This window comes from Gossypium hirsutum, chromosome A12, assembly GCF_007990345.1.
Source record: "Gossypium hirsutum isolate 1008001.06 chromosome A12, Gossypium_hirsutum_v2.1, whole genome shotgun sequence".
NCBI classification, from domain to species: Eukaryota; Viridiplantae; Streptophyta; class Magnoliopsida; order Malvales; family Malvaceae; genus Gossypium; species Gossypium hirsutum.
The window spans coordinates 101,182,182-101,253,639 of NC_053435.1; the positions used below are offsets into that span (position 1 = coordinate 101,182,182).

General features: G+C 33.0%; 6 protein-coding genes, 1 long non-coding RNA gene and 2 pseudogenes across 9 annotated transcripts; 5 read left to right on the top strand and 4 right to left on the bottom strand.

Moving 5' to 3' along the window:
• The first annotated feature begins 7,547 nt into the window (after positions 1-7,547).
• LOC107933491 (pectinesterase 2-like) lies at positions 7,548-9,561 on the top strand (annotated as a pseudogene).
• A 392-nt stretch (positions 9,562-9,953) lies between these two features.
• On the top strand, positions 9,954-12,589 carry LOC107933492 (polyadenylate-binding protein 1). Of its 2 annotated transcripts, XM_041083310.1 has the most exons (7): positions 9,954-10,034; positions 10,129-10,282; positions 10,381-10,483; positions 10,754-10,824; positions 11,305-11,496; positions 11,574-11,692; positions 12,050-12,589. In XM_041083310.1, the coding sequence occupies exons 2-7, from the start codon at positions 10,130-10,132 to the stop codon at positions 12,093-12,095; spliced, it is 684 nt and encodes a 227-aa protein (XP_040939244.1). In that variant the 5' UTR covers positions 9,954-10,034; position 10,129; the 3' UTR covers positions 12,096-12,589. The 2 variants fall into 2 exon arrangements, with proteins under 2 accessions (XP_040939244.1, XP_040939245.1); XM_041083311.1 differs by lacking the exons at positions 9,954-10,034; positions 10,129-10,282 and having other exon boundaries at positions 10,375-10,483; positions 10,754-10,819.
• Positions 12,590-12,923: 334 nt separating this feature from the next.
• LOC107933490 (glutamate dehydrogenase 2) lies at positions 12,924-16,318 on the top strand. Its single transcript, XM_016865715.2, has 9 exons — positions 12,924-13,419; positions 13,532-13,645; positions 13,994-14,215; positions 14,318-14,392; positions 14,496-14,612; positions 14,710-14,960; positions 15,249-15,324; positions 15,395-15,481; positions 15,860-16,318. Exons 1-9 carry the CDS (start codon positions 13,312-13,314, stop codon positions 16,043-16,045), a joined length of 1,236 nt encoding a protein of 411 aa, XP_016721204.1. The 5' UTR covers positions 12,924-13,311; the 3' UTR covers positions 16,046-16,318.
• Positions 16,319-16,445: 127 nt separating this feature from the next.
• LOC107933493 (cyclin-U4-1) lies at positions 16,446-18,241 on the bottom strand. Its single transcript, XM_016865717.2, has 2 exons — positions 17,714-18,241; positions 16,446-16,957 (listed from the first exon to the last, which is right to left on the bottom strand). The coding sequence occupies exons 1-2, from the start codon at positions 18,073-18,075 to the stop codon at positions 16,675-16,677; spliced, it is 645 nt and encodes a 214-aa protein (XP_016721206.1). The 5' UTR covers positions 18,076-18,241; the 3' UTR covers positions 16,446-16,674.
• Positions 18,242-28,404: 10,163 nt separating this feature from the next.
• LOC107933456 (peptide methionine sulfoxide reductase A1) lies at positions 28,405-35,687 on the bottom strand. Of its 2 annotated transcripts, XM_041083312.1 has the most exons (3): positions 35,024-35,676; positions 34,173-34,360; positions 28,405-28,609 (listed from the first exon to the last, which is right to left on the bottom strand). In XM_041083312.1, the coding sequence occupies exons 1-3, from the start codon at positions 35,540-35,542 to the stop codon at positions 28,546-28,548; spliced, it is 771 nt and encodes a 256-aa protein (XP_040939246.1). In that variant the 5' UTR covers positions 35,543-35,676; the 3' UTR covers positions 28,405-28,545. The 2 variants fall into 2 exon arrangements, with proteins under 2 accessions (XP_040939246.1, XP_016721157.2); XM_016865668.2 differs by lacking the exon at positions 28,405-28,609 and having other exon boundaries at positions 30,717-34,360; positions 35,024-35,687.
• A 1,587-nt stretch (positions 35,688-37,274) lies between these two features.
• On the top strand, positions 37,275-38,864 carry LOC107933478 (GTP-binding protein YPTM2-like; annotated as a pseudogene).
• A 244-nt stretch (positions 38,865-39,108) lies between these two features.
• On the bottom strand, positions 39,109-40,570 carry LOC107933474 (probable transcription factor At5g61620). Its single transcript, XM_016865688.2, has 4 exons — positions 40,162-40,570; positions 39,732-39,961; positions 39,478-39,636; positions 39,109-39,404 (listed from the first exon to the last, which is right to left on the bottom strand). Exons 1-4 carry the CDS (start codon positions 40,445-40,447, stop codon positions 39,117-39,119), a joined length of 963 nt encoding a protein of 320 aa, XP_016721177.2. The 5' UTR covers positions 40,448-40,570; the 3' UTR covers positions 39,109-39,116.
• Positions 40,571-54,036: 13,466 nt separating this feature from the next.
• LOC107933471 (zinc finger CCCH domain-containing protein 54) lies at positions 54,037-59,082 on the top strand. Its single transcript, XM_016865686.2, has 2 exons — positions 54,037-54,378; positions 58,091-59,082. The coding sequence occupies exons 1-2, from the start codon at positions 54,144-54,146 to the stop codon at positions 58,942-58,944; spliced, it is 1,089 nt and encodes a 362-aa protein (XP_016721175.1). The 5' UTR covers positions 54,037-54,143; the 3' UTR covers positions 58,945-59,082.
• A 10,306-nt stretch (positions 59,083-69,388) lies between these two features.
• On the bottom strand, positions 69,389-70,587 carry LOC107933454 (uncharacterized). The gene is made up of 2 exons (XR_001693629.2): positions 70,003-70,587; positions 69,389-69,698 (listed from the first exon to the last, which is right to left on the bottom strand). It is a non-coding gene; the product is annotated as an uncharacterized lncRNA (long non-coding RNA).
• Positions 70,588-71,458: the final 871 nt, after the last annotated feature.

Genomic DNA, 71,458 nt, shown 5'->3' on the forward strand with positions numbered 1-71,458 from the left:
GGGAGTTGCATGCAATCGTAGAAATAAGACGACATAAATCTATCGGATTAGAGTCAAATCTAATAGGGGAATCCATAGATCAAGTTAATGCAACAATAGGGTTTTAATTAGAAAGAGATTTTGATTAATCAACCTAGACTCAGTTATTCTTACTCTTGAAAGAGATATTAACATAATTTAAGGATTTCTACGGATCAAGGCATAAGTGAATAAACTATTTAATTCAGATTCAGAATAATAAGTGAAGTCTAGGTGGATTCTTTCATGGGTATTGTCTTTCTCTTTGGTTATCTTCAAATGTTTTCCTAATTCATCCTCTGTCACGTTCTTAGTTAATTTAGATTAGTAAATTTAGATTAAAATAATCATCCCAATTTATCAGCTAAATAATAGAAAAACAGTAGTTACTAGTACTTTTAGTCCTCGTGGATACGATATTCCCTACTCACCATAGCTATACTATTGTTCGATACGTGCGCTTGCCTTTGTCGTAATTGTAGTTAGTTTAGTGACCATCACTTGTAACATAGCCTTTTAGCATCCAATTAAATCAAGCAATTCATTCATCAATTTCCCAAATTCAGTTACCAATTGTAACACCAACATTTCATGATAAAAAATTTCAGTACACAAGCTTAAAATCATCTTTAAAATTAATTTAATTAAATAGCATAATACCACCAAAAAACTCACTTACCTTTTTTTTTCAATACAAATTCAATTTTTGCACATTTAATACCAATCTTACAAAATCAACCATTCATCCATAATTAATTAATTTTAATCATTAATTAAGGTACTAATTAAACATAATCAAGGGTCAATTTACCAAATCGTCATTAGAAACACTCACCACACAATTTTATTCTATCACAACAAGTGATCAACTAGGCAATTTCAAGCTTCAATTCCGGTTATCTTGGTCCTCTTCAAGATTCGGAGCTTCAATAGAGGTAAAGTAGACATTACCACATTTCCAAAGCTATATTAAACACAATTTCTAATTAACTATACTAATCGAAATTCAGTCACAAAGATACATTACCGAATTTGTAACATCAAGTCGGAAACTCGATTCCTCACAAAATCGACTTCTCCAGCCTTCCTAATCACTTCTAAACATCAATATTAAACCAAATATGTAATGACGGGATAGTCACAGGAGTCAGAAAATGTATTTCTGAGACTCCATTTTCGAAAATTAGATTCGTAAATATTTATTAGAAATATTTACGAAGTTAGTTGTATGGTTAATTAGGTTTTGGGTAAGTGAATTTGCATGAATTAAGAGTAATTAGGTAAAAGGACTAAATTGTATATAGGGTAAAAGTTGAATTATAGATTAAAGAAAAATTAAAGGGACTAAAGAAGCAATTTTTCCATTGCTTATAAATGAGGCGGCATAAAATAGATATTTATAAAACTTAAAGTTAAAATATATATTATAATATTATAATATTATATCTTAATTATTAAGTATATATATTATATTATATATTATAATAAGTAAATATAATAAATAAAAGAAACAAAAAGAAAGGCATAAGGTTAAACGAAATAGAAAGAAAAAGAAAAAGAAAAAGAAGGAAGGAGAAAGACACAAAGATAAGGATTTCAATAAAAAAAAAAGAGAAAGAAGGAAGGAGAAAGACACAAAGCTAGGGATTTCAATTGTTCAAAGCTTAATTGATTAGTCAATTTCATCCCTTTTTCTTGTAATTTTATATTTTTTGAATCCTGGTATTAAATACTACTCGACCTATATTAAAATTTTAGAAATTATTGAGTTTCTAAGTGTTGTCTATGTTGAATAATTTTAGAATTAGGGATTAAATTGATAGATTTTTAAGTTAGAAATGAAAAAGGCTCGAATTGTAGAATAAATTGTAAATTTTAAGTAATAGGGACTAAAATTTGAAAAATTCAAAATTTACAGATTAAGTGAAAATAGGGAGTTAAATTTAGTCTAAAGTGGAATTTGCATGAAAATAAAGAATTAAATGTGAAGAGTAAAAGTTAGTCTCGGTTTAATGATTAAATTGGAATTTAGGCAAATATTGAGTAAAAAAATTGAAATATTAAATATGAGATTGAATTATATTGTATTGATGAATTTTAATTGTTTTAATTTCGTAGCTAACGTCGTACCAGAATCCTCAATGAAAAAGGGAAAAGATAAAGTCGACGAGGAATAGCTCAAAATTTTTTGTTTGTATTTCTGTAACCCAAATCTAATTATTAATTGTTGTATTTTGATTTAATGCTTATGGTAAGTGATTGAGGTGAGTATTTACATTTTGATATTGAATTGAATTTATATGTATATGTGATTATATGAAAATTTGATATTGGATATTGATTGTTTTTGAATTGTGAAATTAAACCCTATTAACTGTATCAGGCTAGTCGGATATAGATGGCATGCCATATGATTGGAAGAGTTCAGAGATTTCTTTGACTTTGAGTTGATGAGACACTGGGTGTCAATTTACTACTTCGCATTAATTCGATGAGGCACTAGGTGCCAAATTAATTCGGTTTAACCAATGAGACACTGGTGTCAATTTATTACTTCGAATTATCCGATGAGGCACTAGGTGCCAAACTGGTGTGTTTTGGTTGGATCCATGTATCCGTCCAAGTCCGAGTCATGTCAATAGGGGTAAATGAATAATAAAGTTTATAATTGATTTGAAATGGCATGGTATAAGAAATGAAAGTGAAATAGTGAATTGAAAATAGATAGTGAATTGAAAATAGAATGTGAAATACATTGCAAATATATGAAATATATGAGTTATATACTCATGAAATGAATATTGAATGGACAATGCAATTGTATAATGAAATGTGAAATAAATTGTGAAAAGCTATTTATATAACAAGTATGAGAATTGAGATATTTGTGAAACAAATGAAATATGATATGATTGTTGTAATATTTAAATATTAATATATATTTCTATTTCAATTGTATATTTGTAATTTCTTATATTTAAATATTCGGATTATAGAAATACCACTGAGTTTTTACTCAATGTACGGTTTGTTTTCCGTGCACAGGTTAGGTACGGTTTGTATTTAAATAAAATACAGTGGTAAAATAAAATAAAAGTAAAATCCATTTAGAACTACACTTCGTTTATTTTATTTTAGAATAAGATTTTTTAAATCTTATTAAACTCCATCTATTTTATATTGATTAGAATAAGGTGTTTCAATCTTACTAGAATATGGCTTTACAAGCCTATAAATAGACATAGACTATTCCTCTTGTAATTATTCGAATTCGACATAGTGAATTTTCTTCTCCTCTCACCGTGGTTTTTTTCCCAAAAGGGTTTCCACGTAAAATTTGTGTGTTCTTTATTTTATTTTATTTTATTTTATTTTATTTTCACAATTGTAAATAAGATTATAAGTTAAAATTGGTTGGTTATATACATATAAATATATAAACATGTTCATGTTTAAATGAACATGAATTAGGCAAAATAGATTAAATTTGGCATGATTACAAATTGGATTTGAATGATGTTTTATTGATATGAAATGATGATATAATTATGGTATCTATGATGATACATTGGTTAGGCACCTAGGATATTTATTTTGATATGATTTGTATGCGTTTGATTGTGTTTTAAATTGGTTAAACGAATGATTTTTTGAGTTGCTTATTGTCCAAGCTTGCAGGGAATGGTAAACTTGTTGTTTAAGGTACATTTTGAGTCCACATGGCTAGACACACGGGCATGTGACTGGGCCATGTGAGACATACGGCTAGCACACGGGCGTGCAAGACCATTTCGAAAGGGCACATGGCCTGGCACAAGGGCGTATTGTTTGGCCATGCGACCCAGGACAGAGAGTTACACAAGTATAGACACAGGCTGGGACACAGCTATGTGTCCCTATTTCGAATGCCCACCCAGTCAAAGACACGGGTGTGTCTCCTAGCCGTGTAAACCCTGCAACTTTGAAAATATATTTTAATGTTTTCCGATTTTTTTGAGTTTCTGAATTAGTCCCAATTTATTTCTAACGCGTATTTTGGGCCTCGAGGGCTCGAATAAGGGATAGTATGTATGAGTTTAATTGGTTTTTGACTCGAATATAATATGATAAGAAATGTTTGTAATTTATGTCTGTTTGATCGATAAGTTTTGGCAATGCTCTGAAACCCTATTTCAGCGACAGATGTAGGTTTGGGGTGTTACAAAATACACATAAACTAAGCATCAATTTCACATTTAAATCAATTTCACAAAAATCCGGAAAATCGGTTCATGAAAATGGTGAAATTTGGTTTTTTTCAAATTACCTCACAATTCATGTTTAATCTTGACAAATAAGACCAAAAACCTTTTAATAGATCCATTTTGAATTAGAACATTCATTTATTTGTGGATTTCCTCTCAAAATTCAAGATCCACCATTAAAACACATTAAACTTTTGAAGAAGATGACATTGATAAAAAAAACCCTTTAATTAACTCTCAAATCATGTAAAGATGTTTCTAATCTTCATAAAAACAAGTTTAGGATTAAAGATTACCTTTGATTCGCTCTAAATCGTTGATTGAAAATCTTGATTTATGAAGCTTGAGAAATTTCAGAATATTTTTGGCTACTTTTGAGAATAATTTTTAGTGAATTGAGAGAGTATTTCGAGAAGGAAAATGATTTGATCTATTCTCTGATGATAGATCTTTAAAACCATGCAAAGAAAACGAAATTTATAGCTCTCTAATCTGATGTAAATGGTGTGAAAAGTAGGTTAGATGCATTGTGTTTAAAACTGAAACAACCCATCATAATTTAAAAATTGGGGAATTGACCTAATGGTCACTCCCACATTTTCCTTGTTTTACCATTTAATCATTTCCCTCCAAAATTCTGAATTTTAAGGTTTATTTTCCAAATAAATACTCTAAATTTTCTCTTGTTTTACTATTAAACCCAATTTAATTAATATTTAAATTTAACTCAAATTAACCCCAATAAAAATTATTTTAAAATTCTTTTTCAAACCAAACTAATTATTTCACTAATAAATATTTAAAATCTTTAAAATTAATTTTCCAAAATTATTTTTATTTTTTCAGACATAATAATCTATTTTAGATGAATTAAGTTAAAAATTACTAGAAATCTCATAAATTCCTAGTTTCACACTCGAAACCCAAAAAATATACCCGAAACTACTAGACCCGATTTAGGGATATTACACTCCCCTTAAAAGTCCTCCTACCCCCAAATCCGTCACAGGTTTCAAACATGGAGGTTAAGGATACTGCTTTAATGGAGATGGAGAAAAAGAATAAGCTGATTATATTGGAAAGCCTTTTAGCTTTCCCTAAGATTATGATCTCAAACTTATGCATCAGATTTATAAAGCATCCTCTTCCGGTATCATGAAACTTGAACTCGTGATCGCATAACCACTGTTATCAGGGCTCCAGAGTTATGCTCTAACCCGTGACCACATAACACCATCAACTAGGACCCTTAGTTATAACTCAACCTGTTACCTATAAGCAACGTGAACTCGGAGCTTGAGTTGCAATGCAATGGGGTTCTAAGATAATGGTTCCATCCCGACACAGTAGATGAAATGTGTGGGTCTTCAAGCGCTATCGCATCTTCGTGAACTCAAATATACCTTAAAACTATCACAACACAAATAAATTTTTCTCCCCAAATTTCAAACACACAAAAAATAAGTCGAGAAGAGAGAAACAAAAAACTAGCTCCAAAATTGACTTATTTCCCTAAATATAAAAAAATCGATCTAAAACCCTAATTATTTTCTAAAAATGACATACTTAAAATTTAGCGTCCAAATATATACTTTAAAATTTTATTAACTATAAAAATAGATACTTAAGTATGATCTTTCGATTTGTAGATATATACTTGGCTATTATAACAAAATTAATTAACTATAAAAATTTAAAAATTATTTATCATTTAATAAAATAAATAATTAAAATATCTATAAAAATATTTTGATACATATTATTTTACTAAATAAAATTACAATTTCACATGTTTTTAGTAATTTCATAAAAATAAAATAATTTAAACTTTTATTATACATCATTTTTGATGTAATGCCCTTAATAGTCATTTCAATTCTCATTTTAACGTTATAATTGCGTTTAAATCCAAACAAACATCTTATGGTTGATTTTAATCTCACTATCATCGATGATATTACTATCGCTCATCAAAAGCTTGTTGTCAACTTTTATCTTTGAAGTGATGGGAAATATAAAAGGAACACTACTTCTTTTTTCTTTTTCTTTTTTTTTTTTTTGACAGAAACACTACCTATATAAACGGAAGAGTAGAGGTGTCTCTTATAAATGTTCATTATGAACAAAACAAGTACATAGTTTTAATAGTGCTAAAAGTGAACAACCTCTAACAAAATTATAAATGACTATTAAATTATGGCACAAACACGATGTGGGTGAAAATTTTATGTAACAAATTTATAAAAAATGATAAAAAAAATCAAATGTGACTTTGGTTGAAATAATAGAGTTAGTAATGATGTTTTGAGTTCAAATTACATTATATGTGTATTTTTGTAAATTATACAAATATATTAAAAGAAAAAAATACCCTTAAAATAATATTTTTCACTTTATAAAAATAATAAATCTTTGGTATTTTCACAAGTGAGTTGGAGCCAAATAGACAAGTGACATCAACCCATTCAATCACTTACATTCATCAAAATTTTGTAATATAGTAATTAATTGATGAACAAAAGATGCCATTTTGGGTTTATGATATTTGTTTCTAAAATTATCAATAATAGATTTTATTACTCACAATGGGTGAATGAAAATATTTTGTATTAATAAAATTATTTCAACAAATGATTAATGTTGGAGTGATAAGAAATTTCTATTTGAATTAGTTGATCTTATATTTTATTCTTAAATAATGTTTTTTAGTTGTTTAATTTAAAATATTACATATAAATATTAAAAGATAAAAGTGTCCTTATAATAATATTAATTATCTTTTAATATAAGAATATTTTAATATTAATTTAATTAATCATTTTATATATAATATAAATCACACATAATTAAGATACCGATACTAAGACACCTAAACTCGTGGGTGGATCAATTTTTTTCCCACATCTCATGAATTGAAAGAAAAAATCATTTGAAACTTGAATTCCAAATTCCATCTAGTGATAAATTTTTTCTTTATTTATATAAACCTAATAAATAATTTCTTAATGAGGCACACGTGGGTTTCCATTCTTAAATAAAATTCAAATGAATGAGAATATATTGTCTCAAGACTTTTAAGACCGAAACAATTATGGGTGTTGTGTATAAGCAACAATCACATTCAATATAACTCATTAATGGCGCCACTAACCGAAAGAGTTGGTTTGAGTTTCGTAGCAAGCTTCAAGCAGGAACTACAAACATATGAGTGGCACGAAACCATAAATGAGTGGCAATGCGAAGAATCCTCCAAAGCTTACGTTCCCAGACATTTCGTCACCAATTTATCTTATAAATTGAAGTCACTCAGAAAGCAAACACACCATAAAAAAAAAGAATAAAAAATATTACCCCAAAAAAACATATTACCCAAAAAAAAGAGGGGGAAGAAAAAGAATGGAAAACAGTGAAGTTTATGCAGTAATCTGCATAAGTATTCTCTTGATTGCTCCGGCAATTGTATCCCAACAAATACCGGCAGATAAACGGCAAGTAAACGCTTGGTTTGAAGGCATTATCAAGCCTGTGAAAGAAAGGGGTAACAGCTTAGACCCAGAGTTGATTCAGGCTGAGAGTAATCCTAAAGTCATAAAGGTGAGGCAAGGTGGTGGTGGAGAATTCAATAGCGTAAAGAAAGCCATCGAGAGTGTTCCATTAGGGAATACCAAGCGTGTGATTATATCCATCGGACCTGGGGTTACAAAGAGAAAATCAAAATTGAACGAGGGAAGCCATTCCTTACATTGTTGGGAGATCCAAAAAACGCCCAATTTGACATTCGGCGGCACCGCCAAGGAGTATGGAACCGTTAACAGCGCCACTCTAATTGCTGAGTCTAATTACTTTGTGGCAGCTAATCTCAATATAGTGGTATGTTAATGTAGACATAATTGGTTGAACTGAATGCATTGCATGGGTAAGTTTGAATCTTAATGAATTGGGATTGCTTTTATAGAACTCAGCTCCGAAGCCAGAAAGCGGGAAAACGGTAGGAGGACAAGCGGTTGCATTGAGAGTGTCCGGCGATAGGTCGGCTATCTATAACTGCAATATCTACGGTTTCCAGGACACGTTGTGTGATGACAAGGGTAACCATTTCTTCAAGGACTGTTATGTTTCAGGCACGGTTGATTTCATTTTCGGAAGTGGGAAATCTTTGTATCTGGTACTATTCTTCTTGACCAAAATAGATTTAACAACAAGACATGTTATGTTAAATGTATATATTGATTGGAAAAGTTGGATATAGAACACGGACATATTCGTGGAGAAGCGAGAAGGTGGAGGATTTACAGTGATAACAGCACAAGCGAGAGAAAGTTCATCGGAAGACACGGGTTATTCGTTCGTGCATGGCAGCATTACCGGAACAGCCAGCAATTCATTTTTGGGGAGGGCTTGGAGGAGCAATCCAAGAGTTGTTTATGCATATACTGATATGAGCAACGTGGTCAATCCAGCCTGCTGGATGGACTCATAATAGGTTTCCTGAACGAGCCAAGTAAGATAAATTACTTTTTCTATATATATTAATCCTTCTAAGAAACAAAATCTTATTAAGGTGAGAATGATGCAGAGCTGGTACTATTCTTCTTGACCAAAATAGATTTAACAACAAGACATGTTATGTTAAATGTATATATTGATTGGAAAAGTTGGATATAGAACACGGACATATTCGTGGAGAAGCGAGAAGGTGGAGGATTTACAGTGATAACAGCACAAGCGAGAGAAAGTTCATCGGAAGACACGGGTTATTCGTTCGTGCATGGCAGCATTACCGGAACAGCCAGCAATTCATTTTTGGGGAGGGCTTGGAGGAGCAATCCAAGAGTTGTTTATGCATATACTGATATGAGCAACGTGGTCAATCCAGCCTGCTGGATGGACTCATAATAGGTTTCCTGAACGAGCCAAGTAAGATAAATTACTTTTTCTATATATATTAATCCTTCTAAGAAACAAAATCTTATTAAGGTGAGAATGATGCAGAGCTGTTTATTATGGAGAATACCAGTGCAAGGGGCCAGGTGCAAATCCCAGTAAGCGAGAGCCATTCGTGAAGCAGCTATCAGGTGCGGAAGTCCTACCATTCCTGGTTCTTAACTTCATTGAAGCTACCAAATGGCTGCTTCCTCCTCCTAAATATTAATTTAATCACCATATGTTAGTCATTCAGGCACACCCTCCGGTGGAAAATAACTAGGCATCTATTTTATTATTATTATCTTCCTATGCCATTGGCTTGTAACATGTGACATACCTCAAGTCAATAAGAAATTAAGTCACTTTTTTTTAATCTTATTTTCGCACCATTTCTTATGCTATTTATGTTGATTAAATATTACTTACTTTTCTCAATCATTTTAACGTACTACAAATAATAATAATCCACTGCTTTGATCTCATTTATTTTGTAAAATTTGAGTTCGTGTGGTTTAGTCTAATTAATTCAATTTATTTAACTTTAGTTTAGACTGTAATAATTTTTAATATAATAAAACTATAATAATTTAATTTTACTTAATAACTCCTTTATTATATTTATAATTATTTTATACTTACCCTTATTTAAATATATATTTATATTTATTCTTTAATTATGCTTATCACACTTTGAAAAAATAGTGTGATGCGTTAAATAAACCCTTTTTTTTAATTTTTTTAACACCGTTAAATTAAACTTATTAGATGGTCCATCTCCGTATTAAAGAAATATATCTCGAAGACACACGTGACGGGCGTAACTATCATTCCCCACACAAGTGCCAGGTTTTAATCTTTGTCTATCCGTTCCCTAACCTTTCCCCCAAATCCATAACGAAGAATAAAACCCTAATTCCAAAATTCCCCCGAATTTGACTAGAATGGATCAATACGAAGAGCAAGAGCACGAGGTGTACGGAGGGGAGATCCCTGACGAGGAAGGAGAGATGGATGCGGAGTTCGATATGACTGCTGGAGCTGAGGATTACCAAGGCAACGACCAAGGCCTTCAACAAGATCCTAGTTCCTCCAAAGTTGCCCTCTTTCTCATTTTAGCTTTTTTCCTTTTTCTTATCTTTAGCTGAGCTATTTTTCTGATGAAAAAAAATTTTGTATTTTGAAAAAAAAATAGGACTTGGAAGACATGAAAAAGAGGCTTAGGGAAATCGAGGAAGAGGCGGGAGCTTTACGTGAAATGCAGGCTAAAGTCGAGAAGGAGATGGGCGCTGTCCAAGGTTCTTTATCTTTTTCTCTTTAACTTTTATTTTTTTTTTCAGTTTGTATTTGATCTGAGCTTTTGGCTGTATTTTTTAACAAGTATGACTTTGATTGGGATTTACTTGTCTTGTTTGAGAAGGAGAATCTCTTCTTAATCATGAAATTGAAATTGAACTTCTTTATAATTGATTTGATTTCTTTTTGAATTATGAACCGTTTTGTGTATGAATTGTTTATGTCTAGCAAACTGATTTGTTTGTACTTTTTTTTCCTGGATGTGTATGAAGATTCCTCAAGTGCTTCTGCAAGTCAAGCTGAAAAGGAGGAAGTGGATTCCCGCTCGATTTATGTTGGTAATGTGAGGTTTATCAACTCTTTCCTATGCCTTATATATGTTTATTTTGTTAAATTGTCTCATTTACCTTACTTGTGGTCCAATTATTATCTTAATGTTAAAAATTTACTTGTAAGTTAGCTGAAAGTATGATTGTGCTTTTGTTTGGCCAGTAAGGGTATAGGAAAGTTTTTCAATTTTGGTTTTATGTTTGTGCATTCATGTTGTTTGAAATGTGTTTTTATGTGCATGTAATTGCATGGAAAATCATGTCTTAGTTTTGTATTGATGTCAACTTAAATGTGATTAAAACAAATTGATTGAAATATTAATGTAGTTTATGTTTAATGCCGTTTTTCTTCTTTAAGTAACTTCTGAAGTGTTTTGATGTACAACAAATGATCTCAATGAAAGTATAACTAGATGATTCCTCTATGCTTGTGAACAAATGATCTGGATGTGGGCTAACATTCTTTTTTCTTTATATATCTTTTTCAAAAACAGGTAGACTATGCATGTACACCTGAGGAAGTACAACAGCATTTTCAATCCTGTGGAACAGTGAACAGAGTTACAATTTTGACCGATAAGTTTGGTCAACCTAAAGGATTTGCTTACGTTGAATTTGTTGAAATTGATGCTGTCCAAAATGCTCTACTGTTAAATGAATCAGAATTGCATGGTCGCCAGTTGAAGGTTTATATCATGATATATGTGTGAATTTTTAGTTCATGAACTACATGGCAATAAAAGTGTGTTTGGTTTATCCATAGGTCTCGGCTAAGCGAACAAATATTCCTGGAATGAAACAATATCGTGGAAGGCCATCCAATCCTTACTTCCGCTCCCGAAGGCCTTTCATGCCTGCTTTTTATCCTCCCTATGGCTATGGGTAAGCATGAAATTTTGTTTGCTTTGTATGATTGTTGGATAGGAAGAAAAGGATAACTTGATATGTTTCAGGTTCCCTGGAAGTTAGTTGAGTCGGTTTTGGTTTTACTATAACATCTATTTGGTTATTCGGAATTAGACACATGGAAGTGGAAAAGATCTCACAGATGGTCACAAATCATACCGAGATGATCTCTGTTATCTAGCATTTGCTATGCCTGTAATGTTTACACTTTTTGGCAATCATCCATGGCTCCCAAGTCAGTCCTGATAAAACAATTTAGGGGAATTTAATATGATAGTTTCTTCCAAGTAACCTTGTTATCGAAAATATTAACTCAGTTGACCTCGGTTTCAGGAGGGTTCCAAGGTTCAGGCGGCCCATGAGATACCGGCCGTATTAAGATGGATCACACATCAGACTCAGAAGCAGCAATTTTGAGAAGACCATTGCTAATTTTATAATGTTCACATTGTTGTTCTATAATATGGAAGGAGAAGGATGAGGTACAGTTTGCTTGCCAAACGGTGGGCACGATTTTTCTCAAATTGTGAGCTTGCAGAGTGTGATGGATCCATCAATCCAAGATTGACTATGTGCTTTGCTTCAACAGTGATAAATGCCAAGTTTTCTGAAATATATCTAAGGATTCCTTGTTGTAGAAAATAGGATTTAATTTTCTCAGTTTCCTGTTGCTTTAGTTTTCTAAAGATTAGGATTTATATGGGATCAACTTTTATTTTTGGGGTTCAAACTTTAAAGTGATGACCAAACTGTTTAGGGAGACAGCTTCAGTTGGAAAAAAACATCAATGGCAACGTGTCTGGTCACAATGTGATATGTGTTTGTACTTTGGCTTCCACTTCCCATTAATGGTAAACTAGTCTTTTTGGTTAATGTTCGAGCTCAAGCTGATTTTCTTTCTTATTTGGTAATCCAGTACGAATTTGAAAATTAATACAATAAGCAATAAATCGAGCAGAGCAAGAGCGGGTGGCATGCACGAGCTGTTTGATCAACACTTTAGCTAAAGTAACCTAAACTAAGCTTTAAATTGCCAAAATAGTAACTAAATATTTGATTCTGTACTACTACTGATCAAAATGTGAATCGGTCGACTCCTTTACTGTAACCCACCATGGATGGCTCTGAAGTTTTAAGAACAATCCATTACATGGGCCCACTTGTATCCAATATATATGAAAAAAAAAGAAAAAGTGGGTTTTGGTCTTTGTTTCGTATAGTAAAGCTTTTAATGCAAAATATCAGTCTCCCAAATTGAAGTTAGTTAAATCTAGGAACCAATGCTCGTTCTTAAAATTCTTTGATTTTCCACCGCTCAATTCACGCCTCCTAACAGTCGCTTGTTCCCATTCTCTTTTTTCTTTCTTCATTTTACTCTCTCTTAAAGGAACTTCCCGAAGTATATGATTTGCCCCTTCTCTTCCTTTGAAGAAACGTTCTTTTTTAGCACCCAAGAAAAAAAAAGTCTCTTCTTTCATTGATCAACTTGTTTCTCTTACAGTTCCTTGTTTTATGCTTCATACTGTTGTTTCTCTTCATCTTTCGATCAGTCCTACTTCTGGGTATTTCTCGTTTTGAGGTTTTAATTGGTAGCCATGAATGCTCTTGCTGGAACTAGCCGCAATTTCCGCCTGGCCTCTCGCCTACTTGGCTTGGATTCTAAGCTTGAAAAGTCTCTTCTGATCCCATTTAGAGAGATCAAGGTATTGCAGGGAAAAAAAATCTTATCTTTCCTGGTTGTTAGATGGAAAGTATTTCTTTAGTCCTTTGATCTCGGAATGTTGTGTGTTTTGAATGGTGTTTCTCGGTTATCAGGTGGAGTGCACAATTCCCAAGGACGATGGAACCTTGGTGTCCTACGTTGGATTCAGAATACAGCATGATAATGCTCGTGGTCCCATGAAAGGAGGAATCAGATATCATCCTGAGGTTAACATTGTCTTTTTCATCTCTTCTTTTGGCATTTTTGTCTTTTATTGGTTTTTTGTTTTTTGATTCTGTTGTTTCGTTAGAGCCTTCCTAATATCTGTGGAATTAGAGTAATATAATATTATTATCCTGTTACAACTTTTTTGATAGATCGCCAAAAAGTAACCTTTAAAACTCCAATATATACTTTGATTTGAATGTCATAATTATAATAATTTAAAAGGTAACTCTTGGCCTCTTAGGGATTACAGGAAAGCATGTTTCAATGTGCATATATGTGATGTTCTTACATCATGGAAGTACAAACTATGAGCTTTGACAACCTATGTTTGTTTATTTTGTTTGAAGGTTGACCCTGATGAAGTAAATGCACTTGCTCAACTAATGACCTGGAAGACTGCTGTAGCAGACATTCCATATGGTGGTGCAAAAGGTGGCATAGGATGCTCTCCTAGGGACTTAAGTAAGAGTGAATTGGAACGTCTAACTCGCGTCTTCACTCAAAAGATCCATGATCTCATTGGTATACATACAGATGTTCCTGCCCCAGACATGGGAACTAATGCACAGGTTATACAGTCCTCGCTGAGATATGTTTCTTTTCCCATTAACTTTGTTTCAATTTCATTTACTCTCTTAAATTATTTGTATATTGAGATTAATTATGTGTAGACAATGGCATGGATTTTGGATGAGTATTCTAAGTTTCATGGACACTCCCCGGCTGTTGTTACAGGAAAGCCGATAGTAAGTTATGAAGACTTGAGTTTCAAAGCTTGTAATCTGTCCAGAAAGGTATCATTAATCATAGTATAACAAAATGTAAATATTGTTATATTGGGAATTTTAGGATCTAGGTGGATCGCTAGGCAGGGAAGCTGCAACAGGTCGAGGTGTTGTATATGCAACTGAAGCTTTACTTGCTGAATATTGGAAGGCAGTTAAGGGTTTGACCTTCATTATCCAGGTTAAAGTCAACATGAATTCTTAGATGGTTAAAATGCCATTTCCTTTGACATGTTCCCGAACTTCTGTTAATGCTTATATTATTAATTTTTTTGTAGGGTTTCGGTAATGTTGGGTCTTGGGTAGCAAGGCTTATACATGAGAGGGGTGGTAAGGTTATTGCGGTGAGTGACGTCACTGGTGCTGTTAAGAATCAAAATGGAATCGATATACCTCAGCTGCTAAAGCATAAAGAAGCTACTGGAAGTTTGACAGGCTTCAGTGGCGGAGATTCCCTGGATCCAAGTGAACTGCTGGTACACGAATGTGATGTTCTTGTCCCATGTGCTTTAGGTGGAGTGCTGAACAGGTTAGGATTCTTTGCCAAACATCTTGTTCCGCACATTTATTTCATCTAAACTGTTGGAGCGCAAAGTTTACTTTATCCTGTGTAGAAATTTATTGGATTGGTAATGACTCAATGGGGTTAGAGGTTGAAACACTATGATACACTTGTTCTATATAGGTTAATATAGTCGAAGTAGAACAAACTCTTGGCTCTTTTGCAATCTTTTCGGGAACAAACTCTCTTTAACCGTATCTTGGTTGGGTTCATCTTATATTCCCATCAATTGACACATCATGTTCACCTTTAAAGGGAAAACGCCGCACATGTGAAGGCAAAGTTCATAATAGAGGCTGCAAACCATCCCAGTGACCCGGAAGCAGATGAGGTATATTTGCTCCTCCTTTTCTGCTTCTAATGTCAAAGCGAAATTCTGATCTGGACCTCCATTGTTGCAGATTCTATCAAAGAAAGGAGTAATAATATTGCCTGACATATATGCAAATGCAGGAGGGGTGACTGTCAGCTACTTTGAGTGGGTTCAGGTTAGATTTTATTTTGAAAACATGGAGAGGAAAAAGAAAATGGTTTTCTACTCTGCCATGCATTTTCTATTTAAAGTTTAAACCATGGAACCTTTTGAATAAAATAAAGCCTTATGCTATTAAAGAATCACACAACCTTGTATGATGCTTTGATCAAACTCTCTCATGGTGCAATGAAAGTCAAAGATATCGCAGCATTGTTTCAGTAAATGTTATGTCTGCACTTTTTTCTTCATCTGAATAAGATAGGAAACTCCCAAGGACAGTTCTAAGGGAAAGAGTTGATCATCCTATTCCAGCTGGGGAGAACAATTCAGTGGAGTTGATAAAAGTAGATAGTATAGCATGTTTTTAATTATTTTACATTCAATTTGGCAGAACATTCAAGGTTTCATGTGGGATGAAGACAAAGTGAACAAGGAGCTGAAGAGGTATATGACTCAAGCTTTCCACAACATCAAAACCATGTGCCAGACTCACCATTGCAATCTCCGGATGGGTGCCTTTACACTCGGTGTTAACCGTGTTGCTCGTGCAACTCTCCTCCGAGGCTGGGAAGCATAATAAATGACTCTCTTTCCCTCTTATGATTTCTAATCTCCATCAGAAAAGCTTAAAGCATTTGAGCTTTTGAAGCTCTTAGCTAGTAATTGTTCTCCCATTTTATCCTTCACCAAATTTTATCAAACTTCATTTCTATTTATGGGGGTTATTGTTAACTTTCAAATTACCAGCTTTGTGTTGGAATAATGCATTTTCAATACCATAATAAACACAAAAACAGTGTAATCAACATTTAAATATTTTCCTTAAAGCCAACAATATAGAAGTTATTCAGTTGGTGTTTGAATGGTTGGCACCAGGGAGTCTAACTCAGTGACCCACTTTAAAACAACCATGGCAAGATCATGTTAGCCAGACTGTAAAGTGTAAACACTAAACTCTCATCTACCATTGCACTAAATTAACTGGAAAAAGAAGGAAGTGGATAACCATGATTAACCAGGAAAACTGATGTTTTTGACATGTTCTTACAGCACATTGACAGAAAGGCAAAGAACCCAATGAGATATTTGACTTTCATGTCTTGAATCAATGTGGTTGAGGCAACATCTCAGGAGTTCTTTTTTTTTTCTTTTTTTTTTTATACACAACTAAAATATGGCCATCTAATCCACCATAAGAACAATGGCTTAAACTGCAAGTTGGTGGTGATGAGAGGATTCATCTTCCTTGAAACAGCAATGGATCTTCAAGGGCCTCCCAATGTTGAAAGAAGGTTGAGGCAGCAACTGTTGTAAAGGGGATTGAATTTGCATGCACATTTCTCTTTGGAGAAAAGTGCAGTAAGTGTGGAAAGTTGTAGGTGCCACATTTAATTGGAACCCCAAGCCAAATAAAAAATCCACTTCAAGAAGGTTCATCTCTACCGTGCTGATTCCTCCCACTTTGGCATAGTAGGCATTGTTGTAATACCTGAAAAACAAATAAAAGATTAAGCTTGATGGTGAAATATGAAAATATAAGCTTTTTCTTTTTTCCTTTTTCTGGTTAAAGCATTTATCCAGTGCGGTTAATCCATTGGTATAACTTCAATTGCTTATGAGTAAAGTTAGAAAGTGAAAAGAAAAAATGACAAACAACTGCTGTGATTGCTTGTAAAATCAGGAGGGAGCATGTTAAGCCAATAATTGAACACGGAATTCAGTATATTTTGGCTTGTTTACAACAAATTGCATGGTCATGATTGAGCTGTCATTAGCTCTAATGACTAATAATAATGACAGTTCTTGTCATTCTTACAAACTTGTTGCAATTTTATGAGAATTTATTGGCGTGCCTTGATTGACAGAGACAACACCAGCACATATACGGTAGGGTTGTCTGGTCAGAAATGATTTTTTTTTTCACATGGCTGTAAGAAAAAATAAATTTCCATTTTTGGCTGTACTTGTTTGGAAAACAGTATTTCCAGGCTTGCTTGATTTGTGTTATGAGGAGATAGATACTTTGTAAAATTTGCGGGAAAGAACATATCAACACAAATCAAACATTGAAATTGAGATGAATTTTGAAGTTGCAAACTGAAAGATCATGACATATAGAAACAGAACATGTTTAGTCTTTAATAAAGAATCTAAGAGAAACCCAATCATGAAATAAACATAAAAAAATACCATGAAGATCTAAGAAAGCAATTTCCAGGAACCATAAATTAAAAGAAAAACTTACATGTCATCCATGAATTTGGCAGAAACCAAAACACTGGTTATTAGCAACCTATGCACATTGTAAGAATTGATAGGCAAAGACGGTTGCATCTGCACGAAGCGATCGAGATAAACATAGGCAACCACGAAACATGATGGGCTGCAATTTGCATACTTAAAGATCCTCTCGAGATAGCTTTTGATGGAAATAGTAGGTCTGGTAAGACCATGAAAAACTGAGATCTTCTGCCACTGAAACAACCGGCAATGATCATTCGACTCTGCCACTCTTTGCAGCAAAGAAGACAAGAAAGTTATGATCTTGGGAACAGTTTCTTGGTCGTCCTTGTCGTTGATGATGGTGTTGGTCTCTGCTTCTGCCATTGTTTTTTCTTGTTGTTTGTTGGGTTGGGTTGGGTGTTTTGAGTTTTTGTTCTTTGTGTTGTTAGCTTAGCTTAGCTTAGCTGTGTCTTATAAGATATAGCGTTTGTTTAATTTTTTTTTTTTTTTTTGGCTTGGTCAAGAGACGAATTCACATAATTTCAAAGGGGCTTAGTTTAGCTGTTTTTGGCCCTCCAAGGCTTAAATAGGAGCACATGTTATTAGGCAAACTTAGTGTCCATAATTATTTGGAACTAATTTACATCTCTATCTTTTGCTTTCCTTATAATACCCTCCTAACTTTATGTTTTGAGATTGAGGTCATCATTTCAATTGTTTCATACTCCAATTTTGTTAAATTTGGATGTCTTTAAAAAAAAAAGAAAGAAAGAAAGAAAGTCGAGTTAGATTATAGATAAAACTCAACCAACTTTGTTTTCTCTAGCTATCATTCAAATGGGGATTTTTGCATTTAAACAGGATGGAAATGGTAAATATTTTTCTTCTTCTTGTAAGTAGAGGTTAGGCAAATCCATAATTAGAGGTTTCCTTTTCTTATGAATGAATTTAACTTCACAATCCTAGTGAGTTGTGAAAAATATAAATAGAACTTGACTTGTAAAACAAGAAAACATGTGATATAGAAATCTTTGAGAAAAAATAAATAAAGATTGGAGAAATATATGTTTGAATTTTAAATTAAGAGTGCAATTGAATTGAAGTTTGAATCTATTAAATTTAATTTTTATTGGTTAAATCTTTTTTATCAACACTTTGAAGTAATTTATATATATATATATATATTCATATCTTAGCTGAGTAAGTTATAAGAAAAAGTAAATCTCACATTTACCAAATGATTTTGACCTGCCTTCAGCTCCGATGTTCCTATCCAAAGAAAAAGGAAAGTGCGTTTTGGTAGGGTATGCATTGACCAACTTCTACATGTTTTCACAAATCAGTTTTGAATTTACCCTAAAAACTTAATTCAAAACAGAGGATTAACTCCAATTTATGGTGTAATTATTTGTAGAAGTGGAAACTTAAAAACTGGTTACTGCCAGCGTTCTTGCTTCCATCATTACTGCACACTCGTGTGCTTATTCATTGTGAATTAAATCAATGTACTTTCATTTTTACTTGTACACTACGTTTGACGAAATTAATTTTAATCAGCAAATCAAACATGATTATATTAAATTAAATTAAACACGCAAAGTCTACTTTAACAAGTCAAACTAGGAAAAGTGGAGGCAATTCATCATTCATAACTTCAGATTACCAAAGGTAAGTGTGGTCCAGCAAGCACCTAAACTATCGTGATTTATAAGAAATACTTTCCTCTCAATTTATTTATTTTCATTGTGAACCAACCAGTATACTTAGGACACGACAGCAATTGGAGCTTTCTTCTTCATTCAGGGTTTCATGCTTTACACGTTGGTTGTGTTATGGTGTTTCAAATCTTTCTCCCCAACCATCCTTCTCTCTAAAATTAATAACTCTAGGTTTTTCGTGCAAGCCTCTTTGCCACCGCCATCACAGTGATTAGTCTTGTATCACTCCTCATTTGGCTTCTTTCTTTGCATTTTCCGTCTCTTTTAGTAAAATAAGTTCAGACCTTACTTCCTCTTTCTCAGCCTCCCTTCATCAGTAGCTAGACAACTAGAAAGGTTGTCCCAAGTATTTGTTAGTAATGTATAACGTTAGTTAAGTTAGCTGACAAACAGTTTATAGATATTCAAAAACTATATTATATTTTTCTTGTTTCTCTCTCAATTTCCTCATCAATCATTTATCATTATCATTAATTTAACTTGGTATCAGAGTCACTCAAGACTCCAATATATTTTCTTATTGTTGATCAATTCTTTATTAGTTTTCGTTATTAACAATACTTTAATAGTAAAGAAAGTATACTTAAGTAGTCGTTGAATGTTTCTTTGATTCATGATCATCAATCAAAGTCTTGGAAGAATTATAGGTCAATGCGTGTGACGCTATTGATTAAAAGTAAACTAGGTTTGTTGATGGTATATATCATAAAGATATTTATGGATCAACTTTAAGTGTGTAAGAACACCGGTACACCTCATGGCACAGCAGGAAAAATTAAATCCGACAATACATCCAATGATCCATGTGCGAGGAATAAATCGGGGTATGAGGGTATGAACAATTACCTTTAATCGTCTGAAAAACCAAAGATAACTGTTGTGAAACTGATTACACAATTGTATGTCGATTTCAAGCCACTACGAAAAGTTTCAGCCTCTACATAATTCACCCGGTATGACAACGAACAGCAAGAAAACTCTTAAACTTTTCAGAGAGAATTCACTATATAACGGATGTTAAACCTCGCTCTTTTTATTTTAAGTATATTAGGTTTTCTTAAAAATCTTATATTTCCTAATTGGGAATAGTTGATATTTTAATATGAATCAAAATTTATTATAATAATTAACCGAATATAATAATTATAATTATCATAACTATAATAATGTTTAATTGAAAAATTACAATTACAATAATTATAATATTATTCGATCATAAATTATAATTACAATAATTATAAAAATAATTTTAGTAAATTATGTTTAGTTAAATTTTATACAAATCAAATTTTTATATATTAATTTAACCATGTTCTCATTATGTGTTATAATTTGTTCGATATTTAACTGCTCAATTAAATTAATTCTATAATCAATTTAATTCATGTAAGAGCTAAAAATAGTACCAATTATATTTAGATTTCGTTCATTTCAACCATAGAGTGTGACCCTATAGGTTCTTGTAACGTTAGTAGTAATGCTAGAACAACTCTAATATTACAAACAATAAGTGGCATCTAGCAATACATCATGGCTACCTAAATTACAATAAGTCATGATTCGACATAACCTTTCTGTGATTAACCCTTTATGTATTAAATCATTTTGTCCTTTATATCTAGAATGGACACAAGTCATGGAATAGTCACACTTGCATAGTCCATCTAATGTTTCTTGATATCCTGAGTAGATTATGATAAACAAATAAGTATGATATCTCATACTAACTTATTCGAGCATGACCTTGCATTTCTAGTCTCACTCAATCAAGTAGCCTAAGATATCCTAAGATATTGCTCCCATTATGTAAGAAGGATAAATCATATATTGATCAACCATATCCCACTACATAGATTGTGATATATCCAACATCAGCGTTTATAGGACAACCAGTTACGGTGGACGTTTGTCTGTATCAAAATATACGACTCACAATATTGGGATAATGATGATCTCAAGTCTGAGGATCATATATAGTAATCACTACGAATAATGTTGTGACTATTACATAGTAATCTAAGAAACATACTCATAGCGGGTCAGTCCAATCAAGTGGCACTCATGATAATCACTACGAATAATGTTGTGACCATTACCTAGTAATCCAAGAAACATACTCATAGCAAGTCAGTCCAATCAAGTGGCACCATTGTTTAGCTTACTTTTTGATACAGTATAGTATCACTACAACTATGGGGTATAAACACAACTTAACAAACTAAGTGTGGGTTTGGATGGGCGGTGCAGTGCAATGTGTTTAGTTTACTTTTTATCTCACACTATAGTATCACTACAGTATTTAATCTCATCGTCACTATTATTTTTACACTAACTGCAGATAAAGGCACCACCTATTCAAACACACCCCAAATTGCCTTTTCCTATTAGCAATGCTTGATCAGAAATTCCTTTTCATCTTATTCATATTTATCTTTGGGGAGCATATAGAATATCTGTTAAAATTAAATGACCCGAATACTTATTTAAATAAAATACAGTGGTAAAATAAAATAAAATAAAAGTAAAATCCATATAGAACTACACTTCTTTTATTTTATTTTAGAATAAGGTTTTTTAAACCTTATTAAACTCCATTTATTTTATATTGATTAGAATAAGGTGTTTCAGTCTTACTAGAATCTGGCTTACAAGCCTATAAATAGACATAGTCTATTCCTCTTGTAATAATTCGAATTTGACATAGTGAATTTTCTTCTCCTCTGCCAGTGGTTTTTTTCCAGAAAGGGTTTTCACGTAAAAATTTGTGTGTTCTTTATTTTGTTTTATTTTATTTTCACAAATTGGTATCAGAGCTTTCGGGTTGTTCATCTCGATCACGGTAATGGCATCTTTGAAGTATGAAATTTCGCTGCTGGATCGCAACACCAGATCTGCGTTGTGGCAGATTAAGATGCAAGCAGTTCTTGTCCAGATAGATATGGAGGATGCCCTGCTAGGGATAGATAAGATGCCTTCGACATTAACAGATAAAGAGAAGAAGCGTAAGGTTCGAAAGGCATTAACACAATTACATCTATATTTGTCCAACAAAATTTTGCAAGATGTGATGAAAGAGAAGACCAATGCTACATTCTGGAAGAGGTTAGAACAAATATGTATGTTGAAAACTCCAACAAGCAAGTTACATATTAAGCAGTGTCTTTATGCTCATCGTTTGGAGGAAGGTGCATATGTACACGAGCATTTAACAATGCTTAAAGAAATTCTCTCAAACTTGGAGGCTATGGAGGTCCAGTATGATAAGAAAGATCTAGGGTTGATTTTACTTTGTTCGTTGCCCCCGTCTTATTCAACCTTTAGAGACATGATTTTATATATCCATGAGTCTCTCACAATTGATGAGGTTTATGATTTTTTGACTTCGTATGATAAGATGAAGCATCTTGTGGTTAAACTCGACTTTCAGGGAGAGGGTCTCTTTGCTTATGGGAGACAAAATCGAAATGCTGAAGATGATCGTGAAAAGACACATGAACGAAATCCTCACGGTAAATCTAAGGGTAGATCAAAGTCTTCAAATAGAGGTAAAACTTGTAACTTCTGCAAGAAGAAAGGGCACATTAAATCTAAATGCTATAAACTACAGAACAAGATTAAAAGGGAGGCTGCGAATCAAAAGGGAAAATAACCAGAAAAGTTTGGTGAAGCTGATGTTGTAGAAGACTACAACGATGGTGAACTTCTAACTGCTTTAGTCAACAATTCTAAAGTGAGCGAGGAGTGGATACTTGATTCAGGTTGCACCTTCCACATGAGTCCTAATCGGGATTAGTTTACAACTTACGAAACAGTGTCTGAAAGTGTTGTTTTGATGGGAAATAATGCTTCGTGTAAAATCACAAGTGTTGGAACAATTAAAGTTAAGATGTTTGATGGAGTTGTCAGAAAACTTAGTGACATACGACATGTTCCAGAATTGAAAAGAAATTTAATTTCGTTGAGTACTCTTGATTCAAAAGGGTATAGATACACAGCTGAAAGTAGGGTTTTAAATATTTCCAAAGATTCCTTGTTGTGATGAAAGGGCAGAGAAAGACTGCCAAGTTATATGTTTTGCAAGGTTCTACTATTACTGGTGATGCAGCTGTCGCTTCCTCTTCCTTGTTAGATGATGATATTACTAAACTTTGTCATATGCGGCTAGGGCATATAAATGAGAATGGCATGGCAGAATTAAGCAAAATAAGACTTCTTGATGGGTAAGTAATTTACAAACTGAATTTCTATCAGCACTGTGTTTTTGGAAAGCAAAAGAGAGTTCAATTCACCAGAGGAATCCATAACACAAAGAGAACGTTGGAGTATATTCATTCTGATCTGTGGGGGCCATCCCGAGTGCTTTCGAGAGGTGGAGGTAATTATATGTTAACCTTTATTGATGATTTTTCAGAAAAGTTTGGGCATTCTTCTTGAAACAGAAAAGCAATGTGTTTTCCGCATTTAAGTCTTAAAAAATTATGATTGAAAAATAGACGGAAAAACAAATAAAATTCCTCCGCAGAGACAATGGTTTAAAGTTCTGTTCTGATGAGTTTAATAAATTGTACAAGTCATAAGGGATCGTGAGACACTTGATAGTTTGCCATACTCCGCAGCAAAATAGCATTGCAGAACGAATGAACAGAACGATCATGGAGAAGGTTCGATGTATGTTGTCAAATTCCAATTTACAAAAGTCGTTTTGAGCCGAAACAGCCTCTACTGCATGTTTTTTGATCAACCGATCCCCATCCGTTGCCATTGAGAAAAAGACTCCGCAAGAGGTATGGCCTGGTAATCCTGCAAATTATTCTGATTTAAAAATTTTGGGGTGTCCTGCATATGCTCATGTTGATAACAGAAAATTGGAACCGAGATCCATTAAATGTGTTTTTCTTGGTTATAAAGCTGATGTAAAAGGGTATAAGCTATGGTGTCCTGAAAATAGAAAAATTGTAATTAGTAGAGATGTTGTTTTTTATGAAACTGCTATACTGCCTAACTTATCTCTTAAAGACTCTTCCAATAAAGAAAATCAAAAGCAGGTGGGGCATCAGATTAATACAGAGTCGACTCCTTAAGCCAATACAAAAATTGATAATAGAGTTGCTTCTTCACCGCAATACTCTATCGCCAAAAATAGAACCAGAAGAGAAATTAAACCTCCAAAGAAATATGCTGAGGCTGATCTAGTTGCTTATGCTTTAAATATTGCTGAAGATATAGAGCCATCTAATTATTCTGAGGCAGTTAGCTTTGAAGACTCAGAAAAGTGGATGTTTGCTATGCAAGAGGAGATGGAATCACTCCATAAAAACAAAACATGGGATCTTGTGAAACTTTCTAAAGGTAAAAAGGTTGTTCGTTGTAAATGGGTGTTTAAAAAGAAAGAAGGGACTCCAGGAGTTGAAGAATCCAGATATAAAGCAAGGTCTGTTGCAAAGGGTTACAGTCAAATTCAAAGAGTGGACTTCACAGATGTGTTCTCCGCAGTTGTTAAGCATAGTTCGATTCGAGCTTTACTTGGTATTGTGGCCATGCATGATTTGAAGCTTGAGCAGTTAGATGTAAAAACTATATTTTTGCATAGAAAAGTTGAGGAGGATATTTACATGTAACAACCAGAGGGTCTTACAGTCTAAAAAAAGAGGACTATGTTTGCTTTCTGAAAAAGTCCATTTACGGTTTGAAACGGTCACCAAGACAGTGGTACAAGAGGTTTGATTTATTTATGACTACTCATGATTTCAAAAGAAATAGTTTTGACAGTTGTGTTTACTTTAAGAAAAATAGTGATGGTTCTTTTATGTATCTACTTTTTTATGTTGATGACATGTTGATAGCAGTAAAAGATAAAAGAGAGATAAGAAAGGTCAAAACTCAACTAAGTAAAGAATTAAAGATGAAAGATTTAGGACTAGCAAAGAAGATACTTGGTATGGAGATTATCAGATATAGAAATGTAAGTAAATTGTACCAAGTCAGAAGGGGTACATTAAGAAAGTTCTTTGCAGGTTCAATATGCAAAGTGCTAAGCCTGTTAGTACTCCTTTAGCAGCCCATTTTAGACTTTCATCGGCTTTGTCTCCACAATCAGATGATGAGATTGAGTACATGTCACATATTCCATACTCTAGTGCAGTGGGATCTCTCATGTATGCTATGGTTTGTTCACGTCCAGACTTATCATATGCAGTCAGTGCAGTTAGCAGATACATGGCAAATCCAGGTAAAGAACACTGGAAAGCAGTTTAGTAGATTTTAAGATACTTACAAGGTACTACTGATGTTTGCTTACAGTTTGGAAGAACTAGAGATAAAGTCATTGGGTATGTTGACGCTGATTTTGCTGGAGACCTTGATAGAAGAAGATCTTTCACAGGTTATGTCTTTATAATCGGAGGTTGTGCAATTAGTCAAAAAGCCACTTTGCAAACTACAGTCGTTTTGTCTACCACTGAAGCTGAGTACATGGCAATTACTGAGGCTTGTAAAGAAGCTATCTAGTTGAAGGGACTCTTTAGTGAATTCAATGAAGACCTTCAAATCAGTACTATATTTTGTGACAGTCAGAGTGCAATCTTCCTTATAAAAGATCAAATGTTTCACGAGAGAACAAAACACATTGATGTTCGATATCATTTTATTCGTGATATTATTGCTCATGGTGATATTGTTGTGAGCAAAATTAGTACTCATGAAAATCCTGCAGATATGATGACTAAGTCACTTCTTATAACCAAGTTTGAGCATTGATTAGACTTGGTTGGTGTCCATTGTTGAAGTTAAACCGTTAAGGGGTTTTATGGAAGAGGTGGGAACTTGTTTGTTGAGAGTTCGCGATGAAGAATTTGTTCATTGAGAATTCGTGTCAAGGTGGAGATTGTTAGAATTAAATGACCCGAATCCTTATTTAAATAAAATACAGTGGTAAAATAAAATAAAAGTAAAATCCATATAGAACTACACTTTTTTTTATCTTATTTCAGAATAAGGTTTTTTAAACCTTATTAAACTCCATCTATTTTATATTGATTAGAATAAGGTGTTTCAGTCTTACTAGAATATGACTTTACAAGCCTATAAATAGACATAGTCTATTCCTCTTGTAATAATTCGAATTTGACATAGTGAATTTTCTTCTCCTCTACCCGTGGTTTTTTTTTCCCGAAAGGGTTTTCACGTAAAAATTTGTGTGCTCTTTATTTTATTTTATTTCATTTCATTTTATTTTCAAAATATCTACTTATAGTGGTCATAGGTACTTTTTAACCATTGTTGGTGACTGCTCAAGAATAACGTTTATTTGCTAAGACTTAAAATTAATGAAACGGTATGTTTAAAACAATCCATTATAATGGTTCAAAATCAGTTTTTTGTTAATATCAAGATCAATAGAAGTGATAATGTTCATGAATTTTTCCATAATGAAGGTAATTCTTACTTTGAATCTCTTGGTATAATTCATCAAAGCAGTTGTGTTTATACCCCATAGCAAAATGAGGTAGCAAAAATAAAACATTTGTTGGATGTTGCAAGAGCCATAAAATTTCATTCTAATATGCCTATTAAGTTTTTGGGTGGGTGCATTCTTACAACTTGCTATATTATCAATAGACTGCCTACTGTTGTAGTAAGTTGAAAATTTACTTATGAATTATTTTATAAAAAGGCCTTCATCTTTATATCACTTGAAAGATTTTGGTTGTTTGCTATGCTACTAAACCTATTTATAGTGATATTTTCTTAGAAAGCAATTCCTTCTTTATATGTACATGGGCGAAGTTTGCAGATACTGAAAAATTGTGCGATATTTTTCTAGCTTCTCTTTCGATTCTCTCGTCAATCAGTCATCATTTTAGTAGAGGCTTTTCTTGGATTGATTTTGCAACTATGTTAGGTTTGGACCATTTGTTTTCCATCAGCATCCCCCAGTGCTTTTAGGTAGCACCACTTCCTCCATGGCCTCTTTGGGTTCGCAACACAAGGAGATCGAAACTGTCGCACCAAATCTAATCTAGTGGCTAAAGTGAAGTAAAGGCCGCAATTTCTCCCCTCCCGTCATCGACTCTCCCCCAATACAAGGTGGTTGAAGGTGCTTTTTTCGGGTTGTTGCTGCATGGCCTCCGAGGCATTACATGCCAGAGATTGGTACTCTTGCCTTATTCTTTGACTGTTTGACCTCCTTTGGCAATGACAATCTCCACTGGCGATAGTGGCTCTGATATGTTGTGTACTATGGTGCTAGGGTTTTTCTTTTCTTTTCTTGGGGCGCTAAGGTTTTTTGAGAATGGGTTTTTGCCATTTCGGACTTTCTATTGGGATAATTCCCAATGTAAAATTTAGTTTTATTTTTTTATTAATTTGGTTCTTTATCTTCTTTTTAATTAAAATTGACTTTGATTTTTCAAAAAAATTAAATTATGTTTTAACAAAATAATGACTAATATTGTCTTGACAACCCACATAACAATTCATATATAATTCATGTTGACATAATATTATTTGTTATATGATACATCAACAAATAATCTGAAAATTAAAAATTTTATAAAAATTAACATTAAGCACATGTAAATTGGCATGCAACCATGTTTTAAATTTAATGTTTTAATCAATATTCTTATTAAAAAAACAAAAAAAAAATTTGAAAGAATGACAATAAATTGGACTGTTTTCGAAGAAGTTATTGACAAAAAAATTGTAAACATTGAAAACTAAATTTGAGATTGTACCCTTTTATGTTTATACCTTTCTCTCTCATTTGATGAAAGCGAGATGTTTAACCCCCCCTTCCAAAGAAAAATAAAAACTCCGGTAACATAGAGCCACACTATCAATGAAACGAGCTGCAATAATATATTATGGAGTCTTCATCACAAAGGTGTGTTTCAAAATTAATGCTTAATCCACACATTTGAAAGTTTAAACATGAATTCCTATCACTTAACATATACGACAAACATAGATTCCGGTAAAGAATTACAAATCCATATGTTCAGTAACTACATAAATAAGCAAGCATTCATTGCATCAACAGAAGGGTTTTTCAATGTATTATTATATGCCACTGACAGGCAAAAGCATATAGCTATAAACAATCACAAACTTGAAATGCATATGCAATAGTGGCAACTTAGCCGTAGCATCGGATTGGATCGTTGCAACCTTTCTCTGCAGATTGTTTGAAACCAAATCTGTTGGGAAGAAACCGAACAACCGAACCAAAGCGAAAGCACAACCGGTGTTCTTTCTCTCCCTATAACTCCTGTCAAAAATTATGGCAAGCACAATAGCACAAGATATGTTCTCTAGCAACCTTAATCAACCACAAATCAACTAATGCAACCACAATAAAAATAAATAGAGACACCGGTATTTTTACGTGGAAAACCCCTTTAAATCAAGGGTAAAAACCACGGGACTTTAGAGTCCGATCAAGAGTTCCACTATCATCAAATGTTCAACTACAAGATCACAATATCAAGCCTACAACAAGCATTCAACTCCGACAAGGCTAACAATATGTAATCTTTAGCAAAAGAGAGAAAAATGAGAGAACATCACCAAAAATGTAGCTACTGAAAAATGGGTATTTCCGACGCTACAAGTCTCGGATGAAAAATCCGACCGTACAAAGTCAAGAACACCTTATCGCCTAGCTGCTGTCCAAAAATCAGCTCAATCGAACCACGGATGGACCTTCGATCGAAGAGTTGATCACTGCTGCACCAAGCTTGAAAAACTGATTTTTCTATTCTCTCTTTTTCTCCAACGAGCTTCAATTTCACTCTCTTTCTCTCTGGATGTAATTGAGAATTTTGCTCTCAATTAAGAATGCTGCCCACTCCCACGTTAAAAGGCCAAAAAATTGGCTTTTGACAAAACCAAAAAGAAGGCAAAACATTGTGGCAGAAAATATGGGTTTCCCAAATAGTGGGACCCATACCCAACAAATCTCCCCCTCCAACTATGTGGAGAATGCCTCCATGCCGGAGGTCAAACAACATGCTTCAAAATTTGCTCTTGGTAAGGCCTTCGTCAACATATCAGTACCATTATCATTAGTGTGTATCTTTTCAAGCTCTAATAGCTTAGCTTCAAGAACATCTCGTATCCAATGGTACCTCACATCAATATGCTTAGATCTAGCATGAAAAGTTGAGTTCTTACCAAGATGAATAGCACTCTGGCTATCACAGTACAGGACATACTTCTCCTGAGTAAAACCAAGCTCATGCACAAACTTCTTCATCCAAAGCATCTCCTTACACGCTTCGGTTGCTGCAATGAACTCTGATTCGGTGGTGGACAATGCAACACACTTTTGCAGTCTCGATTGCCATGCCACAGCTCCCCCTGCATAAGTGATTAAGTAACCTGAAGTAGATCTCCTCGAGTCAATGTCTCCGGCCATGTCTGAATCTGTATACCCAACAAGAACAGGTTTCTCATTGCCGAAACAAAGTTTCATGTTGGAAGTGCCACGAAGATATCTCATAATCCACTTCACTGCATTCCAATGCTCTCTGCTTGGATTAGAAAGAAACCGACTAACTGTACCAACGGCATAAGCCAAGTCTGGTCTCGTGCAAACCGTTGCGTACATCAAACTACCCACGGCTGAAGAGTAAGGAATTTTCTGCATCTCTTCCTTCTCCTTTTCTGTGGAAGGACTATGCTTAACACTCAATCTAAAGTGCATAGCAAAGGGAGTATTCACCACTTTAGCTTTGTCCATACTAAACCTTTGAAGTACTTTCTCAATGTACCTCTCTTGTGATAACCATAATTTCTTGGCCTTTCTATCACGTGTCAGTCTTATGCCAAGAATTTACTTTGCTGGCCCCAAATCCTTCATTGCAAAGGATTTACTCAACTCTTGTTTCAACTTCTCAATTCTAGAAGCATTCTGACCAACAATAAGCATATCATCAACATAGAGCAAAAGAATAATAAAATCATCACCAGAGAATCTCTTAACAAACACACAATGATCAGAAGTAGTCTTCTTGTAGCCTTGCTCCCCCATAACAGACTCAAACTTCTTGTACCATTGCCTTGGAGTTTGCTTCAAACCATACAAGCTCTTCTTCAATCTGCACACATAGTCATCTTTCCCTTGTGCAACAAAACCCTCTGGCTGCTCCATGTAAAGCTCTTCTTCCAAGTCACCATGAAGAAAAACAGTTTTCACATCCATTTGTTCAACCTCTAGGTCATAACAAGCTACCAAACTCAGTATAGTTCTGATGGAAGACATCTTCACAACCGGAGAAAATATTTCTTCAAAATCAACCCCCTTTTTCTGAGTATAACCCTTGACGACCAATCTAGCTTTGTATCGTGGAGATGAAGACTTCTCTTCTTACTTCAACCTGTAAACCCACCGATTATTCAAAGCTCTTTTGCCCTTAGGCAGTTTCACCAATTCAAAAGTATGGTTCTCATGCAAGGATTGAAGTTCGTTTTTCATCGCTTCAACCCACTGATCTTTGCATTCACTCTCCATAGCCTCTTCATAACATTCAGGTTCTCCCCCGTCAGTCAAAAGAACATATTCATCAAGAGAATACCTGACAGAAGATCGTCGATCTCTGGAAGACCTTCGAAGTGGAACTGCTGGTGGAGCTATAGGTGCTTGTTGTTGATCATTCACAACATCATCCACGGGATTATCAAAGTCACCTATAGTCTGATGGTCACCACTAACATCACCATGCACATCATCTTGGATAGGATCTGGTGAAGAATCTAGGGGAACCGGATTCACATCGATCAAGTCACCACTACCTTGTGAATCCACTTTCTCCGTCTTATCAATGTCATCAATGGTCTGATCCTCAATGAAGACAACATCTCTGCTTCTCACGAGTTTCTTCTGAACTGGATCATAGAGTCTATAACCAAACTCACCATCTAGACCATAACCAATAAAAATGCATTGTCGAGCCTTGGCATCCAACTTGGATCTTTCTTCCTTTAGAACATGAACAAATGCTTTACAACCGAACACACGTAGGTGATCATATGACACGTCTTTACCAAACCAAACTCTATCTGGCACATCACCTTTCAAAGGAACACTAGGAGACAGATTTATCACATGTGTCACTGTATTCAAAGCTTCAGCCCAAAACGATCTTGGTAACTTTGCATCTGACAACAAACATCTAACTCTCTCAATCAATGTTCGGTTCATTCTTTCAGCTAACCCATTTAATTGTGGAGTCTTTGGTGGTGTTCTCTGATGTCTGATTCCCTGTCGCAGACAATACTCATGAAACAGCCCTGTGTACTCGCCACCATTATCAGTACGAATGCACTTCAACTTTTTCCCAGTTTCCCTTTCAATTGATGCTTGAAACTGTTTAAACACCTCAAAGACTTGATTTTTAGACTTCAAAGTGTAAACCCATAGCTTTCTTGAACAATCATCAATGAAAGTCACAAAGTAAAGTGCACCACCATGTGATCTTACTTTTATCGGACCACAAACATCTGAATGGACCAACTCTAGCAACTCTGATTTCCTATGAGGAGAATGGCTTCTAAATGAAACTCTTTTCTGCTTTCCTGCTAGACAATGAGCACAATTCTTCAGTGTAGCATTCTTTAAACCCGAAAGTTGATTCTTCTTCGCTAAACAGCTAAGCCCCTTCTCACTCATGTGACTGAGTCGTTTATGCCACAACTCAATTGAGCTGTCATTCAGTGTCATATTCACCGTCTCTCGAGAAGTCAAAGCTTGCATCAAGTACAAATTTGAGCTCTTCTTTCCTCGAGCCACAACCAATGAGCCTTTAGTCAGCTTCCACTGCCCTTCACTGAAGGTGTTACAGAATCCCTCATCATCAAGCTTTCCTGCAGAAATCAAATTCAAACGGACATCCGGTGCATGTCTGACATCCTTGAGAGTTAATTTTGTTCCATTGTTACTCACCAAGCTAACATCTCCCATACCAATAACCGAAACCAAACTATCATTACCCATCTTCAATACCTCAAAATCACCAGGAGTATAAGATGTGAAGAATTCCTTCCTCGACGTGACATGAAGTGATGCACCAGTATCAATCACCCAACTAGTCTCGTCGCATGCTAGGTTGACCAAATTCTCATCACAAATAACTAACAAATCTTCACGAGTAACAGTAGCAACACGCTCAGATTTTTCATCGTCATTCCGATCGTGTTTATCACCACCACCTTTGTTCTCTTTCTTCCACTTGAAGCAATATTTCTTGATATGACCTTTCTTACCACAATGATGACACTCAAGATTCTTGTATCTCGATCTTGACTTGCTTCGGCTTTTATCTCTACCCTTTCCATCTTTGTCTCTATTTCTCCCCCTGTTCTCGATAACCAACACCTCGGACTGTGATGTAGAACCCTGAGATCTTCTTCTAACCTCTTCATTCAACACACCACTCTTAGCCAAATCCAAAGTAATAATACCCTGTGGGGCAGAATTAATGAGTGAGACTCGAAAGGTCTCCCAAGAGTCTGGTAGAGTAGCAAGCAACCAAAGTCCTAAAATCTCGTCATCAAATTTGACACCCATACCAAGCAACTGATTCATCATACTCTGAAATTCACTAACATGGTCAGCTATAGACATTCCTTCTTTATATTTCAGCGCCATCATTTTCTTCAGCAAAAACAACTTGTTATTGCCCGACCTCGAAGCATACAAGCTTTCAAGCTTCTCCTACAATGTTCGAGCATGTGTCTCCTGATCAATGTGGTTGTAAACATTTTCTTCAACAAATTGCCGAATAAAGCCACACACTTGTTGATGCTCAAATTCTCATTCTTCATCACTTTTCGAATCGGGCTTTTGAGTAGTAAAGACCGGAAGATGCAAAGCCTTCACAAACAACAAGTCCTTCATTTTATTCCGCCAAAGTTGATAATTTGTGCCATTCAATATAATCATCTTGCTCGTATTAATTTCCATAATTACCTGACACAATAACCAAACTCTGATACCAGTTTGTTGGGAAGAAACCGAACAACCGAACCAAAGCGAAAGCACAACCGGTGTTCTTTCTCTCCCTATAACTCCTGTCAAAAATTATGGCAAGCACAATAGCACAAGATATGTTCTCTAGCAACCTTAATCAACCACAAATCAACTAATGCAACCACAACAAAAATAAATAGAGACACCGGTATTTTTACGTAAAAACCCCTTTAAATCAATGGTAAAAACCACGGGACTTTAGAGTCCGATCAAGAGTTCCACTATCATCAAATGTTCAACTACAAGATCACAATATCAAGCCTACAACAAGCATTCAACTCCGACAAGGCTAACAATATGTAATCTTTAGCAAAAGAGAGAAAAATGAGAGAACATCACAAAAAACGTAGCTGCTGAAAAATGGGTATTTCCGACGCTACAAGTCTCGGATGAAAAATCCGACCGTACATAGTCAAGAACACCTTATCACCTAGCTGCTGTCCAAAAATCAGCTCAATCGAACCACGGATGGACCTTCGATCGAAGAGTTGATCACTGCTGCACCAAGCTTGAAAAACTGATTTTTCTATTCTCTCTTTTTCTCCAACGAGCTTCAATTTCACTCTCTTTCTCTCTGGATGTAATTGAGAATTTTGCTCTCAATTAAGAATGCTGCCCACTCCCACGTTAAAAGGCCAAAAAATTAGCTTTTGACAAAACCAAAAAGAAGGCAAAACATTGTGGCAGAAAATATGGGTTTCCCACATAGTGGGACCCATACCCAACAAAATCGACCTCCTTTCGCAAGGTACTGCTGGTGACATTTCTCTGCTCTATAGAACTTCTTGGCGGGTAGAAGCTCTGTAACAATCTTTCGGTTCAACAGTTTCTGTTGTTTTTCCATGGACTCCCGCGCTGCGTTCTCCTGCTCTGGTGTGTAATAGTATATACCGGATCTGTATTGTGTCCCAACATCATTCCCCTGTCAATGGATTCGAACTTATTAGAACAGAAGGCCTATGGTGCGCACCGCAGACAGTTATACCAACATGAATAAAAGATTACCCTGGATAAGATCCATTACTCTGAGAAAAATAACATGATTTTATGACGATAAACTATAACATCTGCTATTTCATAGTCATTTGTAAGTCAGAGATAATGAACATAACTCACTTAGAAAGCAGAATCTAAAATTCACAACTTTCAATTACATAAATGGCTTGATTTTGTGGAAAAAGAAAGAACTTTTTGCAGGGTGAGATATCCAGTTACCTAACATTCAAACTTCATCTAAACAAAGGTCCTAACTGTTGACATTTCCAAAGGTTCACAAGTTTTATATGCAAATTTTGGAGAAGATGCAACAAGAACATCAGCTTTAAGCTTTATGTAACGAAAGGAAAACACATCTACTATCATCTATGAATGAATTCAGTCAAATTAACCAATAACACCCTCAAAATATACCAATTAACAATAGATGACAGAATCCCCCCCCCAAAACAAAAAAGTATCAATATAATAAGATAATTCAAAATTGCAAGAGCAATAAGGGGAAATTGACAAAACTCACAAGCTGAAAGTATATAGAAGTTCAATCTCTAAAAACCCAAATTTCTCACATCATTAAAAAGAAACCCACCTGGCGATTGAGGGTGGTAGGATCAAGGCCAGCCCAAAAGACATCAAGCAAAGTGTCAAAGCTGCACTCTTTAGGGTCATACTGAACCCTCACAACTTCATTATGGTTCGTGGTCCCAGAACAGACGTCTTCGTAACTCGGATTATCCCTGAACCCTTGGGTATACCCGACCTCCGTCTTGGTGACACCTGGAACTCTCTGAAACGCCAATTCAACGCCCCAAAAACACCCCGCACCAAACTGAGCAAACTGCTGAGCAGGAGCAGGGACGTCATCGTCCGGACCTTGAGCGACAGCGGAGTTTTGCATTGGTGGAGTTGGCTTGTTGTTGGCTCCGAAACCGAAGCTTTTGAGGATGTTCATGGGGGACCGGTGCAGTGAAAGGGATCGTTTGGTTTGAGGGAAAGGGAGAGAAAAAGGAGAGAAAAAAAGGGTGAGTTTGCGGGAGGGAGAAAATAATAAAGGTTTGGAGATGGTGGAAGTAGAGGTGGTGGCAACAAGCGTAAGGCTTCGAAGCATTGTTTGTAGGTGTTTAGAAATTGGGTCAGGAACCTTTGGGTATTGGACCTTGGAGAAACAACAATGGTGATAATATTTCCCAATTTTTGTTCGGATTTTTTCCTATTTTTTATTTTCTGGAAAACAAAATATTTTATTGAGATTTTTATTATTATATTGTGGCTAATTATGTGGTTTTTGTTACCCCTGTTTTGTCAAGATACTGTTTTAGTTGTTGGTCTTTTCAGTAACAAAATTCATTATTATCAGTATTTAGAGTGTGTAGTTTTTTTAAAATGATTAAATTGTGTAATTTTTTTGATGTCAACACATATTTTATTTTAGGGTTAACATGTATTTTTTAGTTGTAAGTTTATTTACATGATGTAAACTTAAATCGTGCATGGTGGTACGACTTACATCATGTAATCTCATAAAGGGATACAAACCACAAGGGTCGACAGGTTAAGACCCAATCGAGTAATCAGATAACAAGTTGATAATAGTGAAAATCATAACAATTATTCTTTCAAAAAATGGGTGTAAATAGATTAGATATTTTTAAGATAATATGACATATTTAATAAATATAAAATAATGTAATAGATAAATTAGAAATGTTTAATAATTTTATAACTTATAAATAATTTCACATCTAATGGGAAATTTTGGGTTTTTTACATAAATAAATTGAAAAAAAATACCCAAATAAGTTGTTAGCTTGATTATTTATCAAAATGATATGTTTTTTTAGTCCTGTCTATCTGACAAGTGCGACTCCTTTTCTTATATTAAAATATTATTTTTTATTTTTATTAAAAATATTTAATTTTTTATACAAGCCAAAATACGGTCAAAGGTCAAAACAGGCTTGAATGCCCTGTCCCCCTGCACAGTGCACATCCTCCTCCAAAGTTAAGTCCGGGTTTGTAATTGGATTGAAACATAATTAGTCCGGGTTAAGTATGTATGAACACAAATAGTCATACTTCATCCGCAGTAAGTATGTGAAAGGTATTTATGTTGGTACATTGATTTTGGTTATTAAGTCTTCAAAATACGATTAAACACTTCTAAAACATGCCAAAATGATAGACTTAATAACCAAATCAATGTACCAACATAAATACCTTTCACATACTTAATCGGGATGAAGTATGACTATTTTTGTTCATACATACTTAACCTAGACTAATTATGTTTCAATCCAATTACAAATCCGGACTTAACTTCGAAGGGGGTGTGCACTGTGCGGGGGACAAGGCATTCACGCCTACCTGTTAGGTGCGAGGCGCGACTTATTTTCGAGCTCGTATTTTGACCCATTGACTGTATTTTAACCTATACAAAAAATTAAATATTTTTTATAAAAATAAGAAATAATATTTTATTTAAAATATATATATTAATATAAAAAAAGAGTAACACCTGTTAGATAGATGCAACTAATAAAAAAGTACCATTTTAATAAATAATCCAATTCACAACCTATTTGGCTATTTAAATTTTTTTAATTTATTTATGTAAAAAAAGGGGAAATTTCCCAGCTCACAGGATTTGCTTTTCTCCCCAAGGCATAGAGAGAGCTTAGCACAAGCTTTAAAAAGAATCATAGTATCAGATTTATTGACATTAGTTCGTTTATTTATTTTTAAAAATTAAAATAAAAATAACTTTTTATAAACGGTGAAAAAAAACAATAATTAGGGATCAAAGTTTGACTTGGGAAAATATTCAGTGCGGATACCATTGATTGGCATGCTCATAAAGATGCAAACTTTTCGGTAATGTAGTTAAAACAATATTACCCGGCTCTTCACTTCCTTCTCTGTGTCCCCATCCCTCGGACTGGCCCCACCCAAACAACAGGCATGAATCCTGAATAGTGAGCTCCCCTCATCACTTATTTGTTTTCATATTTATGGATTTTTGAAAATTTTAATAATTTATGTGTGCAGTGACTACTTGTTCTAACTCTTGCTTATCGGATACTCTGGAGTTGGTAAATCATGTCTTCTCCTAAGATTTGCTGTAAGAATCCAGTGTTGCAATTCAAGGTCACAAAATAAATGAGTCTTTTTCAATGCTCCATACTGAAATGATGTATTAATTTCATAACTCAAATGCAGGATGATTCGCATCTGGACAGTTACATAAGCACAATTGGCGTCGACTTTGTGAGCATCTCTCATCTATCTTTACTCCTACTCTAGTGTTCTTAATTTTAATTTTTACGGAACTCAAATATATATACAGAAAATATGCACTGTGGAGCACGATGGGAAGATTATAAAACTTCAAATTGTAACAATCTTTTCCCTTATTTGTTTGATTAAACTTGCTCGTAGATAGCATATAGTTGTTTATATGTTACTTTTAAAAGTTCTGTCTGTAACCCGAATTAAATTGTAAAATCTGGGGAGTTAAAATGCACTTTTACTATTGTATTAATATATAAATTTACAATTTTTGAAGGATAAAACTATAATCTTACCATTTTTGGGGCCAAAGTCTGTAAAATATTGGTTGCATACCTGTAGGCCCTTAAACATAATGCAAATGTGCAATTATGGCTTTGTTCTTTAAATTATAGCTACTAAAGCACATATATGTGTGCTTCGTTTTTCCCCCACGAAACATGCAGTGGGATACTGCAGGGCAGAACGGTTCCGGACAATCACTAGCAGCTATTATCGTGGGGCGCATGGCATTATAGTAACTTCTCTCTCCACATCTCTAGGTTCCAGATCATTTATGAAGAAGTTTTGGGTACGTTTGTAACAGTAATCTTTCATATGTGGCAGATAGTTTATGATGTAACTGACCAAGAGAGTTTCAACAATATTGTTAATCAATGGTTGAATGAAATCAGTCGTTATGGTAGTGAGAATGTGAACAAGCTACTCGTTGGAAACAAGTCTGACCTTACTGCTAAAAAGGTCGTTTCACCCGAAGCAGCCCAGGTGAAAACAAACAGGGGTTCAACATCCATCTGCTGCTTATTTTCATCAAACTATAGAAAAACTAAAACAACCATCGCATTAATGATTTTCTGTTTCATAGGCGTTTACACATGAACTTGGCATTCCGTTTATGGAGACTAGCGCGAAAAATGCTACTAATGTCCAGCAGGCTTTTATGGCAATGGTAGGCTGATATTAAGAACAGGTACTGTCTTTAACAATCAACCGAGCTGCTTTCATTAACATTTGAACTACTTTCATCTCATGCCATCATGTGCAGGATGGCAAGCCAGCCAGCGTCCAGTATGGCAAGGCCGTCGATGGTGCAGATAAAAGGAAAACCAGTTAACCAGAAGAGTGGCGGATGCTGCTCTTCTTAGTTAAATTCTGCTCTCAACAGATGAAAAATATGCTACCACGTAGAATTATAATACTTCTTTCGCCTTTTATTTTTTTATTTTTTTTTTACTCTCTAGTTTGCTATTCAGCAATGTTAATTTTATCATTTTTTTTGGCCATATTCCCCCACTTTTGATGGATAGCCATAAAAGCACTTTTTTTCAAATCGTATATATTCCTCTGTGTGTCTGAAAAACTGTTCAAAACTGGACACTGGACACTGGACACCGAAATTAATGAAAATTGTGTGTATTTCGAATCACTCTAATGAATGGTAGAGTTGTGCTCTTTGATGATTGAGGGGCAGCAACCTTGAGCTCTAAAAGATCATCTGTTGATGAAGAAGCACCAGGGTCTGCTGTAAACATGTTGTCCTGAACCGACCTGGGAGAAGGGTGATCAGACGGTACACAGACATCTACATTTGCAACGGCTTTACTGAAGTAATCATGGCAATATCCGGTATAATTCTTTGCATTCAGGAATGGCAGAGACTGCATCATATTCGGAGTTACTTCTGCCTGTTAAAAACATTAATTCATGAAGTTATCTATGTAGGGTAATCTGAGAGGGAAATTGCAGATAGGTACTTACCATGTGTTGAATCGTTTGATTATAAGTTGGGGAACTAGGCAATGCAATCATCGACATAAGTGAACGATCATCGGAGCAAAGATGTGGGAGTCGGTTCACAATCTGAGATGAATCTCTAGTACTGGGTTCTTTTGAGGGGGAACCCCAAGGACATTCATTCTGTGAAATTTAAACCATGTAACTCTAGTCATCAACATGAACAAATTAAACTGTACATACAAACATGTTGTAAGAATGGGATTAAGAGGTAATACCGATTCTGATTTGGATTCTTGAAAAGACATGTCAAATAAGCTTGGTCGGCGTTTCTTCCTATTATTCCCTGCATCTTGCAGCCTGAGAAAATACTTTTGTGCATGGCTTGCAACTTGAACTGGGGTCCTACTTATTACATAATTCTTTGAAATTCCTCTCCAATCACCTTTCCCCAGTTTTCTCAACCCTTCCAAGAACATTCTATGCTCCTCTTCCGTCCATGGCTTCGCTGTTCCAGAAAAACAAAACATTCCCAGTGTTTTACAGTACAGTTTACAAGTTATATACCAGAAAAAAGGAATAAATTGAAAATTTTGTCATAATCAAATACATGTTTATTTATGTTCCAAATATATGAAAGAAGATAGAAAAAGAAGTGAGAAAAAGCAAGTGATGATTCCCATTCCAAATACAAAACTCATTGAGTACCTCTTTTGATGTCATGGGCTGCTGCATTGTGGTTCTCAGAATGAATGTGTCCTTCAGAAAAATACCCATCATCCACACCGCCACCATTGTTATGGTTTTCAGCATGGAAGGGCAGATTTCCCATACTAAAACTTCTCTGCATCAAACATTCTTGAGTTTGAGCCATGGCAGCTATATTCACCCCAAAAAGCTTTACATAACCCCGCTTCCCATTACTACAAGTTCTGGAATTATGGCCATTATGTCCGCAATGAGAACACTTTCTCCCTGTTCCCTTGGCCATCATCTCTGAATTTCTGGTTGATTCAAAAAGTGAAAAAAGATAGCCGATTTTCTTGTCAAAGTGTGGAGTATGGAAAGATTTGATACGCAGATGTTATGTAATTTCATTTGAGAACATTATATATAAAGATTTTGATTAATTAATGCTGGGAAACCTTGGTCTGCAAGTATTACGATCAATATTAAATTATTCATGATTGTTTTCTCTTATCGACTAATAAATATAAGCTAAATATATTTAAACATTTATCCAATTTAGCTGTTTATTATTATTTAAGAGCAGATAATCCTCTAATTGAGAAGGTTTTACAGATAATTGAACTTTCATATTTCTTTTTTTTTTTAAATATTTTATCCAAAGAGTGTTGCAAGTTGAATAACAATTTTTGATACCAATATGTTTAGATAATTATATTTTCAGACTATATTTATCCAACATAAGATAAAATTTTGATATTATATCAAAATTTTCTTATTTCCTTTCACAATTTCGACTCTTTTTATGCTCGAATTAAAAACTTGAATTTCTAAATAAATTAGTTGAGATTTTTTAACAACAATTGTATCACTGTCTAACAAAATTATTAAGATATGATGCAATTAAAATACGTGCAAATTATGAAATATAAAATCTCATAATTTTGAACATTACTCAACGCTAAAAGCATAGTTATAGTGATTTAAATATAATAACAATAAAAATAATACAAGTGCGATAGGAATATAATTCATGTTGTTAATAAGGTCTCCGCTTTACTCCATTTTTTGTTTCTAATCATCTGTATTATAATTTAACACATGCTGTCACAATTTTTAACAATATTTTTATCTTTTTACATTTTATATATAACCATTTAAAAGTTTCAAATTATGAGATTTATATCTATACCATCAACATCAATCAACTCAATTTTTCCACTACACCCAATGTGTCATTTGATTTTTTTTTTTTAATATTATTACATTAAACTTTTCACCTATACATATTGCATCTTTCACTTTCTACATTTACGTTGAATTTATTAATTTCAAATCATGTATTTTTTATTTATTGTATATTATTTTTAAACATATAATTATAATATAATATATGATTTTTATATACATACATACGTGATAATTTTTTAGTAAATACATACTAGAATTATTCATGATTAAGCTATGAAATCATGGCGGGACCAATAAAATAGGAAGAATACAAAAGGCAGAAATTGGTTTAGGCACCATCACATATGGAATATCATATATAGACACCGAGATAATTGATGTATTTGCCCGAATTGGAATGTCATACTTAATATCGAGCATATCTTAAATCTTTATTAACAACTCCATAGTAACATTTTCAATTTTCGATGACCAAGCATCATCATCACGTCAGGTTTTTTATCGTTGAAACCCACCACTATGTATTTGCACCCCTTCTATTAGATTTCAGAAATTTATACTTCATGTTAGATATTCACTTAATATTTTTAACTTAGATTTTCCTCAATATCCTCTTTTTTTTTATCCAATAAAGCATCACTTTTAAATACACGTTAAACTCCATTATTAATGGAATATATATCTTAAAGCTGGCAAATAGTACATTTCGAATTTTATAAAAAAAAACTTAATAATTCTTAACAGCAAAGAATCCAAACAAGTTATTTGTATTGGAGTTTAGTAGGAAATATTCTTTGATTAAGAGGAGTTAAGTTATTATTTATGGTATAAGATTTTGGGCTAGTTCAAAAAAAAGGTCTGCTACCCTAGCATGCTACTGTTTACCCTCTCTAGCATGATTTTAGGTTTTTTTTCTTTTGTGTTCTTTAGTTTGGTGTTTATTTTGGCGGTGGTTGCTTAGCAAGATTTTCTCTATTCCCTTTGAGAATTGATTCTTACATTTGAAATTCCTTATTTGCATTCATAGAAACTAAATTTGTTGGATTAACGCTTAATGAATAAGAAGTGGTTTTACAAGTACAGATTGAGTCGAACACGAAAAAGGATGTAGGGTTTTTTTGACTGGTGGGGTGTTTCCTAAAAGCTAGCGTTATTCACTTCCCAGCAATGAGAAGCACTATGGCAAATTTGTGGCATCCTGTTAGAGGCGTCCAAATCTGGGATCTGGGGGAAAAAATGTTTTTGTTTTAATTTCTTCATCTCATGGATATGGAGAGACTTTTGAAGGGATCACCATGGACTTTTAACAATCACTTGTTGTTACTAAACACGCTGCAATGGGAGGAAGTCCCCTTAAAAGTCCTTTTACTCTTGACATCTTTTTAGGTACAGATTCATTATGTTCCCACAGGTTTTTTCTCCGAGATTTTGGCAAAGCAATTAGGCAATTTCATAGGTAAGTGCTTGGAGTATGATGGTATAGATATGGGGAAAGGAAATTGAAATTTTCTGTGAAAAAAAGTTTAAATTGATATACGCCACCATTTAAAGAGGAAGAAACATGTTATGTTTTTCGGAAATTGCTCATATGTCAGGTTTAAATATGAAAGACTAACACTTTTCTGTTTCTATTGTGGTCGATTGGGTCACAGTGACTTATTTTGTGAGGAAAAAATGGCGTTGGGTGTAGATTACTGTAATGGGTTGAGATCTGTCATTGCGAGCGTAATCTAGAAGAGCTTTAGCTTTGAGCAGTGCCTAGTTACATGAGGGTAGGGAGGGAGAAAATGGTGGAAATTTTGATGACAGTCGAGCTCCAAAAAGTAGGTTGTGAGATATGAGAGATAAATTGGGATACGAGAATGGTATTGACCCTGTATTAGGAATCAATTTGGAAGGGAATTCAACTTCTTCCTTACAATGGGGAGGAAACTCATCGACAAGACAGGTTCAATCTGCAATGGATCACAATTTGGAAGAAGGTGTGTTAATAGGAGAAGAGGGGAAAAAGAGACCTAGGGGTGATTGAGGAGTCGATAGCTAGGGAAGAGATCAATATTTTGGAGGTAAGGAATATGAGAATGTTGGAAAGTAATCTTTTATCATCAGCGGCTGCCAAAAGGCAAATCGACCGGGTGCAATGAAAATCTTAAGTTGGAATGTCCGTGGTTTGGGGACTCCACGAACAATGTGACGACTTCAGTATTCGCTGAAGATATATAATCCCCAGATGGTCTTTTTTATGAAGACAAAGATTAGTAAGATTCAGATGAAAAGAGTTCGACAAAGTTGTGGTTTTGTTAATGGCATTGATGTTGACTCTAATGGTTTTAGAGGAGGGTTGTGTTTGGCATGGCGGCGTAATGTTATTATTAAGCTTTGAAATTTCTCTAAAAGGCACATTGGTGTGATTATTGAAGACTCTGAAGATGGGAATAAGTGGAGATGTACAGGTTTCTATGGCACCCCTTATGCACAGGATAAAGATGAATCATGGGCTCTTTTGAAAAGTCTTTGTGGTACTGAGGTGATCCCTTAGTTTCTCTATGAGGATTTTAACGAAATTATGTATGGTTTTGAGAAAAAATGAGGGTTACCTTTAGATGAAAGAAGAATGGAAGTATTTTGAAACGTGTTAGAGGATTGTTATTTGATGGATGTGGGTTATTCCAGAAATTAATTCACATGGAAAAGAGACAATTTGCTAGAAACGAACATCTAAGAGCGTTTAGATAGAGGTGTGGCTACTAAGGAATGGATGTCTTTGTTTCTTGAAGTATCAATTCAACATCTTTTGCACTCTTTTTCGAATCATTGTCCACTTTTAATTACCACGAAAAGGGAAGACAATTGGCTGACTGGAAAGAAATTTAAATTTGAAGCTTGGTGGGTTTTGGAGGAATCGTTCGCTGTCGAAGTCAAACACATTTGGGAAAGGTTAACAGGAGATTTGTTGCAAAAGCTGGAAAGCTTAAGAAAAGGTTTGAAGAGATGGGCTGCTCGAATATGACAGAACAAAAAAAGGAAAAAGGAGTTTTTAACCTCAAGGCTGTCAAAACTGATGGGAGCCAAAATGGATGATAATAATTTGTCTGAAATTATTGATACAAAGATTAAACTCAACTTTGAGATTGAAAAGGATGAGCGGTATTGGGAACAAAGGGCTTGAGTGAATGGGCTGAAACTTGGGGATAACGATATAGCATTCTTCCATAGTCAAGCGACACAACGATGGAGAAGAAATTTCATTCGTAAAATGCAGCATAAGGATAGAATAGAAATAGAAGTCATACGGAAAATGGAAGTAATTGCTAGATCTAATTTTTAGAATTTATTTTCAACGGGTGAAAGGGAAATTATGACCACCATTTCTCGGGTATTGATTGTTGTGTTTTTTAAGAAGACAATAAACGACGCACGGTGAGATAAACAAAGGAGGAGATTCATTTGGCAAAAGCACCAGGTAAGGATGGATTCCCGGCTTTATTTTACCAGAAATGTTGGCATATCATTGAAGAAGATGTCACATCCTTTTGCTTATGACTTTTGAATGGAGGTATGGATGTTACTTCGATTAATGCTACTCATATTATGTTAATTCCTAAAATTGTCAATCCTTCCAATATTACTCATTTTCGGCCCATTAGTTTATGCAACGTACTTTATAAATTAATGGCAAAGGTAATAGCGAATCGCTTTAAAGAAGTGTTAGAAAAATGCATTGATGTTGCACAGAGCGCTTTTGTACCTAGGAGGTTAATTTCGGACAATGTTTTGTTGGCTTACGAAATTTTACATTTCTTAAAATAAAAGAAGATGGCGAAAAAGGGGTTTAAGGCGGTGAAACTTGATATGAGTAAAGCGTATGATAGGGTTGAATGGAGCTTTGTTAAGAAAATGATGGTGCGAATGGATTTTGATCCAGGCTAGATTGGATCTCTCATGAAATATGTGTCCACAGTTTCTTATTCTGTGGTCTTTAATGGTCATGTTGGAGAAAACTTTCGTCCAACTATAGGACTAAGACAGGGTGATCCTTTGAGCCCGTTTCTATTTTTAATATGCGAAGAGGGTTTAACTAGTCTTATTCAACTTGCAATGAGGGAAGGATTATTGAGAAGGGTTAAGACCAGTAGAAGTGATCCACAGGTCTCGCATTTGCTATTTGCAAATGATTGTATTTTGTTTGGGGAGGCAACAAATAAAGGAGCTCATTTATTAAAGAGAATTTTGCTCGAGTACGAAAATTGTTCAGGTCATTGTGTCAATTATGACAAATTGTTTAGGAAGTAAAAATTTTAGGGGGAAAGTGGGAGGGAGTGAAAATTTTGGGGGAAAATAAAAAGTTTTGAGGGTTTTGGGAGTAAAATTTTGAGAAAAGTAAATATAAGAGTAAAATTTTGGTGGGAAATAGAGTTTGGGTAGATTGAAGGGTTAGGATGGAAGGGGAGTAAAAGTTTTGGGGGAAAAGTAGGAAGGAGTAAAAGTTTTGAGGGAAAAGTAAAAAGGTTTGGGAGTTTAGGGTAAAAATGTAAAATATTATAGTTTGATATTCGAATTATTCGAGTTATTTGAATTCAAAAACTCAACTCGATGCGAACTCGAAATTCAAAAAAAATTCTAGTTGACTAGAATAACTCGATTCGTTTAAGTTGAAATTTGAATTTTTTTTATTTTTTCGAGTCAAATTGAGTTTTGCTCACCGCTAGTTCAAATAACCCATAATGTTATCTTGGCTTTCCCAACATGATGGGTAGAAGGAACAAATCATCTTTCCAAACTTTAGAGGATAGGTTTAAGCAACGAATTGATAATTGGAGTGTTAGGCATCTACCTCAATGTGGGAAAGAAGTGTTCATAAAGGCTATTCTTCAGTATATACCGACCTATACAATGGCTTGTTTTTTACTACCTATATCCTTATGTGCTGACCTAGAGAGTATTATTGCGAAGTTCTAGTGGTAGAAAAGTAGTGACAAGTGGGGTATTCACTAGCGTGTTTGGAGGGATCTTTGCACCTTAAAAGAAAATGATAGTTTGGGGTTCCAAAATCTTGGACAATTTAATGTTATGTTATTAGTCAAGAAAGGTTGGCGTCTTGTTAATTTTCCAAATTCTCTGTTAGCTAGAGTTCTGAAACCCAAATACTACCCGAATTCAAATTTTATTAACGCATAGTTAGGTAATTTACCTTCATTCACCTCGAAAAGTGTTTGGGCAGCAAAGGGTCTTTTAAAAAATAGATTGTGCTGGAGGGTCAGTAGGGGGTTCAAATATCTATTTTGGATGATTTGTGGATACTGGGAGTTGAAGCAAATAGTTTAAGAAACATTACCAACAATGAAGAACTGAAGTTAGTTTCGAATCTAATTGATGCCACAAATAAAACTTGGAAGGCTGACTTAATCGCTAATACCTTTCATACGGACATTGCACAGAAAATTCTTTAGATTCCTTTGGCAAAAGCAGCATACAATGATTTCCAAGTTTAGAGAGGAGAATCTTCTGGCGAATTCTCAATCAGAATCGCCTATAAACTATTACAAGAGGCTAATTTGGGTCCTAGTATTAATTTAATACAGACCGAGATCAAGGATTTTTACAGGAAACTATGGAATTTACATCTTCCTTAAAAAATTACAATCACTATATGATGAATCTCTTAAAACTATATTCCTACTTTAATTAATCTCAGGCACAAAGAGTGGCAGTGAATGTTTCTTGTCTCCGGTGTCGTAGTTCAGAAGAGGACAACAATCACATTTTTCGACACTGCCCTACAACAATAGAGGTATGGCAGAACTTAAATCTTTCTTGGATTTTTAATAACACAATTCAAAGTATTTGGGAGTGACTTACCTGGGTTTTCAGTATGGGTACTAGGAAACAATGTCGATTCTTTTGCTGTGCATTATGGTAAATCTAGATTTCAAGAAATCAGTTAATACATGAAGGAAAAATCATGATGAGAAGGGATTTGTCGAAATGAATCTAATGTCATATGGCAAAGTTAGATGGTTTGGAGGAGAAGCCACTTACTTTAAGTGTTGGTAGAGGGCACAGACAACCCAAAGGAAATATGAGGATGACAATTTATTTTGATGCAGACTTCAGCAGACGATCTTCCAAATCTACTTCGGGACTGGTGGTTCGCGGTGTGATGGGCGAGATTTTAGCTTCAAAGACAGTCATACACAGCGCAATCTCATTTCTGTTTGTGGCAGAAGCACATGCATGTTTGCAAGCTATTCAATTAGGAATCTTAATAAGATTTAATTCATTAGCAATTGTGGGGGATTCAAGAACGGTTATTAAGAAATGCCAAACTACAGATCCAGATAAATCAATTATTGGGGCGGTTATTAGAGATATTCAAAGAAAAAAGTTCCATTTTCAAGAGATTGATTTCCAGTTTATTCATAGATCGGAAAATGAATGTGCCCATAATAATGCACATGAAGCGTTGAAAAGGGGAGAGGGAAAGTACCTAGTGGGAGCTGTACCAGACTACATTCGTCGCGCTCTTAAGAACGATGGCCGAGGCACCCAGATTGATGTAGTTTCATAGAAGAACTATAGAGAAAATAGATTGTAGAAGAAAGAAAGTTTTTGGAAACTATTGTCGTTTGAACTACTAGAACAGATATGTGAAAAGGCAACAGATTTGTGGAATCCAGCTGTTGATGTTGATTGGAATAGGGATTAGGTTTCCTTTTTCTTTATTTTTTTTTTGTTTTTTGTTTTCTAGGCCTTTTTCTGTTATTACATTGTTGGGCCCGCTCTTTGCATTTAGTTTTGATTATTTATCCTTTAGGATTAAATCCAGTGATTTCTCGGAACTAATTTAATGTTTGTTTTTTGGTCTGTTTTTTTACTTTAATAAATATCCAGTTGATTTACTAAAAGAATAAAAGTTTAACTACAATTTTAACCCTTATTAATAACAAATAATCTAACTTCATATCTTACTAAAACATATTCAACAAATGTTTAAACTATAATAACACTACAATTTTAACTATTTCAACCTTTCGTAATAACAAATAATCTAACAAAATTAAAATTAATGAAAATTATACATTATAGAACAGCTTCTTTATATCATACATTTTTCAACAACTGTAATAACAATTAGCTCACAAACATTTGATAATCACAACAACAACATAATTTTGTCTATAAAAACTAATGGTTGCTATCATAATACTATTTTATGAAATAACCAAAAAACACTTAACTTATTAACTGACTTGCATATCCTTTAATTGAAGTGAAAGGATTGTAAGAGGATCATGAATGAGACTATCTTGAAATATGGTTGATTTTTTAATGATTTTTCTCCTCTTCTCCCTCAACAAAACCTTATCACTTAAAGGGATCAATTAACTGGCTGTGATTGAAGCCAACTTCTTCAATTAAAACATAATCTGAAGTTGATTAGAGTTGAGTTATTGTTACATCATTTCAACTCTCTATCTGTAACAGTAAAGCACAAGATTTTTAAAGGAAATTTTGAAAAATTGTCAGCACACTTGTGAGTGGTGAAATTTTAGAATCTTATCAATCTATCATAAATGAATAATTAAATAATGTATTGTGTATATACAATTTAATAAACACATTAAAATTCCACACTCGTAAACATAAAGAAGAAATTTGAAAACAAGTTTAGAGTACATATATTAAGAGTCAAAAAGGCAATAAGAATATAGGAAGTATAAAAATTACAAATCATATTCATAATGATGTATGAGTCTCTTGCAATTTTCTTTTTGTTTTTAAAATATCATAAATTGATAATGTAAAATCGTTTCAGTAGGTACTGTAATTAATCACTGGAACCATGGTCTCCTTGATGTACGACCATTTTGATTTACGAAAATAATTTTCTTTAAGTGAATTGAAAATTGAATTAGTAAATACACCGTTGATAAGCAACAATGATGTAGAAATGATGATAACCAATCATGGAATCATCCAAAGGTAACATTATCCATAGGTTAAGTCAGCTCGAAATTTTCATCTTCTCCGCATAGGCTTCCAGCATGGCTCAAAAGTTTCAATTCACTATTAATTTTTGGGTAAAGTATACCAACAATCACTAAACTTCGAAAAGTTACAACTTAATCACTAAACGTTAGAAAAATAATAAATTAGTCACCAATAATCATTTTCTATTACAGATGTAACGAAGACACTGATGTGGCACGTTAACTAGCCATGGTGAAAACCCAATTTAAAAACCCTAGCTGATGGAAGAACAAGCAGCAGAAAGAAGAAATGGAGATACCCACTGTTTATTTGAGTTTTCTCTTTCATTTTATCTGTTGATTTTTTTGGCAACCAAACAATAAAGAGTTTAGTAGCCACCACCACTCCTTTCTCACTTAATCCCGACATTTCCATCCATTTCCGCTCTCAACGCATCCCCAAATCATCCCTGCCTCCATTTTCATGCCATCTTCTTCATTCCTCGCCCTCTAATCACCCTCTCAATTCTCTCTTGTTTTCCTCTATTCCCAAACGAAGAAATATTTTACTTTTCCTTACCCGTGCCACTTTTCAAAACGACAACGACCTACCACCTCAAACGACACCTTCTCCTCCTCCGTCGCTGCAAGGAGCTAAACTCCTCCCTTTCCTTATCTCAATTTTAATAGGCAATAGTAATAAGAGATGAAAAATAAAAACATTGAGAGAGCAAGAACTTGAGACAACCCTTTGGTGCTTCAATAGAAACAGAAACAGAAGATGAAAGATGATCGTTACTGTCATAGATGATGTTTTCAACAGCTTCAAAAACTCTTCTAAAATCCTTTTCGAAAACATTAGTGGGTGACTAATTTATCACTTTTCGATAACACTGGTGACTGATTTATTATTTTATCAAAGTTGAATGAATATTGATATAGTTTACCCTTAATATATATTTATTGAAGTTAGACGGATTTATACGTAAAAGTGTAACACGAATCTTGTATTGATTTATATTCAAACACCGTTTATATAATAATTATTGATTGTGTGATAATATTTTAATCCTTAAAATATAAGGATGAAACTCACATTTTTAAATTATTTAATATGCTAAAATTTAATTTGTATAATCAAATGATCATGATTGGCATTTATATATTTTTTAATTCTTTACAAAAAATGCAAAACTTTCACTAATTCTTTATTTACTTCTCTTCTTTTTTCTTTTTCTTTTATTTTTATAGTTGTTAAATTCTATCACATATGGATTTTATTTATTTTTTTAGGTTTAAAGATATTTCGATTATCAATCTATTATAATAGTGTTTGATTTTGATCATTGTTGTTCAAATGTGTATTATTTATATTAGATTACGGCGCATCCATAATGTAGATGAAAAATTGTATAAAAAATATATTTATAATAATTTATATAAAAATAAATGACGCTTTAGTTGAAATAATTAAATTGAAACTTTAAAATTTAGTGGTGACTTAAGTTTAAATCTCATTATAATAATATTTTATATAAAAATATAAGAAATCAAAAGTTATCTTATATTAATATTTATTATTTTGCAAAATAGGTAGTTTTAATCCTTGTTTAGATCAAAACTTTCATATATATATATATATATATATATATATTTCAAAACAAAAATATAAAAATAAGTAATCAAGGAAAAATATAAGAGAATGAAGAGAAGATTTTTTTTATTTTTTATTTTTTGCTTTTTTGCTTTTTTGGAAATAAATAGGAGGATAATATATTTCAGTGCACTCGAACTCACGTATTTTTACATTGGCAACAATGTCAATATCAATCGAGATAAGACTCAATCGAAAAAAATCATTATACTTTTAAAGCGAGATTCAAGTTTAAACCTTGAAAATGATATTATTGAGAGAAGTAACCATAAAACTCGAAATTCGAAATAATTAATCTATGAACTATAAAACAAACATGAAAAAAAATCTTATTTTATGAAAATTTTAATTGAGTTTAACTTTTTCTTAATTATTTTTATTTTTTAATTATAATGATGACTATGTTGATGGAATCAATGTTAATCAGAAAGGACGAGGTAATTTACAGAAAAATGAAGAATGCTTATTTGTGAATTTAAATTTTCAAAGTACTTAATTGACAAAAAAAAATGTAATACATTATAATGAGCCAAATCAAATTTTCAATCCAATAATTAAGATTGCTAAATAATTAATTTTTAGGAAATTACAAAATTTTAAGTCTTAATGAAAAATTTGGCCATTAATGTTTACATATTTTATTAAAATGACTTAATTGTATTTTTGAGTTTTTTTTTGGTAATTAACTTTTATTCTTTTTTCGATTTTTTTAAACAGATTTGATAAAATTACCGTTAAAAAAGTTAATTGGATGATGTAAAATTTCATATGTGAAATATTTTTAATGGGATGTAATTTATTACTTAGGTAGCCCAATAAGATAATAACTCTTAATTTAAATCAAATCGAGAATATTGTGGTGTGCATTCATTTTGAATTTTTTTTAGATAATTACATTTATTTTTTTAAATTAAGAGTTCATGAATTTTTTATTTTATTTTTTCTATAAGTAATTATTTTATTGAGTTATCTAAATAATAAATTATATTTCATTAAAAATATTATACATTAATTTGTTAACTTTTTTAACAGTACTCTCATTAAATCTATTAAAAAATAAAGATTGATGGACAAAAATATTTAAAAATATAATTAAAATCATTTGAAAAAACATATAAATAACGTATCAAATATTAAATCATTAGATAAACTGGTTCCCATAAAATATTTAGAGTAAATTGTTTGTTAGTCTGATGTTCTGCTTTTTGATTAAAAAAACGTGGAAGCAACCAATATTTATTATGAGAGAAGAAAAAGGGTAAAAATGAGGTCAGGGTTGTTTGGATACTTTTGGCATTTTGTTACCGAAAAAAAGAAAAAGAAAAAAGAAACGCTCGCGGGAATTAAGGTGACTCTGTCTTGTCTTTCTCTCCAATTCCTTATCTCTTCACCGACAATCACAATTTCACCTTACGCCATTCATTTCTCTTCCGTCGTTACGTCGATGCCCACCCAATTTCTCTTTTATTTAATTCTAAATAATTTTATTTTATATTAGGATAAAACTGAAGTTACGGCAAAGTAACTTTTTCAATTTTGGTCAAATTTAACTATTAGTCCCTGTACTATACAGAAGTTGTAGACTTTATCTCTAATTCTAATTTGATTACTTTTAGTCCTTGTACTTTTTCAAATTTTATCCTAATCCAAACAGTACCAATTAAACTTGTTAGGTCAAATTTTGCTATTGATCCCATAAGTTATAGATTTAGTCTTCTCCGATTTAGCCCTTAAATCCATTAACTAAAATAACTTGACTTTTCTATAAGTATTATGTAAAAATAACAAGTTGGCATGGTGTTACACAGATAATAATATATTTGCTATTTAAAACTTTGGAAATCATAGAATTTAACTTGATAAACTTAATAATTACCGTTTTATCATTACTGAAATTTTAAATTTTAAAAAATATAAAAAGTAAAATAGATAAATATAAAATATAAATGCTGATTAACTAATAACGGAATTTGCCCATGTAAAACATACCATTATGAAAAATAAAACTCAATCACTTGTATTCTATGAAATAATTCTGGCTAAATTTAATTTGTATAAAATCTTCTAAAGTACGCATATGTATGTAAAAACATAGAGGTAAATTTAAAAATAAGATATAGTAAATAACAAAACGTATAGTTTGAAACTAATTAGTAATAATATATGAAATATGTATGATATTAAAATGAAAAGTAGATTAAATTATGGATAAAATGAAATTAAAACATGTAAACGAATCATATTAAGAATATACTAAATGTATTGCAATTGTTTATCTTGAGTTAATATTGAGTTGACTTGTGACACCAATTCAATTAATGTATACAATTGGTGGACGTAATAAAATATGCATAATACAATTAAAATGTAAATGTTATATTAAAATAAATCTTTGCTTAAGTGGTAATGTTAGTGTTTTATTCACATGAGTTTAAATTTAATCACATAAAAAAATTTATTAGCTTTTTTTCAAAAAATAAAAAGATTAAAGAACCCTTAAATTAATGATATAACTTATTTTAATTATAGAAAAATATTTTATTAATCAAGTTGATGCTTAGTGACTCGTAACACCAACTCGATTAGAAAACAATGTAGCTAGGTTTATTATATACACAAAATCATTAAGATTTTGCCTACAATTATGATCTATTAATTGAGATTTATTTACAGTTCACAATTCCATCATTTTACGGCAAGTTTCAGCTATTGTTCACCAGGTTTATTGGATGATACAACATTAACTGCTATGATCTAACTATAACATAATTAGATTTTCTTTTTATTAGTAGATTTATTGTTTAAGTGGTTTAATTAACAAGGGGGATAACCTAACTAAGATGCCAATATATACATTTGGATGTTTTTCTTTTTTATTAAAGTTATTGAAAGTAAAGCATCACTGTAAAAATTATTTAATTTTTATTTAAAATTTGAAAATAAAAATTGCACTAATTAAACTACGTCAATTTTCTTACATTAATCACCACGTATCAAAAAGTTTATAGTTTAAAATGTTTCCACCGACCATCGAACGTATCAAAATATATTTCCTTTCAAATAGTTTTTAATCACCACGTATCAAAAAGTTTATATTTTAAAACGTTTCCACCGACTATTGAACGTATCGAAATATATTTTCTTTCAAATAGCTTTCAATCTGCTATCATATTAATCTTTTGAATTCAATGGATTCTGATTTAGTGAGATCAGTTCATACTTCAAATGCTCGCCGAATGATTTACTATTGCTACACCAAACTGATGCTGAAAATTAAGCTATTCAAGTTGCTCGAACGTCTGATATCTTTTGATGAGTATGAAGCTTATCGTAAAAATCAATGTCGAAGATGCTTAGGGTTTCACATAGAAACGGTTGTTGACAAGTATGATTATGGAAGCAAATTGATAAGCAGCAACAAAGGTACGATGATTCATTTACTTAATTCACGTTCAATTTTGGACATGTTTTTACATCTTGAGATCCTCTAGTTGAATTTTTTTAGGTAAAAGTAGTGAAGAAAGATGGTGTGATTTTAGGCATGAATTGCAATGGTCATGAACAATTAATCTAAAAAGTTAAATTCAGTAGGGAGGTAAAATTAGTTAATTTTACTACTCATTAATTAGCGATGTTAATTGACATAAATATATATTTCAAAATCAAAGGTTGTGAAAGTAGTAAAAAAAAAATTGAGGATCTTGGCCTTCTTCCTCTATAAAATTGGGAATTACTTTCATCTATTAAGTTATTCTTTAAAAAATGGGATGCCATCACATTTTCTTCCCAATCATCTCTTCTTACTAGCATATATAAATGTAATGCCAAAATCTTTATAACCGATTTTACTAAATACAAAAATGTTTTAAATACATAAAAATATAAATTAATGAATACCAATTTAGAAAAACCAGAAAATTCTTTAAAAGATAACAAATTTCCAGAAATTATAAAAATATACTCTTTCTTTTTTTAAAAAAAATTACATAAAATTAAGAAAAAAAGCAAAAATTCAAAAAAACACACACACAAAAATAATATAAATATATAAATATCTATAATACTTTTTATTAATCTTAAATGCTTTTCTATTTTTCATGAAATGTTGCTGTTTTATTTTTCCTTTTTTTAAAAAAATTATTTTAAAAATATATTATTATATTTGTTTTGTAATTATAGCCCCAAAGGACTATAAGAGTTATTTTAATTTAGCAATATGTCATTTTTATGTGTTTTAAAAATAATTTATTTTTTGGATTTTTCTTACATTTTTTGTATTTAATTTATTTTTTAAAAAAATGAATATATAATTTATAATATCTGAATTTTTCTGAGTTTATATAAAAAAATTTTGAATTTTTTATTTAATTCGAAAAAAATGTGTGAATCATGTAATGTCAGATTATTTTAGCAAAACTAGATTTTGAAGTGACAAATATGAGGTTCTGAAACTTCAAATATGAAATTATATACAAAATAAACTAAATACTAAAGTAATAATTGAGCCCAACTTTAAACTACATTAAGCTTAACTAAAAAAAATACTTAAAAGCTCCTTGTGAAATAAAATCTTCCACTAGCATTATATTGAATGCAAACATGCGTAGTTTTGAAGTTACAACTACTTACTCTCATCTCAATGGTTTGGGTAATTAACTTAAGTCAAATTAATTAAAAATATAATTTTCAACATTTAAGGTCCCCACAAAATTTGAATAAATAAAAACAACTTATATGCTAGAGATCATTTGCAATTATATTGAGGTGAATTAATAATTTAAATTTTATATATTAAAATATAATCTCTTCTTTTTCTTTTCTTTTTTGCTTTATTTAATTTTTAATCCATTTATTATAATCTACGCCAATAGGTAAAGTCTTTTGTTTGACACTCTAATCATAAGGGTCCAAACTTCAAATTTTATTTATATAATTTCCTTGTAAGATAAATAAATAAATAAAAAGATGATATTTTATGCAGATGTCAATGAACCTTTATTATTGGACAAAATAAAAAAAATTATTTGACTTATAGATAAATACTAATTTTAATTATTATATTAAGATTTAGATTGCAGAATTTATATCAAGTTTTGATTTTATAGCTTAAAAGTTAAATTAATATATAATTTGTATGGTTAAAATAAAGTTATTTATTTATAAATAAACTAATATATTTTCACATAAAAGAATGGATGAAATATTAGTCCCGCGAGGGAATTAGAGTTAGTTTCTTAGGTTTGTCATATAGTTACAAAATTTGTCAAGTGAGTGAGTGTGTGTGTGGACATGGCATGGTTGCTGAGTAATGTCTTTCTCTCAACACCTGTACCATAGAATCTAACTTTTCAGTTTTGTCCTTATATAAGTACGCCTACTTATAATCAACACGTGTGACTGTCCATGTCATTTACTGTTTTTAACCTCCATTTCCTTCCTAAGCTATATGCTACTCTACTTCAATGTCACCCAACAATTTAATTTCACAAAATTAATTAATTAATTAATTTGCAATTGCCATCTCTTTTTTCTTTTTCTTTTTTTATTACTCTAATCTTCATTGTTCGCACTTAACTGCAATCCACATTATTCTCTAATGTAGTTAATATCTTACTGTTTTTATTTTAGTGCTAGTGCTAGTATATATTTGTATTAATGTGTTTTAGTGTACCATTTTTAATTTATATTATATATGGATGCAAATATATCTATATAAGTATATTTATATCAATCTATATTTTTTTAAAATTATTATTTAGGCTGATGATAACTTTTCAATTTAAACATAATTTTGAAAAAATTAAAATGGTTAAAGATAAAAAAATTAAAAATTGATTTAAAATGTCAAAATTTTGTACTAATCAGTTATAGACAAGTACGTACCGATACAAATTGGTATTAATCGAAACATATCAAAATGACTAAAACGTACTAAAATTTTGACCGGAACAAGACGAAACATATACTAGTTGATACTGAATTAAGACTGAAACAATTTGTACTGATCGATACGTATCCACTACCATTTGAAAACAACACATCACCAATTTACTAATCTAGGGCTCAAGCCATTCATTATAGTAATTGAACTATATGTCTTCATCTTTGATATTTAGGGATATGCCAAGGTATGATAGTGTTGATAGGATTATATAATATTAGGCATATGTGATGAATTCCATAAACATGAAACATTTATTTATTTTTAAAATACAATTGAAGTAGCTATATCGATCTTTTTTTTTTAAATTTCATTTGTGGGTTAAAACTTTTAATTGCAGTCCTATAAAAAAATCTTATAATTTTGTTGCACAAATAAATTTAACTAACTTTTTAAAAGAACCACTAGTATAGAGGGATCTAAAACCAAATTGACACAAACCTAAATGTTGTGTAAAAAGATTGAGATTTATTAAACAAAGAATAAGATAGATACTGGAGAAAAGTTGGTAAATTAAAAAGGGGAAGCAGAAAGTGTAGAGTGATGGAAGAAAAACATGTGGCTAGAGGAGGGTGAAAGCAAGGAAGGAGCAAATGCTTCATTAGAGACAGAAAGAGAAAAACGTCGGTTACTATTAGGTGAAAGATCAGGTTAATGGGTATGGCCTATGGAGTACTAATGTAACTTTCACCATGCCTTGCCTTTTACTTTTTTAGTTTTTAACCCTACTTCTCTCTATATAATCCATTTTAACTTTCCAAGTGTTTCATCTTCTCCTACAACCTTTTTTATTTATCATTATTGTTATTATTTGTTTGTTTGTCTCTTTGGTTTCTGTAGTAAGGTAGCAGCATGCAGTCATGGGCTTTTCGCCCTTTTCTGTTCTTCTTCTTCTTCCTCTATTAATTCCCGCAGCTCACTATAATTCTACTCAAATCCATTCTCCTGCTATTATCACTTTGTATCATTAATAGACTCAACCTAGCTAATACGTTATATTGATATAGTTTCTTTTAATTTTCATCTCTTCTTTGGGGCGCTTGATTTGCTTGCTTAATTGCACTAGTTAACGCCTTTGAATAAGATCAATCAATATTTTGCACCTGCATTTGGTTTTGGATTATCTCGTTATTTCCCATTAATCTAGAGAAATGTCGAAAGGTGTCACCAATCCCAGTTTCTATGAATTCGCAGAGCAACAGTTTATCTCCAGCTTTAATCTTGCCCAGGCCCATGCTGAGGCCGAGGCTGAAGCTCAAGCTCAAGCTCAGGCACAGGCACAGGCACAGGCTCAGGCTCAGGCTCAAGCTCTGGCTCGATACAACAATGCCCTTGATGAAGCCATCTATGGGTCCGATGAATTCCGCATGTACGCTTACAAGATCAAACGCTGCACCAGGATGCGCAGCCACGATTGGACGGAGTGCCCCTACGCCCACCGTGGTGAGAAGGCTCAACGCCGGGACCCTCGCAAGTTCCCCTACACCGCCATTGCCTGCCCTGCCTTCCGCAACGGGAAATGCCAAAAGGGCGACGCCTGCGAGTTCGCTCACGGCGTATTCGAGTACTGGCTGCACCCCGTCAAGTACCGCACGCGTGCATGCAATGCTGGCATGTTCTGCCAACGTAAGGTTTGTTTCTTTGCCCACACACCAGACCAGCTGAGGTCCGACTCCAAATTCAGCGGCCCTTTTGCACACAAGGGGAGGATGGTGATGAAAAGGAGAGGAGATCATCAGCTGATGATGATGATGATGGGGTCTCCATCAGGTGGTGTAGAAGGTTCCACGTCAATGCAGGCACAATATGTGGAGCCATCACCACCACCACCGCCGCCGCCACATCAACTGGAAGGGGTTTCGACTTTGCTCAAGAGTTTGAGGGTATTGAAGATGAGGGAAGATGAGGAAAGGGAGCTGAATAATAAGAAAAATAAGAACAATAGTATTAAGTATGAGGATGAGGATGAGGATGGGGACGGGGACGGGGTTGAGATGGCGGATATGGATTTGCCACATCTTGACTGGATTACAGAGTTAGTGAAATAAATAGCATGCAGTGTAAGATCACTGAAAATAGTAAAAATCGAGAGTAAATCAAGGGTGGGTTTAATTAATGTAATGTGCCGTTTGATGTAAAGATTGTTTAATGTTTATGTAATGTTTGTGCTTCGAGTTTCCTGTGTTCAAATGATTTTCACTTCTCTTTAATTTGTTTAATCACTTTTACTCGAACTTTATATCCATGTATATAAAAACATGCATATCAATCCCTTTTAACCTATCATATATAAACAACACTAAAAATTCTATTTAAAAGGTACGAGATATGATTTAAAACTGATTAATAATAACACATTTAACATATGCATTTAAAATGAAATAATTAGGTTAAATTATGAATAAAACAAAATTTAAATAGGTAAATAGTTTAGATTAAGAATATTAAATGCATTATAATTATTTATTATGGTGTTGTTATCAATCTTGGGTTGATGTCCAGTTAACTCGTGCACCAACTCAATCAATAACATTATCAATATATACAATTGATGAAGGTAAAAAAATATACATAATATTTTAAGATAAAGTTTTGGTGAAATGGTAATGTTTAAATTTTACAATGCAATTGTTAGGGGTTCAAATCCCATCACATGCATATATTTAAAAAAAAGGTTAAAGTACACTTGAATAATATAATTTATTTTAATTATGGAATTATATTTTCTTACTTTCCTTAATTTGTCACCGAGTTTAGATTAGTATCCTCATCTATTTTATTGTCTAAGTCTAATTTTATTTTGATCGAGGTAAATATTTCTTAATAATGTCAACTCTAAAATTTTATTATTTTAAATACTAATTTTTTTATGTAGTAATTATATTAAGTTAAATAGATTATTTAATTTTAAAAAATAAAAAATAAATAATTTAGACTAACTCGATTACAATCCCTGTATATGACATAATAGCTCATATATAATGAACGCTTCATTAGAATTGGAAGTTATTCGTTTAAGCATTTTGAATGTTAAATAAATTAATTTATGAAGTCTTTTGAGGTAATATTTCCTTAATAATTGGAAGTTATTTGTTTAATGAACTAATGTTTTAAGTGTGGAAGCAACGTATTCGATTTAAGGCCTCTCTTTTAGGGTTTAATTTTGTACGTCATGGTTATAATTTGATCATATATGCATATTTTTCTCTCAATTAAATTTGTATATATTGCTGACGATGCCACACTTACAATGCCAAAAATTGTTCTTTCACATAATACATTATAATTCGAGGCCCATCCTATTTTATCCCTCCTTTTAATGAAAATTATATAACAAATGATTTCTCAAGTATTTAGATTAAGTTTAAATCTTGAAGTGGACATTGTTAAGGAGGATTTTATTTGAACATCACCCCTAGTCCAAACAGGATTAGACTCGGACCATAAAACGGATGAGAACACGTGGTTATACCAATTAAAAATTATATATCACCAATAAGTGATAAGTGTAATGATAAGACACATTACACATCTAAAGATAAAATGCATGTTCGAACATTATTGGAGATAGCATTGTTAAAAGGAGCAATCACGCACATGAACTCCAAACATAGGCCATAAAACGGATTTGGAAGATACCAAAAAATATTTATATATCACTATGAAGAGAGTTGCCACTGTTGACAAATATTACACCAAGCTGGTGAATCAGGAATACGAGTTGAATAACTTGAGGCATGTTGGACATTATCCTTAAGGCCGCGTTTGGTTGAAGGGAATGGAATAGCCATTCCCTCCTTATTCTTAGATGAACAGTTAAGCCATAGTTTGCTTCACTGTTTTCTTCATTCGGCGAATGGCTATTCCTCTTCTATTCATCTGATTTACCAAATCATCATTCGGTGAAGGGGGCTAAGAATAACCTATTCAACAACGAACGTAATAGAAAAATTTCTCCCCCAGACAATTTTACCCTGTATTTGTTCACCCATTGTTCATCAATTCGTCGTTGTTGTAAAAGTAGTACCTCTGTCGATTCTGTCATTGGGAACTGTCGATTCATATCCAACTCATTCCTCGCCTCCACAAAGCTGCCTTCTTTCCCTTGTGAGAACCTTTGTAAGTTCCCATTTTTTCTTCCTCTTCTTCTTTTATAATTTCAACATGTTTTTATTACTGGTTTTATTTTACCTTTTTTTTTGAACTTTTGTAAAAACTAAAAAATAAAAAACAAGGATCTAAAAGAGTTGGATTAGAGTTCTTTTAATGGCACAAATTCATGTTCAGTATCAGGCGCCAGTTTTCGGGCCAAACGACGCTGCTCCCAAACCCGGGGGACTGCAGTTTATGCTGACTTCATTCTATGTCGGGGATCCTGATGCTTCCGTTACTGATGAGCAACTCTTCCAAACGTTTAGCCAGGTGGCTTAGGTTGCCTCAGTAAGAGTTTGTCGGGACTTGGCTACCGGTCGTTCTCTCGGCTACGGCTATGTCAACTATAACAATCCTCGTGGTGGTTAGACTTCTACTTAACTTTAAAAACTTGTTCTTTATTAAATAATCAACAATTGAAAGATGTTTGATAGTCATCTCGACTGTGAGTTCTTTTAGAATGGGAATGTAGTTATTGAAAGATATTATGCAATTATTATAATTGTATAACATTATTGGTAATTACTTTGTAATCTAATTTAATTGCAAAGTTTAAGTGTATTATAGTATCTAGGTATTTCTTGCTGATGGTTAATTGTTAATGTTTCTTGGAAATGTAAAAATGGTTAATTGTTAGTTTTGCTTTGGAACTTCTCATAATGTATGTAGTCTTTAGATATAGAATGCATGTTTGCAACTCCCCAAGAGTGGATCGAACTTGCATGTTAGAAATTAACTTTTTATGATTCATTTCTTTCAAGTTCATGTTTCTTTTTTTGAAAGAACAAGTTGGTGTTTTAGATAATTATAATTTCATTCTTTTGAATTATTCAATTAATTACCAGTGCGCTTTTGTTCTTCCTGTCTACAGTGGCTAGGGCATTGGATCTACTTAATTTCACTTCATTGTATAACAACCCTATTCGCATCTTGTATTCTCAGCGAGATCCTAGTCTTCATAAGAGTGGAACTGCAAACGTATTTATCAAGGTATTAATCTATTTTTAGTCTTTCTAAATTTTAGTCTTTCTCAGCATACACTCAATTTTATTCGTTATCATTTGTATTACTAACCATTGTAAGATAGTTCTAGCATTCTTAAGAAAAATTCCTATGTTTTACATTTGATATGAGCTGCCGAGGTTACAATATCCATGATTTCCCCTGATGGCTTTGTTGGATGAAAATTCACCCAGGAAACTGAAATGTTTAAGTGGCTTAAAAAGGCTGGAAAACATACTAAGATGGTTGAGCAATCTGGTTCTTCTAATGATGAGGGTAATTTCCTACTCTAATTTGAGTAATCTTTCTCTTGTTCTACTGAATGATGTTGGAAACAATTTTACTTGCTGCTTGCCTTTGATTGTCACTAATTGCTCAGATGTTTTAACTTGCCTATGTATTTGCCTACCAAGAAAGAAAAAAGGAATAAAGCGTTATTAATGCAGTTAGATATTGTAGGCCTGCTATTTGATGATATATTCAGAGAAGAGGAAGCTTCATTTTATGGTTGATCCTTTATTGAACTGTCATTGCAACTTGTTCTGCTACTAAGGCAATCCGAAGAAAGACCACTTGAACTGGTAGGATGAGGTACCTTTGCCACGTTCCTCGTAGGTTCAAGACTAGTTTCAGAGAAGGTATGAAATTGCTAGTTCATTATATAAACATATTTTGTTCTAGTTTAAGGGCTTTTCCCCTTTCATTTTGTTAAATATTTATGTTGGATCATGATACTAGGTACTGAAGCAACACCGAGGAAGAAGGTTGCAGCAGTTTTGGCTTAAGTTGGCTATGAGGTTGTTTTGATGAATCCATCTATTTTAGTAAAAGTTTTATGGGAACATTACATGAGAAATGTCATTTATTACATTGGATGCTTTTAAATATTTGTAGTTTCTATTTTCATGTAGCTTCTTAGGTTATTGTTGTTTGACACTTAATTACTAGACATTTTTGTGGATAAAGTTAATCATGTGCTTGTTTCGGTTATGATGCCCTTCATCTTGTTTCAAATTATAGTCTTCTTTATTCGAGTATTGTTGTTTGAAGTATTTCTACATCTTGTGAGTTACATCCTAGAAAAGTATAATCTTTGCTTGGCACTTGCCATAATAAAATCCGAGGTATCAGTCCTTTTTATTATATAAATTCTACAGCTGATGCTGAAACTTTACTGTTCCAAAACACATGTTTGATGGTATGTGCTGTGAATCAGATTATGTGATTTTAAAATTTTCTTTGTTTATTCCATGTGAGGTTTAGGTTCTTTGCTTATCTTAGTGTATTTGGTGTGACAACCCTAATTTGACCCTAGTCGGAATGTGGTTTCGGGACCACAAAACCGAGTCATAAAAATTTATTTTTTTATTTAATTACATATATTTTATATGCTTAATGACTGAATTAATATGTTTGAAAATTTGGTATTTTAATTTTGTCTTTTGGATGTAAAATTAGCTAAAAAGGACTTGTTTGAGAACTTTAAAAATGTGGTAGGTAAATGTCCAAGGGATTAATTTGTTGAATTACTAAAAGGGTGGATTTGCATGTCTATTTTACCTTTTTAAATTATGGGTACGGTAATGGGGTTGGCATACAATAATTATATGCTTTTTATAATAATAGATTATATAATTGAAATATGTTATAATATAAAATAAGTTATAATATATTAAGTAGGGGGTGATAAAAACAAGGAAATAGAATGTTTCTCTTCCATCCTCATTGCCGAAAACATAAGGGAAAGAAGAAGGAAAATGTCAAGGGCATTCGGCCATCTTAAGGGTTAATTAAGGTAGGATTTTATGTTATTTTTATTAAATTTTATGAAAATTGAGTTAGTAGTCAAGCTCTTATTATAACCCATATGTGAATTTTTTTGAATTGGTGACAAAATGTGCATTCGGTTATAATGGATAAATGCTAAGAAGATAGTGTTTTTATGTTTTGGATAGAAATATTAGAAAGGTGAAAATGAGCTAGCTAAATAGATATTGGTGAACTTAAATGATGGTATGAACAAATGTGGAGCTTTTGATAGTTTTTAGAAGTATTCGGTCAAGGTGGTTATGTGTTGAAACTTTGTGTTAAATGACAAAGTGATGTGCAATTGTTATTTTGGTAGTGATAATGCCGAAAGTGAAAAGATTGTTAAGGAATTATGGTTTAAATGTTTAGTGAAGATGATATTCGGCTTGTTAGTATGTGAATAAATTATTTAAAGTATAAACTTTATATATATGCTAAAAATTTATATGCATTCGGCCTTGAGACATTAGATAAACTTTAGTTAAAGATTCAATGTTTTGAACAACGATGGTTATAAGATGAAATGGAAATTATTAAATTTATATATATGTGAGTAATTAGCAAGGAGTGGTTACCGTATGTACATATATATAAATATAGGTGTTTTATTGAAATATTGATTGGGTTATGGATAGTAATGTGGTATTAGGTGAACAATAGCCGAATGGCTTAAAAGCCTAAGGTGAAAAAAATCAAATTTTAGCCGTGTGATTCTCGTGATATGAAATCATTAATATTATGGGATATAACTAACTAGCAATGTAATTAAATTACTTAATTTATTTATTTTAGCTCAAGAACCCAAAGGAGGGGAATCAAGCAAGGGCAAAGCAAAGAATATCGAGTAGCCGATTGCAACCGTTTCATCTAAAATGATGTAAGTCTATAAGCAATTAAACTTGGTTATTTTATACATAATTAGTGTATGCATATCATGAAAGAATTCCTCTCGTTTATGTATGTTAGGATCGTCCCGATTAAGCAACGAACAAGTAAAATAGTAGAAGAAATTGAGAAGATGAACACACAAATTTAACGTGGAAAAACCCCTCAAAAGAGGATAAAAAACCACGGGCAAAGATAATTTTACTATAATGGCAAAAGAATGAAGAGTACAAAAGATGGAGATAAAAACTAAACCCCGAAAACCCGAAAAACAAAGAACCCTCAAACGTAAACACAAAATTCTCTGAATGTGTTATGAGTTCTAATCTAATGGGTGTCTCTTTTATTCTAAGATTGTAAAGGAGCCTATTTATAGGCTAAATTAGTAAGTCAAATAAACTATACTAATAAATGCTAAATATATTATACTAATAAATACTAAATCTTCTAGAAAGAAAATATATTTTTGTTTAACTTGACTTGCAAGCAATCTCTTAGAATTTAGGTCACACAATTCTAACAATCTCCACCTTGACACAAATTCTTTCAATGCCATCTTTGCCAAAACCCGCCACGGGCCTATCTTGAACTATGCAGGGAATTAACTGAGTCGAATCTATGCTTAGAAGCTGGAAGACTTCTAGCCTTCGACTTGTGCACTGCCAAATCAAAACTAACCCGGGTCTGATTTTCACGAATACAGTGCCCTAACTTTTCAAAACCTGCATCCAAAAGAGAACCTCTCTTCAACGAAACGGTCATACCTTTTTCCCTCCTATGACCAAGTTGCCTCCGCTTCAAATGAGTTGACTTTGACTCCGTAATGGACGAGGGACGTCCGATTTCACCGGTCACTGTAGAACCTTCCAGAATATAAAGACTGCCGGTTCTTTTACCTTTTAACAAAACGAGAGCTCCACGAGATACTTTAATGTCGCTCGACTCGATGTTGATTCTGCATCCTTTCAAGTCTAAAATACTCAAGGAGATAAGATTCTTTCGTAAATCAGGTACATACCTGACATCTGAGAGTGTCCTAATCGTCCCATCGTGTATCCTAATTTTAACAGTACCAATACCGATTATTTTACTAGATGAATCGTTTCCCATGTGCACAACTCCACCTCCAACTAAACTGTATGTGGAGAACCATTCTCTATTGGGACACATGTGGAAAGAACATCCTGAATCTAGGATCCACTCAGACGTAAGCTTGGAGTTATCGCTCGTTGACACTAACAAGAAATCATCACTGCCTTCATCGACCAAATTAGCACCAGCTACATCTTCCTCGTTACTCTCAGCAGCTCTTTTATTTCGCAGTTTATAACAATCTGCTTTGACGTGACCTAACTTTTTGCAATAGCGACACCTTTTGTCTCGTTTCTTTGATGCTACCAAAACGGAAGCTTGTCTATCTGCTTTGCTATTCAAATCAAACTCATTGTCGAGTTTGTCTCTACTCAACAAATGACCCTTCACATCTTCAAACGAGAGTTTGTCTCTGCCATAAATCAGGGTCTCCCTGAAAGACTTGTATGAAGAGGGTAAAGAGCACAATAATAGCATAGCTTGATCTTCATCGTCAATATGAACCTCAACGTTCTTTAAACCATTTAAAAGAGTAATGAATTGACTGATGTGATCTTTAAGAAGCTCACCTTCGTTCATGCGAAACATAAATAGGCGTTGTTTCAACACTAAACAGTTAGCCAGAGACTTAGTCGCATAAAGAGTTTCTAACCTTTTCCACAAGGCGAATGAGGTCTTCTCCATCAATACCTCCTGCAATACTGTATTCGCGAGGCACAACTGGATTGCAGACAAGGCCTTTTCATCAAGCTCTTCCCATTCTGTTTGATTTAGATTCTCAGGCTTTTTCCCTGTAACAACCTTTTTCAAGCCATTTTGAACTAGAATTGCCATCATCCGAACTTGCCACAGATTGAAATTTGTCTCACCATCGAACTTCTCAATTTCAAACCTTGTTGCTGCCATCTCTGACCGGGCTGATCTATGAAAGTTAAACTAGCTCTGATACCACTTGTTAGGATCGTCCCGATTAAGCAACGAACAAGTAAAATAGTAGAAGAAATTGAGAAGATGAACACAAAAATTTAACGTGGAAAAACCCCTCAAAAGAGGATAAAAAACCACGGGCAAAGATAATTTTACTATAATGGCAAAAGAATGAAGAGTACAAAAGATGGAGATAAAAACTAAACCCCGAAAACCCGAAAAACAAAGAACCCTCAAACGTAAACACAAAATTCTCTGAATGTGTTATGAGTTCTAATCTAATGGGTGTCTCTTTTATTCTAAGATTGTAAAGGAGCCTATTTATAGGCTAAATTAGTAAGTCAAATAAACTATACTAATAAATGCTAAATATATTATACTAATAAATACTAAATCTTCTAGAAAGAAAATATATTTTTGTTTAACTTGACTTGCAAGCAATCTCTTAGAATTTGGGTCACACAATTCTAACAATGTATTCTTTTGACTGAAAGGCATGTGACCGATTATACTTAGTTAATTGAATAAATCACTTGTTTAAACGAAATGATTTTGGCATTATGTGTGCGAATTTGAATGGCATTATGTGTGCGAATTTGTATGGCACTCTGTGTGCAGAATAGAATGTCAATATGTATGTGAATTACTAAGGCACTATGTGTGCGGGTTAACATGGTACTATGGATATGAATTTCCTTGCTTGAGCACTACGTGCGCGAAATTGGTTGTTGATAAAATAAATGCAGGAACTGAATGGAGGGCAAAACTATTGTCCGAATAGGAAATTGGGGACATGAAAATTTAAACATAGGTACATGAATACATCTATTTCATCGTTGTTAAATATTACAGGAAGGAATTAAGGTATTCGGCTATATGATACCTTGAGTTAACAGTAAGACTTGACTAGTAGTTGAATTGATAATTTCGATAATCTATTAACCTTTCTAGATTCTAGATCGACATATTCAGCTAATTGTTTGTATTATATGGCTTATGACTTACTGAGTTGAAAACTCATTTGGTGTGTTCACTTGTCTCGTATTTAGATTTCTTTTCGATCCGCTCCATACTCGGGACCATCTTCGAAGTCATCACACTTGCCAGCAACGTTTTGGTACCCCTTCTTAGTTAATCCTAAGTTAACATTATGGCATGTATAGGATAATATTTTGGGAGACTTTGTTGTTTTGATAGCATTGTACATAAAGGCCATAAGAAAATGGCTTAACTTACATGCTTAAATTCGATTTTGTTGGATTATGATTAAGCTCTTTGTGGATAATTGGCAATGTGTTATGGTGGAGTGGTATATATATTTTTTTATGAGTATCAAATTTGTTTAATGTCTTGAATGTATGAAGTGGATTGATTCGATTTTTGCTTTGCATATTGAATGGATTATTTGAATTTTGATTGTTGTATAGGTTAATGAGTTATATGTGATATGGCATTGAAAGTAGTTTAGTTATAACCGAACATGTATATGTTTATTTTAAAATGTTCACGGCTTGATATGGGTAATTCATGTTTTTGAATACATATATATAGATATTGACTTATAAAGTTTATATGTTTTAATATTATACTAGATTGTGTCAAAGTTACAATTGGCTATGTGATATTAATAATAGTTTGATTTAAAAGTTAGTCCAAGTGTGTGCATGTATTAATGTTAAAACAAAAAAAATGATATTTAGTTCAAGTAATACCTTGTAACCCCAATCTGGCGACTGATACGGGTTAGAGGTGTTACATTTGGCATCATATTTTTCTTGCCCAATCTCTTATGGCTAACCACATGTATCAATTGGTGGAACCCAAAATTTGTGGTCTGATCATAAAACTGGAAAGTTGAACAAACTAATTGTTTGCAAATCATTTTTGTTCTCTCTTTTTTTTATCATGGTTGTATTGGAGTTTGCTATTATTTTGTACGAAATCATGGTTTATCCTGTTTACTCAGTTGCTGAATCTGAAGTTGAAGGATTAGTTAAGTCTAGAAATCGGAGTAAACGAATCCTTTAGAATACCCTTCCATTTCTGTGCAAGCTAATTCTGAATTGTGAACATATTATTAAATAAAATTAATTTTTAATGGTTAAATAACAACTTGAATCCAATCAAATTGGACAGATATATGGTACATAAACCCCACTAGTTAACGGTTGCAAATTGGAGGAGGATTATTATTGAACAGAACAGGTAAATTTTTTCTCATATTTGTTTGTTTTTTATTATCAAGTTATTAATATATATTCAATAAAAAAATTTAAAAGTTGTATCCGCATTCGCTTATTAAAGTAAAATATATTCATTTAAATTAAATGAATTTTTTGGGGCTTTGAAAAATGAAACATTTTTTTACTTATAAAATAATCAAACAAAAATATCAATACTTATATTATAAATAAACAAAAAAAGCATAAGCAATAACAATTATATAACAATCAAACAATGAGCTTATAAACCAAATTCAGTTTAATAAATTGAATCTCAAACTTTTTGAGGTTGTAAAATTTTATAACATATGGATTATGACATATAAACTAATGGAATCATGTAACTTTTTGTTAATATATGAATATTATGTTTGGATATGAAATATAATTCTTAAGTTATTTATTACTTCTAATATTTTGTTTTTATTATAGATGTAAGGCCCAAATTATGCCCGGGCCCAGACCACAAGAATAGAACAAATAAAAGTCCATCAGTCCATTACAAACCCAAATTTCAATACAACCCAATAGCCCAGTTACAAGCCCATAACCTAACCCAAATACCCCGGCCCAAATGGCCCAAAATTCAAAACAAACTTCAGCCAACTCAGAACCCTAGGGTTTCTGCTAGGCGCCGCAGTAGCCACCAAGCAACCCTTCGTCATCACCGCCAGCGTAGCATCATACGACCACCAAGCTCCGTACATTAGTACCTGCGCACAAATGCAAAAAAGACAGCACGACAAAAAGAAAAACAGATAGCATAAAAGTTTGTTGTATTTTTTTTATCTTTTTTCGGCTATAAAGCCACAAAGATTATCAATTGTAAGGGGTTCACAGAGATTACGCAAAAAAAAAGAAATCAAAACAAACGAAAAGTTTGAAACAATACTCAAAAAGATCGAAGGTGGTTCTCCGATTAAGATTCTCCCTTTTGTTTTTTTATTGTTATTTTCTTTTTTTCTCTTTGCTTTGGTAGATAAAAATTTTAGCAAAATAAAGGAGAAGAAAACTTACTTGCGTTTGAGGGGTTTCAGACTGGTGCCACGATGGAGGCGAAGGCGCTGAGCACAGATAAACATCGAAATCGGCAAAGACCGAGGCGTTGTGGGCGTCGTTCCCCTCTCCCCCCTCTTCTCCCTTTCGTCTATCCTTTCTTTAGTCTGTTGAAGCATTTAGGTCTTAGGTTTTTTCTTTCTTTTTATTGATTAACAGCGAAACGGCACCGTTTGGGACATTGAGGGTCCGTATGCCAACCCGGAAAGTGACCCGGATCCGCTCTTTCTCATGCAGAACGGGGAATTTGCGCCCCAGGTCCTCCACATTCACGCGAGCTTTCAATTGCGCCTTATGCACCGTGCTCTTTTTTTTTCTTTTTGATTTGGACTTGTGATTTGTACCTTATTGCAATTTGATCCGCGCTTAAACACTGCGTTTTGGGGGATGGATTATTTCCATCTTAAATCCCTACGCATTTACTCGTGTTGCATATCAGTCCTTTATGGTTACTGCTTTATTTTCAAATTATCTCTCTTGTTTTAATTAAACTTTAATTTAGTCTTCTTAGTATAGCCTATTATTTAGCAACATGTTCAATGTTTGAATGTGTGTGGACTTATTTTAATATCCTATACAATATTATGTATTTCTATATATATATTATTAAATCCATGTATTTTATACATGTAGTTCTCCTTATATATATAAGTATATTTTTAAATCATTTATGCATATAATATATAATGTAACTAATTTATAATTTATCCCTATACATATTATCATACCTATGTTATTTTACATGTATTTGTTTTTTTTTAAATCTATATGAATGTATATTAATACACTTGTTACTTTAATAGATTTCTTATTTTAAAATACTTTTTGCTTTATGATTTATTAATCATTCTCTTTATATATATATATAAAATTTGTTTATACACAATTTATCTCTTTTAGAGGTCTTTATTTTTTTACATCCTCATCTGTCACTTTTATATATGTATTAATTCTATTAAGCTTTTATTTTATGTGTTATCTTTTTTAAGGCAATACATTTTGTTTAGATTATTCGGTATTTCATATTTATTTTCATGCAATATTTATTTTAGAGTTCTTCCACAGATTATTACTTATTTTCAATATATACTTTACTTCAAATTTCCTCATGCGTTGCCTAGTTTTAAAATTTTTTTAGGTTAAAATTATATACATGTATTGGTTTCAAAATTTTTTTCAGTCATTTATTTTAAATCTACTTATTATCATTCTAAAATTTGTTCATATTAATTTCCCATGTATATATTGTTTTATTATACATTGAGTTGATATTCTGTCATGCATATTGTTTATTCTCTATTTTTATTATATCTTCATTATATTGTTTACATTGATTTTTATTCTTGTATATATATATATCATTACCTTTAAATAGATATGTTTTTTTAAATATATTTTTGCATGCCATTTGTTCCAA

What these genes read in the sequence shown, in the direction of transcription:
- LOC107933492 (XM_041083310.1), top strand. Translation starts at nt 10,130, where the DNA reads ATGGATCAATACGAAGAGCAAGAGCACGAGGTGTACGGAGGGGAGATC. An exon ending in GGAGATGGGCGCTGTCCAAG is followed by an intron (nt 10,484 to 10,753) that starts GTTCTTTATCTT and finishes ATGTGTATGAAG; the next exon opens with ATTCCTCAAGTGCTTCTGCA. An exon ending in TGCATGGTCGCCAGTTGAAG is followed by an intron (nt 11,497 to 11,573) that starts GTTTATATCATG and finishes GTTTATCCATAG; the next exon opens with GTCTCGGCTAAGCGAACAAA.
- LOC107933493 (XM_016865717.2), bottom strand. Translation starts at nt 18,075, where the DNA reads ATGGCAGAAGCAGAGACCAACACCATCATCAACGACAAGGACGACCAA. An exon ending in GCCAAATTCATGGATGACAT is followed by an intron (nt 16,958 to 17,713) that starts GTAAGTTTTTCT and finishes TTTGTTTTTCAG; the next exon opens with GTATTACAACAATGCCTACT.
- LOC107933456 (XM_016865668.2), bottom strand. Translation starts at nt 35,542, where the DNA reads ATGCTTCGAAGCCTTACGCTTGTTGCCACCACCTCTACTTCCACCATC. An exon ending in CTACCACCCTCAATCGCCAG is followed by an intron (nt 34,361 to 35,023) that starts GTGGGTTTCTTT and finishes ATCCATTGACAG; the next exon opens with GGGAATGATGTTGGGACACA.
- LOC107933474 (XM_016865688.2), bottom strand. Translation starts at nt 40,447, where the DNA reads ATGATGGCCAAGGGAACAGGGAGAAAGTGTTCTCATTGCGGACATAAT. An exon ending in AGCCCATGACATCAAAAGAG is followed by an intron (nt 39,962 to 40,161) that starts GTACTCAATGAG and finishes TTTCTGGAACAG; the next exon opens with CGAAGCCATGGACGGAAGAG. An exon ending in AAGAATCCAAATCAGAATCG is followed by an intron (nt 39,637 to 39,731) that starts GTATTACCTCTT and finishes TAAATTTCACAG; the next exon opens with AATGAATGTCCTTGGGGTTC.
- LOC107933471 (XM_016865686.2), top strand. Translation starts at nt 54,144, where the DNA reads ATGGATTCTGATTTAGTGAGATCAGTTCATACTTCAAATGCTCGCCGA. An exon ending in ATTGATAAGCAGCAACAAAG is followed by an intron (nt 54,379 to 58,090) that starts GTACGATGATTC and finishes ATGAATTCGCAG; the next exon opens with AGCAACAGTTTATCTCCAGC.
- LOC107933490 (XM_016865715.2), top strand. Translation starts at nt 13,312, where the DNA reads ATGAATGCTCTTGCTGGAACTAGCCGCAATTTCCGCCTGGCCTCTCGC. An exon ending in ACATGGGAACTAATGCACAG is followed by an intron (nt 14,216 to 14,317) that starts GTTATACAGTCC and finishes AATTATGTGTAG; the next exon opens with ACAATGGCATGGATTTTGGA. An exon ending in GTTTGACCTTCATTATCCAG is followed by an intron (nt 14,613 to 14,709) that starts GTTAAAGTCAAC and finishes ATTTTTTTGTAG; the next exon opens with GGTTTCGGTAATGTTGGGTC.